This window comes from Triticum aestivum, chromosome 7D (genome assembly GCF_018294505.1).
Source record: "Triticum aestivum cultivar Chinese Spring chromosome 7D, IWGSC CS RefSeq v2.1, whole genome shotgun sequence".
Taxonomy (NCBI): domain Eukaryota; kingdom Viridiplantae; phylum Streptophyta; class Magnoliopsida; order Poales; family Poaceae; genus Triticum; species Triticum aestivum.
In genome coordinates, this window is record NC_057814.1 from 529871272 (window position 1) to 529941967 (window position 70696).

At 47.0% G+C, this 70696-nt stretch overlaps 4 protein-coding genes, 2 long non-coding RNA genes and 1 other non-coding gene across 14 annotated transcripts; 3 read left to right on the forward strand and 4 right to left on the reverse strand.

The window, feature by feature from the left end:
* Window positions 1-4941: 4941 nt before the first annotated feature.
* LOC123167705 (26S proteasome non-ATPase regulatory subunit 14 homolog) lies at window positions 4942-6413 on the forward strand. The gene is made up of 2 exons (XM_044585561.1): window positions 4942-5446; window positions 5526-6413. Exons 1-2 carry the CDS (start codon window positions 5308-5310, stop codon window positions 6314-6316), a joined length of 930 nt encoding a protein of 309 aa, XP_044441496.1. The 5' UTR covers window positions 4942-5307; the 3' UTR covers window positions 6317-6413.
* A 13623-nt stretch (window positions 6414-20036) lies between these two features.
* LOC123166403 (uncharacterized) lies at window positions 20037-23921 on the reverse strand. 7 transcript variants are annotated; one of them, XR_006483498.1, is made up of 5 exons: window positions 23154-23921; window positions 21754-21914; window positions 21216-21283; window positions 20614-21056; window positions 20037-20457 (listed from the first exon to the last, which is right to left on the reverse strand). XR_006483498.1 is itself a non-coding variant. In XM_044584201.1 (3 exons), exons 1-3 carry the CDS (start codon window positions 23382-23384, stop codon window positions 20966-20968), a joined length of 483 nt encoding a protein of 160 aa, XP_044440136.1. In that variant the 5' UTR covers window positions 23385-23914; the 3' UTR covers window positions 20037-20965. The 7 variants fall into 7 exon arrangements, 1 of the variants encoding a protein (XP_044440136.1); XR_006483497.1 differs by having other exon boundaries at window positions 20037-20731; window positions 20909-21056; window positions 23154-23917; XR_006483496.1 differs by having other exon boundaries at window positions 20037-20645; window positions 20909-21056; window positions 23154-23915.
* Window positions 23922-24065: 144 nt separating this feature from the next.
* LOC123166405 (uncharacterized) lies at window positions 24066-26676 on the forward strand. Of its 2 annotated transcripts, none has more exons than XR_006483500.1 (4): window positions 24066-24516; window positions 24609-24792; window positions 24919-25011; window positions 25152-26676. It is a non-coding gene; the product is annotated as an uncharacterized lncRNA (long non-coding RNA). The 2 variants fall into 2 exon arrangements; XR_006483499.1 differs by having other exon boundaries at window positions 24070-24516; window positions 24922-25011.
* Window positions 26677-31373: 4697 nt separating this feature from the next.
* LOC123166521 (probable serine/threonine-protein kinase PBL17) lies at window positions 31374-42720 on the forward strand. Its single transcript, XM_044584328.1, has 7 exons — window positions 31374-31851; window positions 31971-32107; window positions 32556-32715; window positions 39676-40748; window positions 40865-41160; window positions 41699-41834; window positions 41912-42720. Exons 4-7 carry the CDS (start codon window positions 40673-40675, stop codon window positions 42550-42552), a joined length of 1149 nt encoding a protein of 382 aa, XP_044440263.1. The 5' UTR covers window positions 31374-31851; window positions 31971-32107; window positions 32556-32715; window positions 39676-40672; the 3' UTR covers window positions 42553-42720.
* Window positions 38897-40038, reverse strand: LOC123166522 (uncharacterized). The gene is made up of 3 exons (XR_006483577.1): window positions 39904-40038; window positions 39226-39326; window positions 38897-39018 (listed from the first exon to the last, which is right to left on the reverse strand). It is a non-coding gene; the product is annotated as an uncharacterized lncRNA (long non-coding RNA).
* Window positions 42721-42739: 19 nt separating the features above from the next.
* On the reverse strand, window positions 42740-42811 carry TRNAH-GUG (transfer RNA histidin (anticodon GUG)). Its single transcript has one exon. It is a non-coding gene; the product is annotated as a tRNA-His (tRNA).
* A 361-nt stretch (window positions 42812-43172) lies between these two features.
* LOC123167892 (protein APEM9) lies at window positions 43173-46923 on the reverse strand. The gene is made up of 7 exons (XM_044585756.1): window positions 46659-46923; window positions 46392-46543; window positions 45807-45971; window positions 44557-44634; window positions 44127-44406; window positions 43572-43945; window positions 43173-43465 (listed from the first exon to the last, which is right to left on the reverse strand). Exons 2-7 carry the CDS (start codon window positions 46448-46450, stop codon window positions 43336-43338), a joined length of 1086 nt encoding a protein of 361 aa, XP_044441691.1. The 5' UTR covers window positions 46451-46543; window positions 46659-46923; the 3' UTR covers window positions 43173-43335.
* Window positions 46924-70696: the final 23773 nt, after the last annotated feature.

The window sequence follows — 70696 nt, forward strand, 5'->3', positions numbered from 1 at the left end:
GAAGATTACCAAAACCGGATTCGCTCAAACATTTGAACGGGCTGGCCCATCCGAACGCACGTCGATCTGCCTTGTGCGTCGCCTCGACTACTTGCCGCAACGAGCGGCAAACAGGATTTCCGCATCATGCTGGCAGGGGAGCTCCTATCTGCCGATTTTTGCGACAAATTGCCAGCCGCACGCACAGGCGGATATCCGACTGGGCCGGCGCAAGCTAGCGACTATAGCGCGAGCCTATACAACTCAAAAAATAGTCGCGTTCTGTAGGGATGAAACGCAGGAGCTCCAGTTCCAAAAGACAAGCTATTACCACTTGAGCTAACGGACATATTTGAATACTGAGGTGTGCGAAACTATTAAAAACCAAAACCATCACAGATCCGAGTTTTTCTTTTGAAATTTCGAATGCAAAACATTTGTTTGAAAAAAAAGGGGATGTCTTATGAAATGCGAACACATTTAAATTTGTGAACAATTTTTTAAAAAAAATCAAACATTTTTTAAAAAGGGAACATTTTTTGAAAATACTGAACAATTTTCGGAAATTCTGGGAAAAAATGAATATGCGAACATTTTTTCAGAAGGGAAAAGTTTCTTAAAATTCCAAAACGTGGAAAACACGAACATTTTTTGAAACTCCGGAAACAAAATTATCAAATACAAACATTTTTTAAAAACAGGAAAGTTTTTGAAATTAAAAAAAATTGGAACGCAAATTTTTTTGAAACTCTGGAACAAAATTTGAAAACACGAACATTTTTTGAAATATGCACACAATTATTGAAGCATGAACATTTTTTGAAATTCCCAAAATAAAATTTAAAGCATGAACAATTTTTTTAAATTGAATTCAGGAATAGTTTATGAAATTCCGGAACAATTTTATGATTCCGTGAACAGTTTCTGCGATTTGGTTATATTTTTTGAAATTTGTAAAAAAAAAAGAGTCCAATGAATATTATTAAATTCCAGGATATTTTTTAAAATTCGTTTATTCTTCGAATTCAGGAATATTTTTTGAAATTCGGAATATTTAGAATTTGTGAATATTTTTAGAAACACTAGACATGTTTGAAATTCATGAACATTTTCTGAAATACAAAACTTATTTTAAAAATCCACGATCTTTTTAAAATTTGTAATTTTTTAAGAAAATTGAAAGATTTTAAAATTCATGAACATTATTTCTTGTCATAATTTATCCTAATTTAATGATATATTTCACAATAGGATGCAGTTTTAAGAGCAACTCCAATGGGGCGACCCATTTCGTCTTGATGGCGTTCATTTGGATCGGCGCGGACACAAAAGTCGGCCTAACGCGCCCCAAACGGACGCGCGTCCGCCTCCCTACCCATTCCCGGCCCATTTTTGAGCCGGATTTGCGTCGGCGCGGACACGAGATGGATGCGCGCGCGCGCCTACTCCTCTCCCCAGGCCCACCGGTCGGTGGCAGCCACCACAATTTTCCCCCAAAAATCCTCCCGCCCACGCGCTCCCGCCCCGCACCCCGCCATGGAGGACGCCATCGACCTCGACACCGCCGCCGGCCTCGCCTCCCTCGCCTCGTCCGGCGCCCCCGCCCCCGCCGGGAAAGGCAAGCCTCGTGCCCCGCGCAAGACCTTTGCCGCAGCCAATCCAAAGAAGCCACTGACGCCCGCACATCGGGCAAAGGGAGTCGGCCAAGAGGAAGGACCGGAGGCACGCCGTGGACGCGAGAGATGAGGCCGCCGCACAGGCCGCCGTCGCCGCCGCCGCGCAGCAGGAGGTCACCAACGCTCTACATGCTAGGGTTAAACCCTGGCCAGCACGGCCTCCTCAACGCCCCCGTCGCCGCTGCCAGCACCGGCTCATCGGCGTTTCCTCGGATGATTCTGCCCGACTCGCCCCGCGCGTCGGCTTGCAACCCGGTGCCCGGCTTCCACGTGTACCCGCTCTTGAGAGCATCAAAGCCCGCCCCGTGAGCGGCATCGGCATGCAAGACATGGTATGCTAGCAAGCCGCCCTCTTTTGTGTCATCAAGTTCATGCTTGCGTGTTCATTTGCATATCATTTGCCCATATGCTTGCATGGAAACATTTTGTAGGCATTTCAAGCTTTGGAGGCATTCAATGTTCAACACAACGGCAAGTGCTTCAACCTCTTCCATTGCTTTCGGGTCATCAAGGACGAGGAGAAGTTCAAGGCGCAATATGCCGCCCTCAAGTCGCGTGGGGGAAGAAAGCCGTGGAGGAGGTTGGGGAGGGCGAGCCGGCACGGCCGCGAGGGAAGACCAACTCCAAGAAGGAGGACAAGCGGGATGCGGCATCCAACGCCTTGATCGCAAGCATGGAGCGCATGATGAACAAGAAGGACTCAAGGGAGGAGGAGTGCCGGCGTTTCAAAGCAATGGACGCTTTCATGGAGATCCAAAGGAGGAGGCTTGAGATGGACACGGAGAAGCAAGCTAAGATGTTTGAGCTCAAGGCGGAGAAGCAAGCCAAGATGCTAGAGATCGAGGCCGCCAATGCCAAGACCATGGCCAAAGAAGTGGCTCTCGCGAGCATGATGACCGGGGTGGAGATCATGAAGGTGGATCTCAACACCGTGTCGCCAAGGAAGAGGCCGTGGTTCGAGAAGATGCAGGCCGACATGCTCAAATTCGACGACGAGTGATCTATGGCGGCGAGCGCCGTCTTTTTTTATGTCGACGGGTGTGCTGGCATGACCACGGGGGCCGCGATGGCGTGGTCGAACTCTCAAGTCCCAACCTTTTTTGTGTGCTGGCATGTGTGCCAGCCGGCTGGCGAGTGCGCCAGCATGAACTGTGGTGATATTTTCTAAAGCCGGCATTGTATGCCGGGTTGGCATGGTGCCGGCATGATGAGACATGGCCGCTGGCATGATCGGCCGCGAGCCTTTTTTTTTAAAGTTGATGCGGACATGAAATGGGTCGGCGCGTTGGGCGCACTGCCGATCCAAATGCAAAATTGGGCGGACACCGGGCGGACGGTCGACCCAAACGGACAAAAAACAGACAAATGTGCCGTCCGTTTGGGTTGGCCCGTTGGAGTTGCTCTAATGTCTTTTCTCTCTTTAATTACAGAAAATACAAAGAGAGGGGGATTGCCGAGCAGATGACCAAGCGGTTTGATGCCCCCTAAATAATCCCCGATGCTTTCTCCTAGAATAGGGGGAGATCGGCCTTCTGATATGTACGTAGCTCCACCCATGGTTTGATGTCCATGGCTTGCCCGTTGTTTCATGCATGTATTTGTATGGGCTTGACAAGTAGAAGAAGCTCTACCTTCTCAAAGTCGCTAGCGCTCCCGTGCGGAGCCAGGTTTCCCGAGGTGGTTGTGCTGGAAGAGTTACTTTGATATATTGGCCCTAGTCTCTATCTGTGTTCTAGGGCGGTGCGTATTCCATCGTTCAATGGTGCGGCGTCTCCCGAGCCAGGCCGAGAAGCTGGGGGCTCCTTCTGGCGATGGAACAGGATGACGTTAGTCTGCTGGGCCCATGCGATATGATGACATTGATATAGCCACCTATGTTGGTTGATCTCCTTCTCGAGCTGGCTCTATTCATATCATTGGTCCTTCGAGCATGTCTAAGGGCTCTAGTGTCTCGCTTTTTTTACTTTTTGAGCTTTTGTGGATGCTCCTGGGCACCCCTATATCTTGCTAGAATTCTTTCTTTTGCTTTGTACAATTGTGTTGTGTTGTACTGCTTGTTGTGTTATAAGGGCTTCACTAATTTAAAGCCATGCGCCAACCACTTCAAAAAAGAAAGGAAGAAAAGTGTCGCACCAAGTGTAGTATTGCCAATGATTATTAGGGCACAGATCCATTTCCAGCACCACCCCAATTAATCTCCAGACCACTCAAGCAACATGGCATGTAAAAAAGCAGGTGTTGGGATGTCTCAACCCCCCTACAAAAGGAGCAGCATGGGTTACCAGGCCATCTTTGTTGTTTCATAACTTACCTAGTGAGCACAACATTTTGGAATAACTGCCATAAGAAAATTTGGATTTTAAGAGTCAACTTTAGCCTTCCAAATCCATTTAAATTACATCCACTGAAGTTCATGAAAACATAGATTTAATAAGCTACTACACCCATACCAAAATATAAGACGCCTTATAGGCTACCAAAACCGCATATATTTTTTACCCTACAAAAAGAAGTGTTATATATATTTTTTAGAACACGATGCAGACGCAGACGCTCATATATACGAGCATACACTCATCCTTATACACACACACGTAGACCCTACCCCTATCACATCCGAGAGACTAAGCCGACATATCGTCTTGAGTTTGACGAAGTCAGCACAGGTGCCTCGTAGTCGATGAAAACGTCTCCTCCTATTGAACGCACATCGCTAAAAATTCTGAAATAAATCTAGAAATAATGCGAGCATCAGGACTTAAACCCTTATGAGTTGGGATACCATTGTCCTCCTAACCATCCAACCATGGGTTGGTTGGCAAAACATTTTGATGCATATGTAATATTTTCTAACATTCCCTACGTAAGCTAGTGCCGTACACTTGTAAAGCGTGTTCGGTTAACACAAAGGACATGGAAAAACAAGCTGAGCAGCCAAAGAACAACTTCTTTTGCTTTTTTTTTCCCAAGAGGACGCAAATTACGTATCAAACTTTATAAAAAAAAAGAAATTAAGTACAGTATAAAATAAGTACAACTCATTGCGAACAACGAGTATAGCGTACACTCCACATCCGGCTAGCCAAAGATAGCCACCACGACAAAACAACTACAACGCAAAAGAGCTTGGCAGGAGCTACGGTTGTTCGGAGATGACCGGCATAGGTTGAGATATGGTTTTTCTGTTCTTATTTTTTGATGAGGGTTAACAACTTGTCTTGCTGGTTGTTCCGTTAACTATTGGTTTTACATTTGTCCATCCGAATTTCATGACGGCACTAAAGGCAGTATGTACGCTCAATCGAAAGCCCCCGTTTCGCCATACGCATCGGTGGGTGCAATGCAAGCAGGCAGGTTGTACACGGAGCCGAGGTCGCCGGACGTCGGCGAGGTACATATTTGCGGGCCGCCGTGTCCTCCGTTTCAGATGGTTTTCGAGCCTTTCCGTTTCATATCTCCTTCCTTTCCTTTCTGGCCCGATCCGCTTCCAGGGTGTTCGTCCCGGACACGTACAAGGAAAGGAAAGGCGACGTGATAAATATGGCCCTCGTTGTCCTCGCCGTCGATAATTCCTTTGGCCGTGGACGGACAGATCGATACGCCGACGTGACTTGCACGACCAGATCAAGCTTGCGAGACAGCCGATAGATCCATGGACGACAACATGCTCGCTGGCCTGCTGGCGGGCGCCGGCCTCCCCGCGCGGCCGCCGGGCGGCGACACGCCGCTCCCCGACTCGTCGGAGCAGATCTACATCGCCCCCGTCGCGCTCCTCAAGATGCTCAAGCACGGTACGCAGCCAACTAATCGACGACCAATCTTAAATTAATTGCATTGATCTGATATGATCTGATCTATGGATGGTTGCAGCGCGCGCCGGGGTGCCGATGGAGGTGATGGGGCTGATGCTGGGGGAGTTCGTGGACGAGTACACGGTGACGGTGGTGGACGTGTTCGCGATGCCGCAGAGCGGCACGGGCGTGAGCGTGGAGTCCGTGGACCACGCCTTCCAGACCAACATGATGGACATGCTGCGGCAGACGGGGCGGCCGGAGATGGTGGTGGGCTGGTACCACTCCCACCCGGGCTTCGGCTGCTGGCTCTCGGGCACCGACGTCCAGACGCAGCTGAGCTTCGAGCAGCTCAACCCGCGCGCCGTCGCCGTCGTGCTCGACCCCATCCAGAGCGTCAGGGGCAAGGTGGTCATGGACGCCTTCCGCCTCATCAACCCGGCGGCGATGCTCACGGGGCACGAGCCGCGCCAGACCACCTCCAACGTCGGCGGCACCGTGCGCCCCTCCCTCGAGGCGCGCGTCCACGGCCTCGGCGTGCACTACTACTCGCTCGCCATCGGGCACCGGCAGAACGAGGTCGAGGAGCGCATGCTCGCCTGCCTCAACCGCAAGCGCTGGTCCGACGGTCTTGTCCTGCAGAGGTTCGACGACGACGAGAACGCCGGCGCCGTGAGCGGGATCCGGGACCTCGCGGTGCAGTACGACGCGCAGGTCAGGGAGGAGGACGTGACGCCGCCGGAGAGGCTGGCCGTGGTGAGGGCGGGCAGGCCGGACGCCAAGAAGCAGCTTGGGGAGAGAGCCGAGGCCGCCATGTCGGGCAACATCGTGCAGACGCTGGGCATGATGCTCGACACGGTCACCTTCTAGGGAGTATGTGGCTTGGGTTTCATCGGTTCAGCACTATAATTGATACTCCTACTTCTGATTGTGCCAGTTTCATAGTTGGATGATGTTCGTTTGTCTACAGTGATCGCTTTTTGCAAGGAGCAGATGCTGCCGAAGAGATATTGACGATCGACTCTGCTCTTTTCAAAAAAAAAACTGACTTGCTCTTCGGTTCTTCTGAATAACATATCTAGTATGTTTTAAGTTGACGGGTTAGCATTACTATAATAATGATGGTTGTATGCATCGCTCGATCCAAAGGCCGCGGGTCATCCTTCTTTTCGAAAAAATATTATGAACTACATACGGACTAAATGAGTGAACAAGGACACTAAAATGTGTCTATGTGCATCCAAATCAGAAAAACATTATAACATCTTCTAATTGTGATGAAGAGAATACACCGATGGAGCTCGGCAATGGTCAGATGGGATATAAGATCACAACTGATTGAACGACCAAACACACTCAAAAGTGGGCGATGATTTTCAGTTCTTGAAAGTCATAGCAAGGATGTGGGGAATCCCTAGGGCAATGCTCCTACTAGGAGCCTGACTTGGGAATGTAAATTCCTTGGCTGGAACAAAATCTTGTGTGGCGGGTGTAGATTTGGGATGTGTTTGGTTGATGTGGGGAAAAGTGGAAGTCGAATTGGGCTGGCACCCGAGCACCGAAATTCTCCCGGCCTAGGATAGCACATGCGACGTATGGCTACTACTTGCAAAACAATAGCGTTGTGGCGTCTATTGAACAGGCCAACGATGCAGTCGAGGGTCCTTTTCGAACCTGCTTAACCATTCCTCATGCCAGGACCTCTCCACTAACTTTGCAAAAACTACCTTCATCCCGCTAAATGCCTATCCATTTCAAGCTCCTACCATGGCTTCAACTATGGCCACGGACGTTGCACCCTTTCCGCAAATATCGGCATCCCTTAACCCTGCACAAACTACCCTTAGCGTTCCAACCAATTATCAACCGGTGTGACGTTTATCTTTTCGGCTGGTTTGCCATTTAGTAATCGCGAGGTCAAAGACTAGTTCTTCTGTCGATCGTTCTTGACAGTCTTCCCACACATTTTATGCTCTACTTCACGATGTGAAAAAGTGTCATCAAACGTAGGAGGAGTTTATTCTGGTCTCGCGAGGATTCCTTCTCTGAGGAAAAATGCCCTGTGGCGTGGGACGGAGTGTGTACCCATAGGGTTCATGGTAGCCTTCATCTTGAGAATTTGCAAGCACAAATTTTTGGTCTTATGCTAGAATTTGCTTCCAAATTCCTCCACTCCCGAGCCTTCCTTGGAAGGACTAGGTCGTACGCCAATCTCCACTTCACATTGGCCCTCACAACAAGCGGCTCCTTTCTTGGAAGGTCATTTTCAAACATCTTCATAGCCTACGTGACATCCCCACCGCTCGGTGGGGAATGGCTCCTCCATTTTCTTTGAGCTCGACATATGAGTTTTACCAGAGCCACTTTGCATCATTCCATGCGCTTTACTTGCACCACACTAAACCCTATACTTTAGTTGCTCAAATTTTGCAGGATGGGTCGATTTAGGCTTACATAACTGGCTAACCCTAACTGTTGTCGATGAACGTGTTGCTTTGAGACTTCTACTGCAGGAGGTACCTTAGCTATTGTGCTAGAAACATGATGCTGCTAAATGGGAGCCCCTTCACAACCAAGGGTGCATATGACGCACTTGGTACGCAGCTCTCTCTCTTGCTTTGACCTGGCAATCGAGGGTACGAAGTAGGTTTGCATTTTCGGATGGTTGTTCCATCTTGATCGCATTAACACAAGGGAGAAATTGCACCACAAAACGTTCTTGGCCTCGGTTTTCTACCCCCGCTGTGGTAATTCCATTGAAGACAGAGCTCACATGTTCTTCAGATGCAGCGTTGGTTGACAAGGTTGACGCACTCTTGCAATGCGTCTTAGCTTTAACCCGATCGACAACCTATGGAACTCCTTGTTGGGGAACGTAGTATTTCAAAAAAAAAATCCTACAATCACGTAAGATCTATCTAGGAGAAGCATAACAACGAGCGGGGAGAGTGTGTCCACGTACCCTCGTAGACCAAAAGCGAAAGCGTTATATCAACGCGGTTGATGTAGTCGTACGTCTTCACGATCCGACCGATCCTAGCACCGAACATACGGCACCTCCGTGTTCAGCACACGTTCAGCTCGATGACGTCCCTCGTACTCTTGATCCAGTTGAGGCCGAGGGAGAGTTCCGTCAGCACGACGGCGTGGCGACGGTGATGATGAAGTTACCGGCGTGGGGCTTCACCTAAGCACTACGACGATATGACCGAGGTGTGTAACTGTGGAGGGGGGCACCGCACACGGCTAAGAGATTGTCTGTTGTGCCTTTGGGTGCCCCCCTCCCCACGTATATAAAGGAGGGGGAGGAGGAGGCAGGCCAAGGAGGAGGCGCGCCATGGGGCGGGAGTCCTACTAGGACTCCAAACCTAGTAGGATTCGACCCCCCTTTCCTATTCCAAGTGGGAGAAGGGGGAAGGACGAGGAGAGAAGGAAGGAGGGGGGCGCCGCCCCCTCCCCTTGTCCAATTCAGATTGGGGCAAGGGGGGCGCGCGCCACCTCTTGGCCAGCCCTCTCTCTTCTCCACTAAGGCCCAATAACTTCCCGGGGGGGGGGGGTTCTGGTAACCCCCGGTACTCCGAAACTTATCCGAAACGACCCGAACCATTCCGGTGTCCGAATGTAGTCTTCCAATATATGAATCCTTATGTCTCGACCATTTCGAGACTCCTCGTCACGTCCGCCCATCCGGGACTCCGAACAAACTTCGGTCATCAAATCACCTAACTCATAATACAAATCGTCATCGAACGTTAAGCGTGCGGACCCTACGGGTTCGAGAACAATGTAGACATGATCGAGACACGTCTCCGGTCAATAACCAATAGCGGAACCTGGATGCTCATATTGGCTCCCACATATTCTACGAAGATCTTTATCGGTCAAACCACATAACAACATACGTTGTTCCCTTTGTCATCGGTATGTTACTTGCCCGAGATTCGATCGTCGGTATCTCAATACCTAGTTCAATCTTGTTACGGGCAAGTCTCTTTACTCGTTCCGTAATGCATCATCCCGCAACTAACTCATTAGTTACAATGCTTGCAAGGCTTATAGTGATGTGCATTACTGAGTGGGCCCAGAGATACCTCTCCGACAATCGGAGTGACAAATCCTAATCTCGAAATACGTCAACCCAACAAGTACCTTCGGAGACACCTGTAGAGCAACTTTATAATCACCCAGTTACGCTGTGACATTTGGTAGCACACAAAGTGTTCCTCCGGTATTCGGGAGCTGCATAATCTCATAGTCATAGGAACATGTATAAGTCATGAAGAAAGCAATAGCAATAAACTAAACGATCATAATGCTAAGCTAATGGATGGGTCTTGTCCATCACATCATTCTCTAATGATGTGATCACGTTCATCAAATGACAACACATGTCTATGGCTAGGAAACTTAACCATCTTTAATTAACGAGCTAGTCAAGTAGAGGCATACTAGGGACACTCTGTTTGTCTATGTATTCACACATGTACTAACTTTCTGGTTAATACAATTCTAGCATCAATAATAAAAATTTATCATGATATAAGGAAATATAAATAACAACTCTATTATTGCCTCTAGGGCATATTTCCTTCACTCCTCGATCCCTAACAACCTGCCAACGACCACGTGTATGTTCGTCCTTTTGATTGTGTTATGGAAATTTCCTCAGAGCCAAAGGCGTGTTAGAACATATCATTGCAATCTCAACCTCTCGTTGTAATCTCAACCTCCTCCCATATCTCTTGTTGTAATCAAACTCTTGTATCTCTCCTTGTACGCCAAGGCAAGGGCTTCGGCCTAACATCAATATAAACCCACGCGGCTCCCCTCGAGGGAGTAGGAACGCTTCCACGAAATATTTCATGGTCATCAGAGCAACCTATTCCCATACATCTAGCCACAAATCAAAACCCTAGATCACACATCATCGTCTCCATGTCTTCCTCAGCCGGTGTCACCCTCAAACTCGGTTCGCCGCCATCTGAGAAGCTCGTAAGAGGGAACTTTATCCTCTGGAAGACGCAGGTTCTGCCAGCCCTGCGAGGTGCGCAGGTCACGGGGCTCCTGGACAATTCTGACGCCGCTCCGCCCATGATGGTGGAGATCACAAAGGCGGGCAAGACCACGACCCTAGAGCCGAATCCCCTGTACGAGCCCTGGATCGCTAAAGACCAGTAGGTCCTGTCATACCTCCTCAACTGCATGTCTCCAGAGATTCTCGCGCAGGTCATCGGGAGGGATTCCACCTTCGAGCTCTGGGCAACAGTCACAAACCTCTTCGCCTCGCAATCGCAGTCCCGGTTTACCAATCTGAGAATTGCAATCACCAATACCAATAAGGGCACCATGTCAAGCTCGGCGTACATGGCAAAGATGAAGAGTCTTGGGGATGAACTAGCTGCTGCTAGTCGTCCCGTCTCTGATCCGGAGATGGTGGATTACATCCTTGCAGGACTGGACCACGACTACGACTCTGTTGTGGCGACAATCGGCGCTGTCAAGGGCACTATCACTGCGGATGATCTCTTTGCTCAAATCTCTGCCTTCGATCAAAGGATGGAGATGCTAGGCGACTCGTCCTCGGGCGGGTTTCATTCGTCTGCAAACGCGGTCTACAGAGGCCGTGGCCATCCCGCGGCAGGTCTCGCGGGCGAGGAGGCAGGGGGCGCGGCCGTGGTGACCGCGGTGACCGCCAGCCCTCTCCTGCCAATGGAGGCGGCGGCTTCAGAGGACGTCCTCGACAGCAACAGCAACAGTAGGTGCGTGAGCAGCAACATGACTATCCTGAATGTCAGATATGCTACAAGCATCATCTAGGAGGCACACGTGTTTGTTGGTGGCACTATGAAGAGAATGATCAAGAAGAGAAGGAGGCACATGATGTCTCCTATGGCGTGGACACCAATTGGTACGCCGACAATGCAGCAACAAATCACATCACGGGAGAACTTGACAAGTTGACGATGCGGGAGAAATACAACGGAGGCGACCAAATTCGCACGGCAAGCGATTCTGGTATGAATATCACACACATTGGTAATTCAATTGTTAAAAACCCCATGAAAAATTTGCACTTGAAAGATGTCTTGCATGTTCCTCAAACATCCAAAAATCTTGTTTCTGTTCATAGATTCACTCTTGATAACAATGTTCTTATAGAATTCTATCCTTATTTTTTCTTGGTTAAGGACTTGAGAACAAGGAGAATCATTCTTAAAGGACGATGCGTGGGATGCCTCTACCCACTCATATCATCATCATCATCATCATCTTCCTGGTCCAATAAGCAAGCAAACATTGTCACCAAGCCATCATCATCAAGTTGGCATAGTCGTTTAGGTCATCCATCTTCAGTCATAGTTATGTTCTTAGCAAAAATAAACTCTCTTATGAGAATAGTATTGAGTCGGTTTGTGATCCGTGTCAACAAGCAAAAATTCATCAATTACCTTGCCCCATCTCTACTAGTGTGTCTACTGCTCCCCTCCAACTTATATTTCCAGATGTATGGGGGCCAGCTCTGTCGGGGGGGATGAACCCCAGGAAGGCAACGGAACCCGGATCCTTTTCAAAAACAACGGGTCCAGCATCGCCCCTCAAGACGGCTCACGCTTGGCCGGGTCGCTCGACCCGGCCAGACTCCTCGACTCAGCCCCAACAACCAGCTCAAGGCAGCCGGACCCGGCACGACAAGACTTCTCCAACAAGCCAGCTCCCCCTCGGCATGTTCTCCAACCCGGCCAAGGGTCAGCGGCCGTCCCATCCCAGCCGTACGATGGGACGAGTCTCCACCAACTGATGACCAAAGCCACAGTGCCCCGCCCATGCCTCTGGTCAGCCGGGCGTGGCAATAGTGCCCCACCTACCCGCTGACCAGGGCCAGCGTGGCAACAATGCACCCGTCATCACCCATGACGCCAGCAAGCGGCGACCTGACGGAGCGCCACTGTAGCCGACTCAACCCGGCCACTCCCTGATGATCGACAAGACGGCCAACAATGCCCCCGTACCCGACGGGCCCCACGCCCAGAGAACCCAACGAGCCCTGACCCCCGGCGGATCCCAGCGCCGGCTTCCCGGATAATGACAACCCAGTTGCACGGCCTTGTAACATTACCATCGTACCCCAAGGGGGTTGACCTATAAAACCCCGCAAGAGCCCTCATGCATACGGGCAACTCTTTCACTCGCGCAGGCGATCACTCACGTAGCAAGCAACACCCAAGGAGAGGGAGCAGCCTAAGCCTTGGCTCGCCTTCCTTCTTCCTCCATACAACTCTAGGAGCAACTCTGTACTGATACATATCAACTACACTCGGCAGGACTAGGGGTGGTATCTCTCCGGAGAGCCCCGAACCTGGGTATGTCTTGCGTCCCGCGCTCGCTCATGCCGACCTCGCCTCTGGAGCCCACCAGTGCCCTCGAGCCTCCTCCTATCTTTAGCCATCCCTTGGCATCTGTGATAACCCACAAGTATAGGGGATCGCAACAGTTTTCGAGGGTAGAGTATTCAACCCAAATTTATTGATTCGACATAAGGGGAGCCAAAGAATATTCTCAAGTATTAGCAGTTGAGTTGTCAATTCAACCACACCTGGATAACTTAGTATCTGCAGCAAAGTATTTAGTAGCAAAGTAGTATGGAAGTAACGGTAACGGTGGCAAAAAGTAACAGTAGCAGTTTTGTAGTAATTGTAACAGTGGCAACGGTAAAGTAACTAAGCAAAGAGCAATATGTGAAAAGCTCGTAGGCATTGGATCGGTGATGGAGAATTATGTCGGATGCGATTCCTCATGCAATAGTTATAACATAGGGTGACACAGAACTAGCTCCAGTTCATCAATGTAATGTAGGCATGTATTCCGAATATAGTCATACATGCTTATGGAAAAGAACTTGCATGACATCTTTTGTCCTACCCTCCCGTGGCAGCGGGGTACTATTGGAAACTAAGGGATATTAAGGCCTCCTTTTAATAGAGTAGCGGACCAAAGCATTAACACTTAGTGAATACAGGAACTCCTCAAACTACGGTCATCACCAGGAGTGGTCCAGATTATTGTCACTTCAGGGTTGCCGGATCATAACACATAATAGGTGACTATAGACTTGCAAGATCTTCCCCTCATGAAAACATAATAGGTTCAGATCTGAAATCCTGGCACTCGGGCCCTAGTGACAAGCATTAAGCATAGCAAAGTCATAGCAACATCAATCTCAGAACATAGTGGATACTAGGGATCAAACCTTAACAAAACTAACTCGATTACATGGTAAATCTCATCCAACCCATCACTGTCCAGCAAGCCTACGATGGAATTACTCACGCATGGCGGTGAGCATCATGAAATTGGTGATGGAGGAAGGTTGATGATGACGACGGCGACGGATTCCCCTCTCCGAAGCCCCGAACGGACTCCAGATCAGCCCTCCCGAGAGAGATTAGGGCTTGGCGGCGGCTCCGTATCGTAAAACGCGATGAATCCTTCTCTCTGTTTTTTTCTCCCCGAACGTGAATATATAGAGTTGGAGTTGAGGTCGGTGGAGCACCAGGGGGCCCACGAGGCAGGGGGCGCGCCCCCCACCCTCGTGGACAGGGTGTGGGCCCCCTTGCCTTGATTCTTTCGCCGGTATTTTTTATTAATTCCAAAAATATTCTCCGTGAAGTTTCAGGTCATTCCGAGAACTTTTATTTCTGCACAAAAATAACACCATGGCAATTCTGCTGAAAACAGCGTCGGTCCGGGTTAGTTCCATTCAAATCATACAAGTTAGAGTCCAAAACAAGGGCAAAAGTGTTTGGAAAAGTAGATACAATGGAGACGTATCAATATGCCGTGCGCCCACCACGACAAGCTCCTACTTCAGTTGGTAGATTTTCTTACTATGTAAGCTTTATTGATGACTTTATTAAATTTACTTGGATTTACTTATTGAAGAAACAGTCTGATGTATTCCAAGTCTTTATCAATTTCCAAAATCTTGTTGAACGCAAACTGAACTCCAAGATCATTGCCATGCAAACTGACTGAGCTGGTGAGTATGAAAAATTAAACTCTTTCTTCCAAAAGCTTGGTATATCACATCATGTCTCTTGCCCTCATGCTCACCAACAAAACGGATCTGCTGAAATAAAGCACCGTCACATAGTTGATATGGGGCTAGCATTGCTAGCAAATGCATCCATGCCACTTAAATTTTGGGATGAAGCGTTTTTAACTGCCACATATCTTATCAATTTGCTTCCAAGTAAAGTTATCAAACTTGAAACACCCATTACACGACTTCTTGGTGTCACACCCAATTACACATCTCTTCGTATTTTTAGCTGCGCATGTTGGCCCAATCTTAGACCCTACAACACACGCAAACTCGCTTTCCGCTCCAAAAAAGTGTGTCTTTTTAGGCTATAGCCCCATGCATAAAGGGGTCAAATGTCTTGATGTTCCTACTGGTAGGGTCTACATATCTAGAGATGTTGTTTTTGATGAATCTGTATTTCCCTTTGCCTCTCTTCATCCCAATGCCGGTGCACTTCTCCGCAAGAAAATTCTTCTTCTCCCTTCACATCTTCGGTCTTTTGATCATGGGGGCGACGATTGTACTAATCAATGTGATGATATTTCTGCTCGTACTGGTTCTTCTCTATTGCTTGTGCAGGTCCCTGGAGAAAACGGTGCTCAAAACGATCAAAATCTCGAAAATATAGCTCAATTTGACCAATATTGCATGCTGGAGAAGAAGACGAACCTGGCGCGGATAACGAAGGCGATCCGGCGGCGCCTGAAACTCCTGTGCGCATACAGTCCTCGGATCACGCGAGCAGATCTCCCTCGGATCGTGCTCCCGCCAGCTGCAGCGCGGACCCGTGATCGGGCCACTCGCGCGCCACCACATCAGCACCAGGCGGGACCAGCGGCGGGGTCGGATCCCTCTCGCCCGCGTGTGCATGCAGCCGCGGTCGGGCAGCGGATCTGCTACGCCGGCTCAGTCAGTTGGTGCCCGTGTGTGTACAGAGGAGGCAACCACACCAACGACCACATGATCTTCTGTGCATGAGATGACAGATTCGCCAGCGGTTGCCTCAGCGCATGCAGATTCTGGTGGATCTTCTGTGGCGAGTATTCAAGCAGTCCAGCCAGCGGCCTCTTCACGGGTTATGACTCGGCTATAGAAAGGTATACGTAATCCTAAAATAAGAAAAGATGGGACTATACCATATGGAATGTTGTGTATTTCAGGAGAGCCAACAACATTGAGCAGCGCACTTGATGATCCTAAATGGAGGAAAGCAATGGATGAGGAATATTCAGCACTTATGAGGAACAAAACCTGGCATCTTGTACCAGATCAGAAAGGTAAAAATATCATTGATTGCAAATGGGTTTACAGAATTAAGAAGAAGGCAGATGGCACCATTGACAGGTATAAGCCACGTCTAGTTGCAAAGGGCTTTAAACAACGTTATGTCATTGATTATGAGGACACCTTCAGTCCTGTTGTGAAAGCTGCAACCATCAGACTTGTGTTGGCCATTGTTGTATCCAAGGGATGGAGTCTAAGATAGCTAGATGTACAGAATGCGTTCTTGCATGGCGTTCTGGAAGAGGAAGTGTTTATGAGACAGCCACCTGGATATGAGAGTAAGAAGCTACCACATTATGTTTGCAAGCTTGATAAGGCACTCTATGGTTTAAAACAAGCACCCAGAGCATGGTACTCCAGATTGAGCTCACAGTTAAAATATCTTGGCTTCTTTGCTTCCAAGGCTGATACATCCTTGTTTATTTATAACAAAGCAGGGGTAGTCATTTTTGTGCTTATATATGTTGATGATATCATAGTTGCAAGTTCTTCACAAAATGCTACTAATGCTCTCCTACATGATTTGAGCTCAGAGTTTACCTTGAAGGACCTAGGTGATCGCATTTCTTCCTAGGTATTGAAGTCAAGAAAACTCAAGATGGCATTGTGTTGAAACAGAAAAAATACATTGTTGAGCTTATGTCTCGCATGGGAATGAAGAATTGCAAGCCAGTGCCTACACCTTTGTCTTCCTTAGAAAAACTCTCAGCATATGAAGGTGAGCCACTTCAAGAGGAGGAGAGCGCAAGGTATAGGAGTACTGTGGGAGCATTACAATATCTAACTCTCACACATCTAGATATCTCATTTGTTGTCAACGAGGTTTGTCAATATCTACATGCACCTACTTCTGCACATTGGTCAGCTGTCAAGAGGATTGTAAGATATGTGAAGCATACTATGGGAATAGGACTTCATTTCAAATGGTCTAATTCCTCTCTTGTGACTGCATTCTCTGATGCTGACTGGGCAGGATGGAGTGATGACAGAAGATCAACTGGAGGCTTTGCAGTGTTCTTTGGGTCTAATCTTATCTCTTGGAGTGCTAGAAAGCAAGCCACTGTGTCACGGTCAAGCACAGAAGCTGAATACAAGTCTTTGGCAAATGCAACTGCTGAAATCATTTGGGTTTAATCATTTCTTGAGGAATTGGGGATCAAGAAAAATCATATCTCATGTTTATGGTGTGATAACTTGGGAGCAATATATTTGTCTGCAAATCCAGTGTTTCATGCACGGAAAAGCACATAGAAATTGATTTTCACTTTGTACGAGAGAGAGTTGCGGCAAAGAAACTCGAGATACGGTTTATTCCCTCCAAGGATCAAGTGGCCGGTGGCTTTACAAAGGCGTTACCAGCAAGACCGTTTAAAGAGTTCAAGAGTAGCCTTAATTTAGGATAGTTGAGATTAAGGAAGGGTGTTAGAACATATCGTTGCAATCTCAACCTCTCGTTGTAATCTCAACCTCCTCTCACATCTCTTGTTGTAATCAAACTCTTGTATCTCTCCTTGTACGCCAAGGCAAGGGCTTCGGCCTAACATCAATAGAAACCCACGCGGCTCCCCTCGAGGGAGTAGGAACGCTTGCACGAAATCTTTCAAGGCGGAGGATGACGACCCACAATGACACCTCCAGGGAGGGGAAACGACGCTCAAGAGCGTCATAGGCACCAACACCGTTGGACCGAGTTTTCGTCTAAGAATCAACCACCAACCACACAAAGTCCACCAGCCACCCTCAGACCGACAAGGTCGAGATTACATGCCATCATAATTACCTTTTCCCGAGTGAGCGACTCCAACTTCACTGCGCCAACAAAGAAATCGAATCGTTGGGTTGCATCTATATTTGTGCGAAAGTGCTTTACACCTACATATAACTTACTAAATTCTTACACGACATTCCTATCTAATCTCTCCACCCCCTGATTTCAACGGTGGGGCCCCCTCCCCCCGATTTCATCCAATCAAAATAGCCCACCTGATGCCTTAGGTAGGTGTAAGAAAAGCATTACTCATACTAGTAAAGGTGCCCGTGCGTTGCAACGGGGCATACATATTTGAGTGATTTAACACCGTATGGATCCTCATCTATCTCAGGTGGCATTGTCAAATGGCCGCTTATAGGCGCCGGCGCACCGGCCCAACTTTGGGCCGGTCGCACCAGGACTGCGCGATTTAACAATTGGTAGCCGCACGATCTTTCCTTCACTCGTTTCCTCCCCAGCGTAACGACTTCTCTTCTAGAAAAAATAGCAGATCGACATCGCATCTTTCCATGGACGAGCACAGGACCGGCCTCGAAGAACCACCCTGCGCGCTCACCCGTCGCCTCCCTCGCCGCCGGTCGCCGCACTCGCCGTCCCTGCCGCCGCCCTCGCCACCGGTCGCCGCTCTCGCCGCCGGTCGCCGTCCCCGCCGTCGTCGTCTCCTGAGTTTCTCGTCGAATCCACGTCGAATCCATGTATGCAGGAAGCTTTCACCCCATTGGTTGCAGCTCCCTCGCCTGGTGATGGCCGCGGCTCCGGCAACGTCGGTCGCCGGTCGCTGCACCCAAAGCGACGAGCTCGCCAGAAGGAATCTACATCGAGCAACAAAAATGTCCGTCGGTGGTAGCAAAAAAATTGGCTAGTTCCAGCAAAAAATAGCTCGTAGTTGTCACAACCCCATCGCCATTGTAGCAAAATCGATCGCCGATTGTAGCTTTTGTGATTGCCGGTTGCAACAAAATCATGCACTCCGCTGTCAGTGTGGAAAACACTCCGAGGATGCAGCAAAAATTGTGGTTGGTTCCAGCTTTTGATTTGCCGGTTGTAGCAAAAACAAAAGCTAGTTCCAGCTCTAGCTTTGCCTGAAAATAGATTGTTTGCTGCAAAGCCATCTCCTGGTCACTACTTTCGTCAGTCGTTGTGGTAGCAAAAAAGATCGCCGGTAGAAGTTTTTGTCTTGTTGGATGCAACAAATGAGGCGGCCGCCGTTGTTGCCGTAGAAAACACTCCAGACGATGCATTCTACACTCCAGGCGATGCACCAAAACTACATGCAGGTTCCAGCTTTTTATTTGCCGGTTGTAGCGAAACAAGAAGCTGATTCCAGCCTCCGTCTTGAAAATTATCCAACTCGCCGTGGGTTTTGGCAAAATAGCCGGAGCTGGAGACGATGCGCTGGGGAAAACGCCTGAGCTGCGTATAAAAGGCAGCCGCGCAAGCATGGGGTGCAGTGACAAGGGGCTCATGGGGAAATCGCTGGCCGCGGGGGTGGACGACCACCTCGCCGGCGAGATGTGGGCTGCAGCGACAGGGGCTCGATACGGGAATGGATGGCGGTCTCGCCGGCGAGATGTGGGCTGCAGCGACAGGGGCTTGATACAGGAATGGATGGCGGTCTCGCCGGCGAGACGTGGGCTGCAATGATGGATGGGGGAGAGATGCAGCTGGACGTTGGGAAAAAATGGGTGGAGAAGGAGAAGGATAAGATTCGACTGGGCTCATCTCGTCCGTGAACGCGCGAGTGCGTTGGTTGCAGGAGACCGGCGCAATCTTCCGCCGGTCGTCCGGAGGGAAACGTTTCCCTTGTCAAATTCTTTTTACCATTAAACTACTATTCTTCTTCTCTTCCTCCTCCTTCACCACTTCTCTTCATGTGCTGGCTGGGCTTGCTATAGCCTTATAGGAGGCAAACATGTACTACAAAAATATTAGATGTGCTTAAAACCATCGAACGTGAGATCCATAATAAGGCATAAGAAAATGTGTAGTAAGCTCACCATTTTTTATTGTAGTGACAGTCGATCTAAATCTAAATATTAAGATACGATGATATGCATTTGCTTGCTTTCCATGTGGGCTGGATTAATTCCCCTTTGCTTTTTATTTGGATTTGCAAAGACTACTGAAGATGGTGTATCATTAACATGCAATGGCCAAAATTAGAGTTTCCAGAAAATAAACTAATGCATCTAGTAGAATATATGGTCAAGATTCATAAAGAAACAACAACAAAACTATGGATATTGACCTCGTTGTTATTCTTTGTGCATATATAGAAGTCTAATCCGAGAACGATTCAACCTGCAGATGGTCTAATGTGTCCATCAAGGTGTTCAGCTAGTCCATGCAGGCTTGATGGTACCTTCACACGTGAAAAGAAAAGAACTTCAACTTTGTGGGGTTATGGCCTGGACGAAGGCACTTTTATTTTTTTTCTGCTTCTTCTTTGTAAGTTATAAAGTCTAAAACCCATTTTCTAGCGCAGCAAAGGATGTACAGGTTTTTAACCACAGTTGATCATCCTTTAAACAATATATTTTTTACAGAACAGGAAAACGACAAAGATATTATGTGAACCGGGTGTTGTGTTCTATTACTTCAGGATAGTAGAACCTGGCCAATGGTTGGTCATATGAAGGAAAAAGGACCAAAAGATGTTTCTGTGAAGAAGCCATATCATCTCTTATTGCACATCCGCTCCTGGGTTGTAGTCATGCTCTCTTCTCTCAGCTTCATTGTCATCTTTTCAGCCTAGAAAATCCAACACTCATCAAATAATTACAAAATTGGAAGAACAGGTCACACGTTTGAGCTACTCGGCCCTCCATCTTGCCAGCACATATGGACTGCAATTTTGGTACGCTGGTGTCTTACCTGGCACTCGCAAGAAAAGAGTGATGCAATATTCTATCAGCCACATTGGACTTAATTTTTTGTTGGCAAAGGTAGGGAGTTGGTGTTGGCAACAAAGAGAAGATCCATAATTTGATATAAGCACAGAAAGTGTAACTTAGAAGCTAATAATACTACCTTCTCCCTCGAGTCTTCGTTTAATCATGCACCTGTAAACCATTATTTTGTCGGCCATTAAATAAATAACATTAACGGAGGGAGCATGTAATTCTTGCTGATGAAGTAATACTTTATTCTGCAAAAATAAGCTACTTTTGTCATAAGGCAAAACCACCAACAATAATGTGTGTGTGTGTGTGTGTGTGTGTATACTTAACCTAACACTATAGAAATAATCTTAAAAGGTCAGATACACATTCTTCATGGAACCAGGGACTTTTGCCTATTAATAAAATTAAATCTTTGGACAAACCTTTCACTGATGTGAATGCATGGGACAATAAGCTAGGAACTCTCAGGGCATCCTTCATTAGTTTCTTCTGACAAAAAACTTGACAATTTGGTTCATCTCCTTGATCCAAGAATCAGAAGATAAGTCAGAAGAATATACCACATCAACCCTGTTCCATGAAGCAAAATCAGTTCATTAAGGTTCCCCTAAAGACCAACTAACAAAACGATGGTTGAAACATTCAACTTCCATTTATTCTATGATTATACAGGACATCAACATCTGACGGAAATGTCTAGCATAAATGGTCAACACAGCAATAGCTTACCCTTTATAAGTTACAGTGTGTGTAGATTGCCCAGACAGTGCAGCATCAAACACCACTACCACTTTTACCTATGCAAGGATTACAGTGATGAATGGTGTAAGATAGCTGATGTAAAGGAACACCATATGACCCTCGAGAGGAAATTATCTATTGCAGTTACTGTCTTAGAGAGTGACAGGAGATTGTGCTCCATACTTTGATAGATATATACAGTCGTATTTTATTTTATTTTCACTACAAATAAGGGAATAACCAATACCTCTCGTCATCCTAGGAACATGGGAAATACTTGTAACAGCTGGTGTGCGTTTATCTGATAATAACGAGTGACGCACTACGTCACATGACGTGACGCTGTTACATGTTCCAGACATATCTGAACGCGGCGGCACTACATGCATCTGATGGTCCGATCCCATCAGGATCTGTTTTCATCTCTAAATTTAAGAGGGGACAGTGTCGCGTGTTTCAGTAGATGCATTACTATAGTGTAATAATGCATTGGGTATTAATGATATTCTGAAACTGTAGTACATACCTCAGGTGAAGCACGGCGAGACAGAGCTCCAGTGAAGGGCAGAGCACGGGATTACGGAGGTCCAGCGAAGCCGGCGGTGCACGAGCGGACGGTGTTGCCCTTTTTGAAGGTCGGTTATCAAAATCCTCTGCAATGTTCAGTTCAGTGATGTCATCTGTTTTCTGCAGTTACAGCAAAAATCAAAGGTAAACCTCCAACCGTTAGTTTATTCGTACAATATTTCAGATTTCGCAAAAACACTACGTTGATAGTCTATTAAGAAAATCGCTAATTCAAGCCAAGCCTAAATCTACTCCAGTTCTCTTGCAGCTAGGTAATGTCAGCTTACCTAACATCAAGATTAAATAATGAATTGCTTATTTTCTAGCATAAAAACACCATTGGCTGGTCTAGCAAAAGGGAAGTCAAATAGTAATGTTGGTGTTACATATTTCTGCATAACCTAATTTCTCAGTTCAAACGGTTATCTTTTCCCATTACAGAAGGTGTCTCCAGTCCCATATGGTAGCCTCATAACAACTCCCAGATTGAACTATGCAATTATAACTATAACCAAATGGCAAAAATCAGGCACAAGAATACCACGTTAAAAAGGGTTCGGGTATAAGCATATGAGATAGATGATCCAAATTTTGAACAAATATTCTGGTGAGCTTAGAATCAATTAAGTTGTTGGAGATTGATAATGTAGGGTCGAGATTTTAACAAAGAAAGCATCATTGTACTGGTAATGAAAGGGGAAAGGCATCAAAGAGAACACCTAGAGAAGGATTAATGGAACCTGACTACTATTTTGTGTTCAGAGTATATTCTTCACAGTTGCCTGACCTATGATCCAAATATGAACAATTACTGAAAATACCTATCTTGGCCCTCTTAGGCAAAGAAATTGTGATAATACCTCAAGTTTTAGTAGAAAACAAGAAAAAATTCTTAACTAATACTCCCTCCGTTCCAAAATAGATGACCCAACTTTATACTAACTTTGTACTAAAGTTAATACAAAGTTGAGTCATCTATTTTGGAACAGAGGGAGTAGGTTTCAGTACTCTTTTATACTCTGTAGTCAGCAGGCATACAACACAAACAAACGATGGGTTTGCTATAATGTAAGTAATGCAAAATACAAAATTTAGATGCTTCTCAAAAGTGATCAAATACGAATTTACCACAATTTCACAGCAGATTGAAATCTATAATTTGCTGCATCTTAACTTCAAACAAAATAGGTCTGATCCATTCTTGCCAATCGAAAGAGATATTAATCTAAGAAATCAAGCATACACAGCAGATTGAAATCTATATTTGCTGCATCTTAACTTCAAACAAAATAGGTCTGATCCATTTTTGCCAATCGAAAGAGGTATTAGTCTATGGAATCAAGCATACACAAGACATACCTTTGCTTCATCTGTCCCGATGACAAAGTCTGAATCACCAGTGAGGACTCCAACGTCTGCTACTTCCCGCCGCTGGGCAGAGGAGTGAAGAGCGGGAGGCCAGGGCCGTAGGAGAGGCCGGGCAAGGCGGGGGTGCAGCGGTGACCTGGGTGCCGGGGAAGCAACAATGCGAGGCGACAACGGACGAAGCGAAGCAGGGAGAGGAGAGATGCCTGTTTGGAGGTGGCTCATAGTTGAGGCGCCGCCGGCGGGCAGGCTGGAGAGGCGGCAGCTCCAACCCTAGTTCGTGAGAGCCCCTATGTCTCCAAACGTGGTCCGGGGCGGCGCGACTCGCCGGAGTGGACCAGGGAGGAGTCGCTGGGGCGCGTGGCCGGCAGGAGGCGAGCGCCGCATGGCCGGGGGCGGCGCACATCGCCGATTGGCTGGGACGGAGTCGGGGTAGGAAGACGATGGGGTAGGTGGGGGATGGACGTGTTGGGGATTTTGGGTTGGGTCCTTTTCTTCTTCCGCCACCTTCCGCGAAGCATCCTCCAGCACGCTCGCCCACCCGAAGCTGTCGCCGCCGGCGCCGCCCCTCACCTTCTCGTGCTCCGCCGCTCCTCCGCCTTCTCGCGCTCCGCCGCGGCTGGGAAGGGAGAGTCTGGATAAGATAGAACAACGGATCGCGGATTGATTTCTTACCAATGCAGGGGGGTTTTCGGAAAAAACGAAACGTAATCTCAGATCCACTTAAAAAGGGACCGCGGCTTGAATTCTCAGAAAAAGGGAGGACTTTTTGCAAAAAGGCCGATGACGGACGACCCGAAGCAGTCGCTCCTAATGTCTCAATTGATATAGTCTCCTTTATTTCCATCCCACCACTTTCGTTCGGTTTTTTTTTCGTCCGTTTTTTTGTTGGTTTTTTCGTCCCCTTCTCGCACCCTACCCCACGCACGCACCCAAAAAAGCCATCACGCACAAAACACCGCTCCTCTCGATCCCCTGATGCGATCTTCCTGGCACCGTCGCCTTCGCGGATCCGCCGCCACAACCATCGCCTCGTTCCCGTGAGCCGCCGTCGCTCCCTCTCCCAGCGTCGCCTCCGCCGCCATGGCCCCTCCCCTTGCGCCCCGAACTGCCTCGCGCACTCGTCGCCCGTTCTACCACAGAGGAGGCGAAGACAGCGGCAGCGCGCCGCCCTACTTCGCCGGTCGCCGCCTCGGCTGCACTCGGCGGGCGCCACACGCCGTCTCCTCTCCATGGGAGTGGCGGATGCCAACGAGGAAAGTGGATCGACCTGGCCATGGGGATGGCACTACGACCCCTGCCAGCCTCCCGCGTCGCCGTGCCTCCCTGCATCGTCGCCTCCGACCTCACCACGTAGGTAATCTCACCCATGTCCCCTCCGCACCTCCTTCCACTCCATCCTCGACCACCCCCTTCCTCTCACCTCATGCCCATTGTGGTGGCCTGCAGCTCCTGTGACGAGTAATGGGGATGGAAATATATCAACAATGGGGTGTGGTTCGTTCCTGTCAGGTTTTTTTCTTTGACGCTGCCGCTCCTGGAGCACCAACTCAAAATTTTCTCATATACTGGTGTTGCCCGAGCACGAGCACAAGGCGACATTTTTGCTGGCCATCTTGTTCAACACCTACTGGTATGTGACCTGTTTGATGAAACGATGTACCAACATTGTTCTTGGATTTTTTTTATTGCTGGTTGAGTTGAGACATTGCTCGTCAGCACACGTGAATGAATACTTCTTTTTGGTGTTTGAAAAAAGTAGGGGAGGCGGAGGAGGCCGGCAACAGGAGAAGGCGCATGCCAGCGAGGAGGGCGAGCAGAAGGGTGCAGTGGAGGACGATCAGGGGGAGACGTACGTGCCGTCGGGATTGGTCTCCTCCTTTTTCATATCGCTTACTTTTGCAGTTCTGAAGTTAATTGTTCATAATGCTTATTTGTAATGTATTTTTTGAAATCTAATCGCTTATTCTTTGTGATGTTTTTGTTTTTTAGGTGAGCGCTCAGGCCTAGGTTTGTGTTGTTCTCGACTTGAGTATATGGGGCTCGAATTGTGATGGATATGAGGTGAGGAAAGAAGGTTTGGTATGCAATTATGGTGTACACTAGAGAAACATGTGTTTTTTTCCTATGAAGACATCTGCCCCTGCAAACCTCCACGTGCCGCCGATGAGTTCGTCGTTGCCGATGGGATCGCCGCAAGGTGAGTTGAATCAACCTAGCACACAACGCCGTGATTGGGAGATGGGATCATCTGAGTCATGCGTCCCTTTAGCCTCCTCCCCTCCAACGTCCATGGCTCTGTGATGAAATCAAGGTTGACTGATGTTTGATATGAACAGAATAAACTCTACAGGTCAAATGGAAAATAGAATGGGCTTCCATATGATGGATGTACATGGGGGAAATAAGTCTGATATCTTGGTGTTTCAATCTCAGATTGAATTCTTCAACAAGATTTAGTCCAGGAGCAAGTCTACTGAGAAGAGCAAGGGTGTCGATCATGATTTTTTGTTTTAGTTGACTGTAGGTTTCATGTGGTATGTCTCCAGGTTCGTTATTTGAATTTGTTTTTTTGTTAACTTCTGACGCTATAGATTTTATATCAGTAAAAGTGTCATCCTTGGTGACAAGATGGGACTATATTAGAGCTATTATTAGTGTATATGCTAGATTGGATCAAATGTAGACATAAAAATGCATCAAAACTGCAAGCCCACATCTGATTCAACACACTTCCACTGTACTGTTTGCGTGCATCCTGCTGCATCCTCTCGGACCATAATAGAGTAGTATTATTGTTTTTATCATTTAATTGTTTATTTATCCTGAAAGTTGAAAGCGGGTTAATTCTTTTTTTAGGCTGTTGACATCCATTATGTGGCGTAGGTGTTGCATCGCGCATACAACTTAATCCCACACCACTTTTAGCAATGGCTCGTAATGTGGCATCTCTTCCACTATCAATGCCCTTTACCATAACTTCTGCTCGTTGCAAACCTACTGTGCGAATAGCATATACTGCTGTTCTTTTGATCAACATAGGGTGATGCTTGGTAGTTACCCCTCTCTCAGCCTTGCAAAGTTTGGGTGTGTGAGTTTATAACTTGGACACCTCACAGAATGTTGGTTCGAATATTCCAAATTGATCATGTATATATCCCTAGCAGATCTAAGCTGTCACTACTCTTTTTGGTTGTCAGGAGATGTGTTTTTTATCCCAGCTTCTAATGATGAAAAGAAGTAGTCAAGAATAAAATTTGATGTCCTTTGGCACCTTACAAGATGATAAAGATCAACACTGATGTTCTGATGTTTTGATAACTGCAAAATAGGAATGCATGGTACTTACGTAACCACATCTGTTTCTGAAGGAAATATGCCCTAGAGGCAATAATAAAGTTATTATTTATTTCCTTATTTCATGATAAATGTTTATTATTCATGCTAGAATTGTATTAACCGGACACATAATACTTGTGTGAATACATAGACAAACAGAGTGTCACTAGTATGCCTCTACTTGACTAGCTCGTTGATCAAAGATGGTTATGTTTCCTAGCCATAGACATGAGTTGTCATTTGATTAACGGGATCACATCATTAGGAGAATGATGTGATTGACTTGACCCATTCCGTTAGCTTAGCACACGATCGTTTAGTATTCTGCTATTGCTTTCTTCATGACTTATACATGTTCCTATGACTATGAGATTATGCAACTCCCGTTTACCGGAGGAACACTTTGTGTGCTATCAAATGTCACAATGTAACTGGGTGATTATAAAGTTGCTCTACAGGTGTCTCCGAAGGTACTTGTTGGGTTGGCGTATTTCGAGATTAGGATTTGTCACTCCGATTGTCGGAGAGGTATCTCTGGGCCCACTCAGTAATGCACATCACTATAAGCCTTGCAAGCATTGTAACTAATGAGTTAGTTGCGGGATGATGCATTACGGAATGAGTAAAGAGACTTGTAACATACCGATGACAAAGGGAACAACGTATGTTGTTATGTGGTTTGATCGATAAAGATCTTCGTAGAATATGTGGGAGCCAATATGAGCATCCAGGTTCCGCTATTGGTTATTGACCGGAGACGTGTCTCGGTCATGTCTACATTGTTCTCGAACCCGTAGGGTCCGCACGCTTAAAGTTCGATGACGGTTATATTATGAGTTTATGTGTTTTGATGTACCGAAGGTAGTTCGGAGTCCCAGATGAGATCGGGGACATGCCGAGGAGTCTCGAAATGGCCGAGACATAAAGATCGATATATTGGACGACTATATTCGGACTTCGGAAAGGTTCCAAGTGATTCGGGTATTTATCGGAGTACCGGAGAGTTACGGGAATTCGCCGGGGAGAAGTATTGGCCCTTATTGGGCCATACGGGAATAGAGGAGAGAAGCCAAAAGGAAGGAGGCGCGCACCCCCCCTCTGGTCCGAATTGGACAAGGGGTGCAGCCCCCTTTTCCTTCCCCCCCCCCCCCCTCTTTCCTTCTCTCCTACTCCAACAAGGAAAGAAGGAGTCCTACTCCCGGTGGGAGTAGGACTCCCCCCTTGGCGCGCCCTCCTCCTTGGCCGGCCGCCTCCCCCCTTGCTCCTTTATATATGAGGGCAAGGGGGCACCCCATAGACACAACAATTGGTCGTTTGATCTTTTAGCCGTGTGCGGTGCCCCCCTCCACCATAATCCACCTCGATAATATCGTAGCGGTGCTTAGGCGAAGCCCTGCGTCGGTAGATCATCATCATCGTCACCACGCCGTCGTGCTGACGGAACTCTCCCTCAAAGCTTGGCTGGATCGGAGTTCGAGGGACGTCATCAAGTTGAACGTGTGCAGAACTCGGAGGTGCCGTGTGTTCGGTACTTGATCGGTCGGATCGTGAAGACGTACGACTACATCAACCGCGTTGTGCTAACGCTTCCGCTTTCGGTCTACGAGGGTACGTAGACAACACTCTCCCCTCTCGTTGCTATGCATCACCATGATCTTGCGTGTGCGTAGGAATTTTTTTGAAATTACTATGTTCCCCAACAGTTTCCGTCTTCACTTTTGGGAGGATATTTCTTACACCCTTTATGTTGACTTGTCCCCGATCGTAATATTGCAGCATCAATGGGCATGAAGGGCGTGGGTTGAAGACCAAATATTCTACATTGTTCGGTCTATTTAAAGGTAACTGTACTAAACATCCTGTTCTTACTGCTCTTTACTCTTTAGTTAATACCATCAGTGCGGCACTCCTCCTTTTTAACGTTCTTTTAGTTAGTAGCAGTATTTTTGAAGTGTTTCTACCATTTTTATGAAGGTTCTAGCGGTGTTCACGATATTAGGCTGTAATTGTTGCCAGCCTGATCTTGGTAAATTTTCCTTGCTTAGTCTTAATATTGAAACTTGCTCGGAGGATCCAACCAAGGCCACATTTTTTATAAATAAGATGCAAGATTCTATTCTGTCAACAGGCTTTGATGTGTCATCAGCAGCTCTATTACAAGTCTCTAGAGTCGGCTTACCCCAGTTCATGTTACTGCTCTTTATTCTTTAGTTAAAACCATCATTGTGGCACCCCTGCTTTTAACATTTGTTTATTAGTAGCAGTATTTTAAGAGTGTTTCTACCATTTTGCTGGAGGTTTTACTGGTGTTCACGCTATTAGACTGTAATTATTGCCAGTCTGAGCAACGTAAAATTTCATTAGTCTCGAATATGGAAACTTGCTCGGAGGATCCAACCAAGGCCACATTTTCAATAAAAAAATGCAATATTCTGTTCTATCAACAGGCTTTGATCTGTCATCAGCAGCTCTATTAGTAGTCTCTTGCATTTTTACCTTTTATGTTCAAGTATCCATAGAAAAGGTCACAGTACATCACTTTCATTTATATCGGATGTGCGCAACGAATCATCTGGTTACAATTCTGTAGATTTTCCCGCCACCCTTTGGTTTGTAGTTAGTACCGAGTATTATAGTCCGTTTAGGCCTTGGAGTTGCGTAGGATATGGGAGCAATATGGATGCTAAAGGAAACCAATCAACAGGTAACCATTGCGCTGTAGAGAAGTGGAACAACATTCATGGTACTGCTATTGTTAATCGAAAGAACTTTTTTTTGTTAACATGGTACACACTAACGTGTGCATATGCATTTTTCTCCTGTAGTCCTAGAGGGATAAAGACACATACAATTACGATGGAGGTGACAGGCCTGAAAATGTGAGAATTGAAGCAATATATTCCCTTGTATATATGTTTTCTCTTTTGAAATATATCTCAATGGTTTTCCAATTTGTTTCCTGTAAATCTCATATTTTAATACTCCTTAGACCTTAGTAATGCATAGGTGTAATATTTGTTGATATTGCAATTTTGAAGGATCTACTTTTCTTGTATAGCTCTATTTTTTTTAATCTTGAAGGCACTACGAGAGGCCCTAATGACATATATACAGTACTAACAAGAATATGGGGGCTTTCATAACTTGAGGTAGCTTCCATCTTCTTGTTGTGTATTTATTTTTCTTAGATGAAAATCTTACACTAAGAAGTGGGGTCTCTCAGAAAATTATCATTGTTATTCTCCTTTTCATTCTTTGGGCTTTGTTTCTCAATATATGCTTCTACAAAAAAAGTAGATCGGCCCCATGTTTCCACCGTGTCGGGTGTCTCGGGTGGATCCAATCCCCCCAGCCTCCAGGGTCGCTGTCTCCTCTCTCCCTTCCCTCCGTCGTTGCTGGAGGACGCTAACGGGCTAAGCCTGGGCGGCCGACGATGATGGCGGAGGCTCCTGCCTTCACTGCATCGGTGGGTCATGCGGAATCTCCGGGCACATGGAGCATCGCCAAAACCAGCGCCCTGACCCCCGACGTTGGTTCGACACAAACACATGGGGAAGGGAACTGCATGTTACAATGTGAAAATGGCTAAGGAGACATCAGATCTACCTTCTTGGCTCGGAGGGTGTCAGGGTGGCGCACAACTCCCCCCTATCGACACAAACACATGGGGAGGGGAACAAGACGAAGAGCGGGACGGTTGGCGGGGGTCTCCTCGGCGGTCCGTGGGGAAATACGATGTGAAGAATAGAGTGCGACATGACAAAGGTGAGATGGGCGTTATCTGGTTTCAATGGAGAGGGCTCCAGTGAAAAATGTCCCGCTATGGCGGGAAACAGAACGGGGAGGTGAGGGTTCGGCAGGGAAAGAGAAGGGTGCGTTGTGGGTGTGGGGTTTTTTGTTGGCCCCGCACATGTTAGAGATAACATGGTAGATAGTCTGGATAACCATATTTCTTCCTCACATATGGATATGTATGGATTTGAAGATGCCCTATTGTCCAGACGGTTGAATTTTGGGGAGTCTGTTAGATGTTCGTTTGATATCCGTTCACACTCGAACGTAGGAGGGAGAAATGAGCTTCCACTTTAGAATTTAATTAATTAATTAATTATTTATATGCATTGTAGCCCGTAGCAACGCACGGGCGTTTTACTAGTTATTTATTAGGGACTAGTATAATGCCCGTGCGTTGCCACGGGCTTTTGAAATATTTAGGTTGAGTTGTATAAACATAATGCATGTTTAATTTCACATGTAGAGGAATGTGGTGCCTTGCCATGTGCTACGAAAATATTTTGCTAGAATTATGTAAACATAATGCATGTCAAATTTCACATGTAGAGACAAGATAGCACGGGCAAAGTTGGATATTTATCGAAGTCCAATTCGCTTACAATGTAGATTGCTCAAAAAAGATAAATTAATGATATCTACATATAGTGATGATCCAACTAAAATTCTATTATAAATTAATATCTAGTTGTTGTGCTTAAGAAATTCTCACACAATATTAAGAATTTGTCTTCAGTTTCATTCGCACAATATTTGAGCAAATATAATAAAGCATTCTTCCTCGGCTTATACACATCTTACACAAGCAACGTGTAACGAGAATACTTCATGTCAAAGGTCTTAAAATATGCAACGGAAAATACTCATGGTACTAACCGGACGAAGTAATTCTTTACCATTCCACCATAGCATAAAAAACATAATAGCCAGACACATCCTGCAATTTCCTAAATTATTATTATTTTAAAATAGTGATAACAAAAATAAATGCTTGTATTTTGAATATTCATGGTTTTTGTAGTACATTTCTCGGAAAAGTTACTTTCTATTGTTTCCAGGTTTACCCCTCGCTTACTCACTCACTCACCCACTCGCTCAGTCCCATCTTCACGCTCATTCCCCTCACTCACCCACTCCCCCAAATCCCTAGCCCGCGGCGGCGACGCACCTCCCCCTCACCTGCGTCGGCGATGCACCTCCCCCTCACCTGCGTTGGCGACTCAGCCGTGTCGCCGCCCTTCTCCCCAAGCGTCGCCTCCTCGCATTCTCGTCCGCGTCGCCTCTTCCTCTCGCCCGCATCCTCTGCATCACGGTCGAGCCAAAGTTGGTTGTTTTAGCGAGGTCGAGTTGGAGCCTGACGAGCGCGGGCACGGCGGCCTTGTTCTGCTCGACGACGGCGGCGACGGACGCTGGCGCTCCTCGTCGCCATCGACCTGCAAGGAGGAGCGTCGTGTTGGACGCTGCCATCCCAAACGCTGCTGGTGCTCCATCGCTTCTAAGTTCCTCGTCACCTGCTCCTAGGTCGCCCCCGAAGTCGAGCTCCCCACGCTCGACCTGCAAGGTTTGCATCCTTAATTTTCCCCACGTCTTTCCAATCTCTGGAGCCTATGATTTGGGGAAAAGCAAGGAGAGATTCTGGAGCTGATTGTGATTGTTGCTCTGGATGGAATATGGATGCAGATGTACTGTGGCCAAGAACTGCTCTCTGCCGCGTGAGTAGATTGGAAAGGCAAGGCGCAAGGAGCGATTGGAAAGGCTGCTGCTGCTCCTGGACGATGCAGCTCCTGATGCCACTACCCCTTGTCGATTCGGGCATGGTAAAGACCACTCGGTTGCACTACTCCATGTGTAGATGATTGAACTTGGGCGTGAGCATTTTGATGCCTCTAAATTCAGTAAATTCGGTACTCACAGGAGTACACTTTCAGTACTGTAGGAGTACATTCTGCCTAGAGTATTTGCACTACAGGAGTACTTTCAGTACAGTAGGTGTACTTGTATTGTTTCTTAGAGTATTACTTGGAGTAAACGTTGTAGTTTAACTGAAATCAACATTTCTGAAAATCATGTTTATCAATGGGTTGTATGTACTGAAATCAACATCTCTGAAATCATGTGTATCGTGCTGTAGTATTATTTTTGTCAGGATTTTAGTACTTTTGCTTGGCTCAAACCAAACTGATCAGATCCATGCCAGCGTACTTTGATTGATCTACTGGGCTCAAACCAAACATTTAGAGTATACTCCATGTTACTCCATTTCAGAGCACATTCTTGGAGTGGATCTGCATTTCAAATAGTTTACAAGTGGGAGTACATGGAGTACTACAGATTAAATCGAGGAGAAGATGGTCCCTGCTCCGTGATGATGCCGCCGTTACCTACGACTTCCTCAACCACCACCACCACGACTTCGTCGAACATGGTGAGTACTGAGTACTCCTCCAATGCTTGTACTCCTATCAATATTTACTGTTGTAATCATGGGGTAGTTAGCTACTGTAACATGTTTCCTAGTAGAATGCCCGTGCGTTGCCACGGGCATTTTAAATAATTAACTGGTTGCATATATAAGCATAAGACATGTCAAATTTTAAGCTAGGAATAGAAAGTGAGTCTAAAATTCCAAGCCTTGCAATATCATTGTCCTTGTTGATTCAAATTAGGCACTATAAATCTCAAAAAAAAAAACTCACCCTAAACTTTGTACTTAACCTGAAGAAAAAATTGCTTAGTTATTCTGATAATATTGCTTGTACAATTATGATAGTTAGGATAATCACCTAGGTATTTTTATTTTTGAAAGGAAAAAAGAAACAACAACAATCATGAGGCCCTTAAGAAATCATGACATGATCCTGAATCTGATCTGCTACAAGATATATCCTTCCTAATGTTCACATCTAGTGAGAAAAACTCCTACCCAACAATATACATATAATATAAACAACCATGTTTTTCCGTATTTGCTAAATAATCACGGGAACAGATGATGACTTGGGGCTTCAGGATCCAATAGTAAATATACAGGATCGACGCGACGAAGCTAGCGAAGAACATCGAGATGGTTCGAACGTATGATTTGTCTGGATTGTAAGGGAGTTTCGCGTGCCCGAATCCACAAACCCACACGTGCGCGCACATGCAGTCTTTGTCATCCTCACCTAATAGAAGCAACATACATGGCTATGCTGTTTTCGAGAACCTTTGCTTGAACAATCAGAGGAGACTGTAGCACCTCACAACAACGTAACTGCACGAGAAAGAGCTTACAACTGCATCCCCAATCACAAATTGCAAATCATGGCATTCGAAATGGGAGACTTAAAGTGCCGACGTATTATTTTGAACCTTTGAGTAGCTCTGTGGTAACAAAGGTGAAAAGATGGAAATGTAGTCAGTTCATTGTTAGACTCATTAACAATAGCAGAGATGGGTAAAAAGAGAGGCTACCTATAGTCCCCATGCCTGTCTGATTTACCTGAACAAAGGCTACATAAGGAAATATACCAACCCAGAACCTATGTGCACCAGCTTCGTACAAAGTTTCTGAAAATGTAGAGTAGAAAGAAAAGTCATTTGTCAGATACCAATCAACCTTTATTCTTAATTTGCATGGGATCTCCATTGCCTAGGTAACTAAACCAAGAAGTTAATATTCCAAACTTCTCCACCAAACTAAATCATTTTGGTAGCTTAATTCCGCTTTATAATTACAAGATTGATCAAGTAAGAGATGATTTTGAGTTAGCTTGTACTATTTCCTACATAATTCTCCCTGCAAATCGAATCAATCATCAATCAGAAAAAAGAAACAAGAGAATAGGATTATTTAGAAGGCCAGAAAAGCTTACTTGGTCCAACAAGCGGTAGTTGCCGGCCTGCTCCAAGGAGTCAAGCACCGTCACGCGAGCGTGTACAATGAGCACGATAACATCAACATCCCGGAGAAACGTGCTCTCCAACCTCATGGACCCACCAATTTCAGTTACATCGAAGAGATCAACCAAGTCAACGACCCTGCGGTGTTGATCCCGGTGATGGGATCATTTTTTTCTGGTGAACTTTTGTCTAGCAGCGAGAAGGTGGCAAGCTTGTCGTCCGAGAGGAAGGGTCACGACGGAGGTTGAAGACACGGTGTATGACACTGTCGGCCGAGGTTGAAGATGTAGTCAAAAGCTGAGCGTCGATACGCAGCATGCCCTCTTCATTGCCGGTGCCCACCCGCGCCACCGCTCTACGGGTAGGATCCGTTTGTGGAGTGTGATAAGTGTCAGTCCATGGGCGTCACCGCGTCCTGGTCGTCCCTGCTGCCGTAGAGGAGTGGCCCTTCATGGCGAAAGGTGGACTTGGGCGGACGGGGTGAATCTTGGTGACGGTGGGCTCAAAGTATCTCTACTCCTGAACAATATATCCCATTGTAATGCTTCCTATGAAGTGAGTGAAAAAACAAAACTGAACATCAAGTCAATTACTTCAGATCTTGATACAAACAAAAGGTGCAATCTAACAGTACACAACTTATGAAATAAAGCGTGATGTCATAGTAATGGAAATAAGTATCTGGATAATGATGTGCCAAAAATGCATGCCAAAATAATCGACACGTCAGTCTACATAGAGTTATGCCATCATGGAGACCTTCAAATAAATTTCCCACAGTGAAACCATACTCTGACAACACAAGCTGGTAAAGAAAGATTAATTAGTAAATCACCAAATATTAAAAGGAACTTATAACCAAAACGCAAAATGTCAAAGTTCAGAACTATGTTGCATAGTTATTATTCTTTGGAGATAACGACAACGCTCGCTATCACCATACTTGTTGTTAATTCAGTTTGTAACCCATGGCTGACAGATGCATCAGGAGACCAGCTTCTCCATGCATGGCCTCAGCCAAAAAGGCTACAATTCAAGAAGACACGAACATGTTCATAAATAAAATTAACCACAGGTAGATGGATTCGGGCATCTTATACCATGGATCATTTTGCTGGCTAAATTTTACGTGGGCCTGGTCACAAAACAATGGTGGGGACGCACGCATGCACAGCAGCAGCTCTCGACCCCATCCCCTTCCTCTCGCTAGCCCGTCCCAACGCCTCCATCTGCAGCACCCCACCGTCGCCGCCACCCAACTTGCCATCCTACGCTGCTCGTCTTCACTCCGAACGGCCTCGCTCCGCCTCCACAACACCTCAGACGATTGCCGCATGGTGTCGCACCACAGATGATGCTGCAGTTCTCACATCCTGCCTCTGGTCCCCGTTCCATGCTCGCTCATTCTCCATGGCCACCACCGCGCTCGTGCTCCTGAGCTGCCGCCACCCCCTGACTGCTCTCTTCCTCTCTCTATTGATCTTGTGAGTCCATGGCTGGAAAGTCAAAAGCGTCTATCATTCTCGATTTACCGAGCCCATGGCATGAAAGTCTGACTACGTGTTTGGATCGAAGACAAACTTTAACTGATGGATTCTCTGACATTGCTCTCTGTTAGAAAACCCTAGGCCCGCATGATTAACTAAAATGCCCCATTCCTTAATCTTCTCCAACTTTATTATGCTATACATGTTACACTGAACATATTCACGGTCATGTCCGTAAATGGCTTAGATATTAAGGCAATATCTACTTTGATCCCAAGACTAAAGGTTTCATAATTCTATCCCTGGGAAAAGTAAAATCTTTATCTGAATGTAACATTATGTATGACTAATGTCTTAGAACTAAACAATCGCCTCGGAGCTAATGTCTAACCGAGGCGCTAATGTCTCTAATGCTCCATATATATCTTCCGACGCAAGATATGGGCGTCCTGACCCCAATGCCCAGATCATGAAGCATGCTTCTTCAATTGTTAAGATGGTATTTACAATGCCGCCGTTCTTTATCAGTGTAACTTTCTTGCTAGCAAATTTAACTGTAACGGTGTAACTGTCAAAACCCGAATGAGTATTGATCTCTTACATCAGTGTTTTCCAGCTCTTGCATATTTCACCTAGTTCAATTAACTCGATTTGCCACCCCCAAAGTAGCATCCCGAGAAGGTGAGCATCTCAGGCTCAAATATTTCATGGCTTATGTGTGAAGAAAATCCACTTGTATTACATAGTAACCACAAAAAACCAAACAAAGGTGGGAGGTGGGACGAAAGAAAACCCGGAACGGAGACAACCAAATGCTCCATTACCGAAAAAGGCTCGTGCCCCGCTTTATATATAAAGCAACGATCACCATACAAACCAACACATACAACTCACCCCACAACACACACAAGGCAAGATACAAGGGTGTATATGAACTGCTAGATCACCCCCATCCACTCCAAGCAACTACATGTAGGCAGGGATAGCACCACTTGTAGTCTCCGGAGACCTCAACCGTGAGCGAGTCACCGTGAAGAGAGAGAGAGAGAGAGAGAGAGAGAGAGAGAGCTGTGCACGACAAGCCGAACATTCCAAGGCGGTGCCTTCAAGAAGGGCACGACACAGGAGTACCGCCACCGCCCGATCCCAAGATCAAGGTTTCCTTCGGAGCAATCGGAGCATGTAGAGGAGCCGCGACGACGCCTTCAAGAAGGAGGCGCCGCCCATAGGCGACGTCGTCGTCGGCTTGGCAGAGCCAAAGCAGGTTTTCACCCCGGGAAGTCCTCACAACCCCGAGGCGAGGCACAACAAACCAGGCCCGCCGGACCTACCCCTCCGGTTGTCGCACCCTGACCACCACACCCCCCGCACGGTCACGGCAGCTAGCTCACACCCGAGCCGTGAGCTCCGCCCATGAGCCCACGCCTCCCACCTCCAGGGCCGCCGCCCCAACACCCATGGTCCCGACACCATCCCCTACCGAAGCTTGCAGCCATGACAGGTAAAGAGAGGGGCGGGAAGGCACCTCCTTTCCTGCCCTTGGACGGTCCCCAGGTCCGAGGCCCACCCCCGGGCCGGCCGCACTCGGCCGCCACCGCCCCGTCCTGCCAGGCCGTGCAAGGACGAGCTCCCCGGTGCGCCACCTAATAGGAGGCAAGGATGGTTCCGTGGCCCTCCCGGCGTCGGATCCATCCCTCAACTATGGCCATCATTGGGAAAGGTCCAGCCCTATGTCGCGACATGTGCAAGCTCAACAGGGGCTGGATTGGAGCCGCACTCAGACCTGCACCGTGGCTGGACAAGATGAATCTCACCAGCGGCCGCTATCCACCACCAGTGACCACACAGCCGGACGGCGAGGTGTAACGGCGACCCAAGCCGCCGCCTGCCGAGCTCCCGCGCGTGCCGAGCCACCCAGGAAACAGCTGAGCTAGCGCAACCCACGGGCACAGCCGCTGCCAGATCTGGGCGCGCACAAACGCAGCCGTTGGCAACATCGCAGCCACCCCTCGCCGTAGAGCCACCCGCACGAGCACCTGACCAGGCGTCGCCGCCCCACACTCAGATGCCACGCCGCCGTGCCCCCTGCTCGCACCGCGCCTTCGCCGGCCATGCCATCCTGCGCCACACGCGGCCACACGGTGAAGGGAAGACCCCCCCCCCCCACACACACACACACCGCCGGAGCCGACCGGGCTTCGCCCGGCCTTGCTCGCAGGCGGCGGCAGGGGAGGGGAGAAGGGGAGGAGGAGGGGGTCCCGGCGGCGACGGCGCTAGGGTTTCTCCCGTGACGCGCGTCGTGGGAGGAGGACGGAGGGGATCGTGTTCGGATTCATACTTCTCCCGGCTTTTATTTTCCAACTGCTCCATTAGGAGTAGAGATATGTCTAGATATATGATTGTAATATTCTAACATTACTTTATTTTCTTCCTTTACCTCACATTGTAAAGCCGAGACAAACAATGTGACCTCACCACCTCACCTAATCTCTGATCCCCACGGCAATTGGGTATCCCTATCCTCCTCTCACCACAAAGCAAAACTCAAAAGACAATGAAAAAGGGAGGGAACAAAAAATTCTCACTCATTGAAGTATCTTACCTAATTAGAGAAACTAAAAAAGGCCAAAAGGAAGTGTCCATTAAAAGGCTAGCAAGTACCATTATATCTAGCTCTCTTTCTGCAGCGCTTGCTGCAGAAGAGATGGGCTCCTAACAAACCTTCCCTCAAACAACAAAAAACAGATGACATGAGTAAACCTGTGGACTCTGTTTCGACAAAGCAGATACATAGACGATGGTAATCTACTGTGAGGAGTGAGCTTTTCCACTGCTTGGCTTACAAATATTATAGAACTTTTTATTCTTTCAAGCATCCGTTCTAGTAGAATGCACGTGTACATACAGAACAATTTCTAACAGTTATTCACCCACATGTTTACCAGAATGTAAAAAAAGATAAAAGAAACTCTTAGAGCTAAAATGATCTCATGTAATCTAGGTAGTAGGTTTGCTCAGACTCACTATTTAGTTATTTTCCTTACAAACTAATTTTCAGTACTTCCATTTTTATGGGTGACTGGAGTATCAGTGATATTCTTAAAAGGTGCGTACTTCAGTCTAGCATATGAAACATCATCTGCCCCCTAAACATTTAAAAGCAAGTAAAATTTAATTTTGGGTGTATGGCCTAATTACCTGAGATCCTCCACAATGATTCAGTGCATAACCAAGCCCATATCTGGTTTGATAAATCTTCTATAGTTTCTTATCCCTGTTAACTGTGCCTGCCTTGCAACTCTGAATCTTCAACTACAACAACAATCAAAGCTTTGTCCTCAGATTGCTTTCAGTAACTACTGCAGAAATATCAGATGATGAGGCATGTGCATAACCACTAACTACACAATAATAAGCACACCAAAGAAAGCCACCTAGGAGTATGGCTGGATGAACACCTAATTTCACTGGAGCTGGTGCCCAGAACTTGATGAACGGAGACACCACAATGTAGGTCGCAACTTGAAAGAATTGTCTTATGAACACCTAATTTCACTGGAGCTTACCTTGAATGCATCTTTGTATGTCCTGTCATCTTACTCCAGGCAGTTAAAGCAAAAATTCCACAACTTTCACCCTGTCAATGAGAGGGCGGACTTCGAGAACCCTGTAGTTACACACAGATGAACTTTTTCATAGTCCCACGAAACGATAAGTAAAGAGAAGTTAAGTGTCCAACAGAACTTTTATAAAGAAATGTTTCTGATAGAAAACTGAAAGGAACTCTTAGATGTAGACTCCCAGGTCGTGCAACACACACACACACAACTTGTTGTGTTCCATTATTGCACCATCAACAATGTCCTTTATACTCTCACTAAGATTTTTGAACGCCTAGTCAGCCACCAAGGTGAGCAACCTAAACCATATGGTGTAACTCTTAGAGATATGGAATTAGCAGCTCCTAAGCGATTCTGTGCCAAGTTTTTTAAACAGTTATTTCTTGTCATTTTCAGACTGGGTGTCTGGCCTCCCATGCTCCAGGAAAGGAAGTCATGAGGTTGATGTATATGCACACTAAGCGGATCTGTTGGATCCCTATTTTGAACTCTATTCTGTATGTAGTGCCAGGTTTTTGAAAATAGGTACTGTGCGATTATTCTGAACTCTATTCTGGATGTAGTGCCAGGTTTTTGAAGATAGATACCTAATGCGATTATTCTGTATGAACTTGCAATACGTACTCCTGAACGGGGATCAGCGCCGGCCGAGAGGATGTGCGTGTCCAGAAGGGGATCGCCATCGGATCCTGGGCGCCGGCGTCTCCTTAACGGGATCGCGGCGCCGTCTCCTGAAGCGATCCTGAAGTAGATCGCCGTCTCCTGAAGCGATCCTGAAGCAGATCGTACGATGGACGGGCGGCGGCTTTGATGTGCGAGGGCGACGGCGAAGGTTAGGATCGCCCGCGGCACAGGGATGGATGTCCGGCGGGGGCGAAGGGGTGGATCGGGCGTGCGAAGGGCTGGTTGGCGGCGGAGAACGATCTGCTCGTAGGGTTTTTTTTGGTACGGGTTTTTTTCGCAGGAGGGTTGCGAGTTAACGGAGGTGGGAGGATGACGAAAAAACCCAGCGAAAATAAACCGCAGAGACTATTCATCAAGTCGTCCATTAGGAGTAGAGATTTTTGTTAGCACGTTGCGTTGTCACGCCATTGTCTCCGTGGACGCGTTGCTTCATTCATTCACGCCCCCGCCATTGTCGTTGGCGCGAAGGCCCGAAACAACAGACGTACGCGTGCCAAATTAAGGCAGCCCCAAAGGACCGTGCCCTCCGACCATTCCTCCCGTCACCTCTGTCCTCCCCTCCACATCTCTCCCGGCGCGTGGTCGGTCGGGGGCTGCCATTGGCCTCCGCCGCCACCGCCCGGACCACGTACGTCGGCCGATCGCCCGATCAACTAACCAGCCTGCAGACCCCTACGCGCGCACGGTGTACGTGTCCCCATCTCCGAAAATGCACCGGTGGCTCATCGGGGGCTGCGGCGACATGCGCCCGCCCCGCCGCCGCATCCAAGAACCGCAAGTCCAAGGTACCTGCGTGCGCCGCCCACGTTCTCGGATCTTAGATTGCTCCGGCGTACGTGCACCATGCATGCATGCATGCATGCGCGCGCTCTAGAGTAACATTTGGGTTTCCTTCGTGTAGAGGAGCCTCGGCCGCGTCGGCGCACGTCGTCCCCGCCGAAGCTGAGGAAGACGAGCTCGGAGCCGATTATGCTCTCCCTGCCCAAGGACCTGGCGGAGTTTCGGGCGATGTCTGTGTACGGGAACCTCAAGCTCTTCACGTACGACCAGCTCCGGCAGGCCACCGGCGACTTCAGCCCCACCCAGATCATCGGGGAGGGCGGCTTCGGCGTGGTCTACAAGGGTGTCGTTGGCGCTATGGTGGTCGCCGTCAAGCGGCTCAACCCGGAGGGCATTCAGGGCGACCGGGAGTGGCTGGTCAGTTTCTTTCTATCGACATACATCATCCATTATCACCATTGAATCTTTACGAAACCAAAACACGGGAAGTCGCCAAAAAAACTGCTTTGAAGAGAGTGAGTTTTCAATTTTTCACGCAAGATACAAATGGATTTTTACTTTTTTTAGTAAGGTTTCGAGATCTTTCTATGGTTCCGTTATGAAAATAGTGGAATCGGGCCTATGGAAAAAATGTTAGAATTCCTTTAACACGTGGTTTTCTTTTATAGGACACAAAATAATTGCTGCAAAATATTTTATGGATTGAGTCATTTTCATAAGAAAAGTGTAGGATTCTTACAACTAGTTCCTAGGATCTAGAAGAGCATCTGCACACACACAGAAATAATCCTTTGTACCGAAACTGAACTGAGTGTGATATACTCCCTCCGTACCCAAAATCAATACGAAATCGACGACACTTATTTTGGGGCGGAAGGAGTAGTGATGATTCTTGAGTTAACGATTTGATTGATTGTATATGGTGTCAAACTGTGGACTGTTTGTGTGCATGCAGACAGAGGTGAGTTGCCTAGGGCAGTACAGCCACCCGAACCTGGTGGAGCTCATCGGCTACTGCTACGACGACGACCACCGGCTGCTGGTGTACGAGTTCATGGCCAAGGGCAGCCTCGAGAACCACCTCTTCCGACGTACGCACGCCCACATCAACGATCAAACCCACTTCTCAATCCGTTAACTAACATGCCGCATGCATCGGATGGAGCAGGCGCGTGCACCCTGTCGTGGACGACCCGGGTGAGGATCGCGCTGGACGTGGCGAGGGGGCTGGCCTACCTCCACGGCGCGGCGCGGCCCATCATCTACCGCGACTTCAAGACCTCCAACATCCTGCTCGACGCCGACTTCGGCGCGAAGCTGTCGGACTTCGGGCTGGCCAAGGAGGGGCCGGTGGGCGGGAAGACGCACGTGTCCACCCGGGTGATGGGCACCTACGGCTACGCGGCGCCGGAGTACATGGCGACGGGGCACCTCACGGCGATGAGCGACGTCTACGGCTTCGGCGTTGTGCTGCTGGAGATGCTGGTGGGGCGGCGAGCGCTGGAGCCGAGCCTGGCGGGGAGGGCGGGCAACCTGGTGGACTGGGCGCGCCCGATCCTCATCCGGGGCAGGAAGCTGGAGAAGATCGTGGACGCCAGGATGGCGCAGCAGGGCGCCTACTCGGCGCGCGCGCTGGAGCGGGTGGCGAGGCTGGCGTACGACTGCCTCAGCCAGAACCCCAAGGTCCGGCCCGCCATGAGCCGGGTCGTGCTCGTGCTCGAGGCCGCGCTCGCCATCCCGCCGGAGGAGGTGGACGACGGCGATGGAGGCCGTGGCGGCGGCGACGCCTCTCCGACTCCGGGCCGGTGATCGATGTGTTGTACGCGATGTTGTGTATGTAGGTTTTTGTTTTGGTAACTGCGAGAGGTAGGTGTGTGTGGGTGCGTGTAAATTTAAATGTGGAGAGAAAGCGCGGTTTGTGGACGAACTACTCAAAATCGTTTTTTGTTCAAAAATAAAATGTGTTCGTGATGGATACAAAAAAAAGAAAGCAATGTGTGGCTGCTGGGATTCGAGCCCAGGTCTCCACGGCCACAACGTGGAATTCTCACCACTAAACTACAGCCACATTGTTGAACACATACCGATTCCCTTCGATAAATAGAAATCATAGGAGGCAATCCAAACGAACTTCAGTGCTGCTCCTTTCTTCCTGGGCAATCGACAATGATCCACCAGGTACATCGTGATCTATATTCCGTAGAATCAAGTTACATATTGCTGGACCTTTTCGATGTGAAACAGCTTCTCACTCTACATTATTTGTGAAACATGTGTAGGACGTACAGTAGATACGAGCAGAATGGGTGCATACAATTCTTCAGTCCAAGCTCACTTGATAGCTGCAACTTTACTGAAACTAAACCCGCCTGAACCAACAGAGCAAGAACAAAGCCTCTCAACTAAAATTCTCAAACCGGGGATGCCGATAAGAAACATTGCCATGAGCCCATGATGTATTTAACAGACTTGCTTTATATTCCAATACATTCATCAGTAGCACAAAAAACGACCAGTATCCCATATGTCCAACTTCAATTCCCGGTATTGCTAGTTACATGTTGGGATGGGTAACTACATTGTATCGGTGTATCACCAGCTTCCTCGAGGGGCTTGCGGCGTTTGTTGAACAGCCGCTAGTGGGTTCATCTGGACGGAGAAGGCGAGTTGGAGGGCGTCGAGGAACGCCCGTCGCAGGGACGAAGCATGTTGTAGTACAACCCTGTCCAGTGCAGATTTGTATGAAAAAACATTCAATTGCATCAGAAAACCGCAGAAGATGATCTGGATAGTTTGGAAGTCTGCAGCAGGTAGATAAAACCTTTTACCTTTTCAAGCCGGCGCCTTTCCTCCGTAGAACATAGACTGTCGAGAACAACAGCGAGAACAGAAGCATTAGCTTACCACTTGGTAGAACAATGTGCATTCTACCAAACTTTACGCGCACCGAATGGAACCACCAAAACATGGGATCAAAGTTATTTGCGACGCGCTGAAGGGAAGGCTCAATGGACTTTGGTAAGCCGTTTGTTTTCACATTGGGTGCACGTGTGGCGCTTGTCGGACCATCCTCGTGTGTTGCTGGTGTTGGGCCTTTGTCAGACGCGGGAAAGTTCCTCTCTGCTGATTGTTTTGCTCCTCTAGCAGTGGATGACTTTTCATTTGCAGCTGCTTGTAATGCATAAAGTTTTTCAAGTAGCTCCTGTATAAAAATTAAAGTAACAACTTAATGATGCAAACATATGAAAACTTAGGGCAAAATAAATGCAAAGACAACAGAATTCCACGATCAACATTTAAGAAAATAATATGAAAAATATGGGAAGTCCTAACTCAGCATGCTATAGTTATCTATAATTAACCTACTCCATCACAAAAATTACCTGTCGATCTTGCTCAATTAATTCTGCCTTCTCTACCCATGAGATGGCATTTTCAGGCTCACCAGAGGCAATGCTAAGGAATGTAACTGTATAAAATTCTACCACCTCCAAATACTCTTCAGTTGCCATAGTTGATGTAACAATCAGACCATTTGAAGATCTTTCCTGTTCTCCGTTCAAAACATAAACTTGATCATCTGTGTATCTCCATTTAGCAAGGAAGTCCTCAAAGATTGGTCGAAGGTCAGGCCCAGAACCTTCTGCCATTAGCATGGTAGCCCTATATGGAAGATATGTGTCAATGATACAGAAAGGAGGAACCACGAAGTAAAACCAAGAACACATGAGAATTCCATGTACGCCCAGATGCAGAGGCCGGGGGTCCTCCTCCTTTTCTAAAAAAAAAATGAGAATTCCATGTAACAGATACCCTGTCAGGAAAACCTTCACCGGTATTGATGCCACTGAACCATACATAGCTTTAAGCTGAACAAACATCTCAGTTGTCCTGGAACAGTTAGCATATGTGTTAAACATATATTAAAATAAAAACCAGGTATCAAAAATTATGCAAATGTTCTACACAATAATACCAAATGTCTATATCATCAGTATTTTAAGGACTTCATGATATAGCATATGGCTTTTCATAAGTATCCATATAAAAATAGCTGAATAAAGAACTTTCTATTCCACATATATATCATCTTCATTTGCCCGTTCCTAGGGAAGCTAGCAATTGAGGCACGTGTATGAATGTCCATTCATACGACACATCTGGTAATAAGCGAGACAGTTTAATTCCCAACGTGCATTTATAAGACACATTTGGTAACAAGTGAGACAGTTTAGTTCCCTTTTTTTATTAGGACTACTTTTAAGGTGGTTCTGGCAAAACAATGCATCATCATATATAGCTCGCAATGACGGTTTTCCTTTTGCAAATACATTAACCCCATTAAGAATTTTGCTATTTTAGCAGTATTAGATTCTGGTTGATCAACATCCTTATCTTGTTACAACACATTTACAGAAACTGGAAATTAATTAGAACAAATAGTAGCTTATCTATACCTATACCACTATATAGTGTGCGAATAACTTTGAATAACAACCATTGGATGAAGCCGATCTAACGGTGGAGACGTGGCAAATCCGAGTGTTGTTGACCGTTGGATCTTCTCATTACTTCACTGGATTCTTCTACGTGTACTATCTAGAACATTTTATGGTTGGGCTAAAGCCATATGGACATTTTGCACAAAATTTAAAGCACACTTCTACTTTATTCTAGCCTCTTCCATACTCAGACTCTCCTAACTTCTTTTTCTATCGAAACTATCATTCATTTTACTTCATATTCAAGTCTATGTACCTTCATAAATCATATTTATCTTTACAGATAGAACATTAGCTTTGAGATAGCCAAAAAAGATACCTAGATAAAACACGCTCAGTATATTTTCCGTGATTTTTGTATGTTATACTTCATGCATATGTCTCACAATTTCATTTGCCGGCATAACTTGCCAAAAAGGATACCTAGATAAAACAGGCACAATATACTTTACAGTAACAATATGTCTATCTTTGTTTGTAGTTTGACTATATGAGCTCTCACGTGATATGCATGTATAACTTACTAGTATGCAACAAAAGGAGAAAAGAAATAGGATTTACCTTCTGAGCTCTTTAAGTGCTTGAACGAGTACAATTCCAACTAATTCGAGCATCTCCAAAAGCTCATCATCTTCGCACACTCTTTCTCTATTAGCCGCTCGAATTTGATCAGACACAGACAATGCAGTCAAAACCGCTTGGTCGAACGATCCGCTGACCAGATAGCTGAACCATGATAATTGCAACAGAGTAAGTGAACAAGTTCTTCTTTTTATCTCCCCCTTTGGAACCTTGCATGCTAAACGTAGACTAAAAATATGAATACACCATGGTCAACTACTTAAATAGTCATCGGCAATTACAAGAAAGGAAGTGCCAATTTCTACCTAGCAATTAGCATGGAAAGCATGTCCACTGACTGGTCTGAGTAAATCTTGCTACACTTCCAAAGTGAAGGAAATTGCATATCAGACTTTGCTTCTATTATGTTGTAGAAAGACAATTATAATTCATTCGTCTAATTACATGGTGGTGAGCAGGCAGGATGAACACGTATGCTAACAAGAACGACCACGAAGCACATGAATGAATATGAAACGAAGTGAGAGCAGAGCAGCGGGGCGGAGAGAGGAGGAGGAATCTTACCACTCGGCGTCGTCTATTTGCTTCCAGAGATCCGTTCCCTCGCCCGCTGAGGTCCCCATGGTTCCCGGTCCCCGCCTCCACCTCGCGAGTACGTTCCTAGCTCTTCCTTTCCACCCGCCGGAGTACGCCGGTCAGGGAGGAGACGCGCCGTGCTGCGGCGGGGAGAGGGAGTGGTGGTTAGGGACGGATTCAGCGGGGAGAGACGGAAAATTTGTTGGGATTGCGAACGGAGTGGATAGCTGATGCGGGGGGCGTTTCTGTACTCACCGGAAGAAAGGTTCCGGCACCTCGAGAGGGAGGAGGAGAGGAAGAATCGCTGGCGTCGGCGAGCTCCAGCGGCGGACGGGGCGGAGTGGAGCCAAGCGGTCGAAGTCGTCGGCGAGCTGCGACGGGGACGGCAGGCTCCGGTGGCGTCGTGCCCAGGCCGGCCTCCTGGGTAGAGTTGGAGCCGTCAGACGGGCGGGCGGCCCAATCGGGCCGAGCCGTGGAGTGTTGTCGTTCGATGGGCCTCTGTGTACAACCCATGTAACGGGTACCACCTATGTTTTTTTCGAGGGTACGCAAATTGCGTACCATAGCTTTATAGAAGAAGAGAAAATTAGTACATGACACCAACCGCTCGCTGCGAACAACGAGCGTAGCACAACAACACATCCGGCTATCCTCAGGACAGCCACACACGACATCACAACTACAACACGGAAAACCTGCCCAAAACCGAAACACCTCGCCGCGTCTTGATCGACACCGAACACCTCCGGAGAATAGCAACTCCAGCTTCCTTTGGGTTCATCCGTGACGACCATATATAGCGCCGGAGGAGAGCGGTCAGGGCCACGACGAACACCGGAGGAGCGCCAACAGGAAGCTCAGTCTCCTTGCATGATGCTCCCAACAGAGAAATGACGTCGCAGACGCCGCCAACATGCCGCTCCAGAGGACCAAGGCTTTCGCCCGGAGACAACTGCCAACACCAATCACGAGGGAGATGGCGACACACTCGACATCGCCTCCAGAGAGGGGAACGACACCCGCGGGTGCCATCGAGCCGGCCGCCCAAAAACCGGACAGGATTTTCATCCGTGACGTTGCGCATCTCCACTCCGACGAGGTAGGCAGCACCGTTCCTGAAGCCTCGCACCGCCGTCACCGCAGCAAATCCGTCAAAGCCGCAAAGCCGAGGTCCCACACCACCCGCACTGCCGAGAGAGCGTGAACCAGACCTCCACCAACATCGCCATCGAGGAGCAACCACAACCTCCAGCAGAGCAAAAGCCAGATCCGCTCCAACGGCATTCATCGACACCAAGAGACTGCCGCCAGATTGGATCTAGCCCGCCCCTCCAACCTCACTCTGGCGCCAACTCCACCGGGGCATCGCCGCGATCCCTCACACGGGGGCGGCCGGACGCCCGCTGCACGCCAGGACACCTTCCTGGCAGGGCCATCTCGGTGCCGCCGCCCCCATGGCTGTGTTGGAAATATGCCCTAGAGGCAATAATAAAATGGTTATTATTGTATTTCCTTGTTCATGATAATTGTCTATTGTTCATGCTATAATTGTATTAACTGGAAACCGTAATACGTGTGTGAATACATAGACCACAACATGTCCCTAGTAAGCCTCTAGTTGATTAGCTCGTTGATCAATAGATGGTTATGGTTTCCTGACCATGGACATTGGATGTCATTGATAATGGGATCACATCATTAGGAGAATGATGTGATGGACAAGACCCAATCCTAAGCATAGCACAAGATCGTGTAGTTCGTTTGCTAAGAGCTTTTCTAATGTCAAGTATCATTTCCTTAGACCATGAGATTGTGCAACTCCCGGATGCCGTAGAAATGCTTTGGGTGTACCAAACGTCACAACGTAACTGGGTGGCTATAAAGGTGCATTACAGGTATCTCCGAAAGTGTCTGTTGGGTTGGCACGAATCGAGACTGGGATTTGTCACTCCGTATGACGGAGAGGTATCTCTGGGCCCACTCGGTAATGCATCATCATAATGAGCTCAATGTGACTAATGAGTTAGCCACGGGATCATGCGTTACGGAACGAGTAAAGAGACTTGCCGGTAACGAGATTGAACAAGGTATAGGGATACCGACGATCGAATCTCAGGCAAGTAAACATACCCATAGACAAAGGGAATTGTATACGTGATTGATTGAATCCCCGACATCGTGGTTCATCCGATGAGATCATCGTGGAACATGTGGGAGCCAACATGGGTATCCAGATCCCGCTGTTGGTTATTGGCCGGAGAACGTCTCGGTCATGTCTGCATGGTTCCCGAACCCGTAGGGTCTACACACTTAAGGTTCGGTGACGCTAGAGTTGTTATGGGAAATAGTATGTGGTTACCGAAGGTTGTTCGGAGTCCCGGATGAGATCCCGGACATGAAGAGGAGCTCCGGAATGGTCGGGAGGTGAAGATCGGTATATTGGACGAAGGGTATTGGAGTCCGGAATTGTTCCGGGGGTACCAGGCTATGGCCAGCTTGTCCGAAAGGGGTTTCGGAGGCCCCGACAAGCGTTGGGGGGCCTTATGGGCCAAGGGGAAGGGGCAAACCAGCCCACTAAGGGGCTGTGCGCCCCTCCCAACCCCTCTCACGTAACCAGGAGAGGTGGGGGCGCCACCCCTAGGGCAGCCGCCCCTCCCGGCTTGGGGGGCAAGTTTCCTAGGGGGTGGGGGCGCCCAAACCCATCTAGGGTTTCCCCTGGCCGCCGCCTCCTCCTCTAGATCCATATAGAGGGGCCGTCCCCCTCTCCCCTTCCCCCTATATATAGTGAGGGGGTGGGAGGGCAGCCATACCCTTCCCTTGGCACAGCCCCTTCCTCCTCATACATCTCCTCCTCCTCCGTAGTGCTTGGCAAGCCCTGCCGGAAACCACGAGCTCCATCGCCACCACGCCGTCGTGCTGCTGGAGTTCTCCCTCAACTTCTCCTCTCCCCTTGCTGGATCAAGAAGGAGGAGACGTCCCCGGGCTGTACGTGTGTTGAACGCGGAGGCGCCGTCCGTTCGGCGCTAGATCGGATCTTCCGCGATTTGAATCGCCGCGAGTATGACTCCATCAACCGCATTCTTGTAACGCTTCCGCTTAGCGATCTTCAAGGGTATGAAGATGCACTCCCTCTCTCTCGTTGCTAGCATCTCCTAGATTGATCTTGGTGACACGTAGGAAAATTTTGAATTATTGCTACGTTACCCAACAGTGGCATCATGAGCTAGGTCTATGCGTAGATTCTGTGCGCGAGTAGAACACAAAGTAGTTGTGGGCGATGATTTGTTCAATTTGCTTGCCGTTACTAGTCTTATCTTGATTCGGCGCCATTGTGGGATGAAGCGGCCCGGACCGACCTTACACGTACTCTTACGTGAGACAGGTTCCACCGACTGACATGCACTTGATGCATAAGGTGGCTAGCAGGTGTCTGTCTCTCCCACTTTAGTCGGATCGGATTCGATGAAGAGGGTCCTTATGAAGGGTAAATAGCAATTGGCATATCACCGTTGTGGCTTTTGCGTAGGTAAGAAACGTTCTTGCTAGAAACCCATAGCAGCCACGTAAAACATGCAACAACAATTAGAGGACGTCTAACTTGTTTTTGCAGGGTATGCTATGTGATGTGATATGGCCAAAAGGATGTGATGAATTATATATATGTGATGTATGAGATTGATCATGTTCTTGTAATAGGAATCACGACTTGCATGTCGATGAGTATGAGAACCGGCAGGAGCCATAGGAGTTGTCTTAATTTATTGTATGACCTGCGTGTCAATGAAAAACGCCATGTAATTACTTTACTTTATTGCTAACCGTTAGCCATAGTAGTAGAAGTAATAGTTGGCGAGACAACTTCATGAAGACACGATGATGGAGATCATGATGATGGAGATCATGGTGTCATGCCGGTGACGAAGGTGATCATGCCGCGCCTCGAAGATGGAGATCAAAGGCGCAAGATGATATTGGCCATATCATGTCACTTTATGATTTGCATGTGATGTTTGTCATGTTTACATCTTATTTTCTTAGAACGACGGTAGCATAAATAAGATGATCCCTCACTAAAATTTCAAGAGATGTGTTCCCCCTAACTGTGCACCGTTGTGAAGGTTTGTTGTTTCGAAGCACCACATGATGATCGGGTGTGATAGATTCTAACGTTCGCATACAACGGGTGTAAGCCAGATTTACACATGCGAAACACTTAGGTTGACTTGACGAGCCTAGCATGTACAGACATGGCCTCGGAACACAAGAGACCGAAAGGTCGAACATGAGTCGTATAGTAGATACGATCAACATGGAGATGTTCACCGTTGATGACTAGTCCGTCTCACGTGATGATCGGACACGGTCTAGTCGATTCAGATCATGTATCACTTAGATGACTAGAGGGATGTCTATCTAAGTGGGAGTTCATTAAATAATCAGATGAACTTAATTATCATGAACATAGTCAAAAGGTCTTTGCAAATTATGTCATAGCTTATGCTTTGGTTCTACTGTTTAAGATATGTTCCTAGAGAAAATTTAGTTAAAAGTTGATAGTAGAAATTATGCGGACTGGGTCCGTAAACTGAGGATTATCCTCATTGCTGCGCAGAAGGCTTATGTCCTTAATGCACCGCTCGGTGTGCTGAACCTCGAGCGTCGTCTGTGGATGTTGCGAACATCTGACATACACGTTTTGATGACTACGTGATAGTTCAGTGCGTAATGCTAACGGTTTAGAATAGAGGCGCCAAATACGTTTTTGAAACGTCGCAGAACATAGGAGATGTTCCAAAGACTGAAATCGGGATTTCAGACTAGTTCCCACGTTAAGAGGTATGAGACCTCTGACAAGTTTCTTAAGCCAGCAAACTAAGGGAGAAAAGCTCAATCGTTGAGCATGTGCTCAGATTGTCTGAGTACTACAATCGCTTGAATCGAGTGGGAGTTAATCTTCCAGACGAGATAGTGATGGTTCTCCATAGTCACTGCCACCAAGCTATTAGAGCTTCATGATGAACTATAACATATCAAGGATAGACATGATGATCCTTGAGCAACTCGCGATGTTTGACACCGCGAAAGTAGAAATCAAGTAGGAGCATCAATTGTTGAGGGTTAGTAAAACCACTAGTTTCAAGAAGGGCAAGGGAAAGAAGGGATACTTCATGAAACAGCAAATCAGTTGCTGCTCTAGTGAAGAAACCCAAGGTTGAACCCAAACCCGAGATTAAGTGCTTCTGTAATGAGGGGAACGGTCACTGAAGCAGAACTACCCTAGATACTTGGTAGATGAGAAGGCAGGCAAGGTCGACAGAAGTATATTGGATATACATTATATTAATGTGTACTTTACTAGTACTCCTAGTAGCACCAGGGTATTAGATACCGGTTCGGTTGCTAAGTGTTGGTAACTCGAAATAAAAGGCTACGGAATAAACGGAGACTAGCTAAAGGTGAGATGACGATATGTGTTGGAAGTGTTTCCAAGGTTGATGTAATCAAACTTCGTATGCTCCCTCTACCATCGGGATTGCTATTAAACCTAAGTAATTGTTATTTGGTGTTTGCGTTGAGCATAGACATGATTGGATTATGTTTATCGCAATACGGTTATTCATTTAAGGAGAATAATGGTTACTCTGTTTATTTGAATAATACCTTCAATGGTCTTGCACCTAAAATGAATGGTTTATTGAATCTCGATCGTAGTGATACACATGTTCATGCCAAAAGATATAAGATAGTACCACATACTTGTGGCACTGCCATTTGAGTCATATTGGTATAAAACGCATGAAGAAGCTCCATGTTGATGGATCTTTGGACTCACTCGTTTTTGACAAGATTGAGACATGCGAACCATGTCTATTGGTAGATATGCATGAAGAAACTCCATACAGATGGATCGTTTGCAGTCACTTGATTTTGAATCACTTGAGACATGCAAATCATAACACATGGGCAAGATGACTGAAAGGCCTCGTTTTCACTAAGATGGAACAAGAAAGCAACTTGTTGGAAGTAATACATTTTGATGTGCGCAGTCCAATGAGTGCTGAGGCATGCAGTGGATATAGTTATGTTCTTACTTCACAGATGATTTGAGTAGATGCTGAGTATATTTAATTGATGAAACACAAGTCTGAATTATTGAAAGGTTCAAGTAATTTCAGAGTGAAGTTGAAGATCGTCGTGACAAGAGGATAAAATGTCTGTGATATGATCATAGAGATGAATATCTGAGTTACGAGTTTGGCACACAATTAAGACATTGTGGAAATTGTTTCACAACTAATACCGCCTGGAACACCATAGTGTGATGGTGTGTCCGAACATCATAACTGCACCCTATTGGATATGGTGCATACCATGATGTCTCTTATCGAATTACCACTATCGTTTATGGGTTAGGCATTAGAGACAACCGCATTCACTTTAAATAGGGCACCACGCAATTCCGTTGAGACGACACCGTATGAACTATGGTTTAGAGAAACCTAAGCTGTCGTTTCTTAAAAGTTTGGGGCCGCGACGCTTATGTGGAAAAGTTTCAGGCTGATAAGCTCGAACCCAAAGCGGATAAATGCATCTTCATAGAATACCCAAAACAGTTGGGTATACCTCCTATTTTAGATCTGGAAGCAAAAGTGATTGTTTCTAGAAACGGGTCCTTTCTCAAGGAAAAGTTTCTCTCGAAAGAATTGAGTGGGAGGATGGTGGAGACTTGATGAGGTTATTGAACCGTCACTTCAACTAGTGTGTAGTAGGGCACAAGAAGTTGTTCCTGTGGCACCTACACCAATGGAAGTGGAAGCATATGATAGTGATCATGAAACTTCGGATCAAGCCACTACCAAACCTCGTAGGACGACAAGGATGCGTACTACTTCAGAGTGGTACGTAATCCTGTCTTGGAAGTCATGTTGCTAGACAACAATGAACCTACGAGCTATGGAGAAACGATGGTGGGCCCAGATTCCGACGAATGGCTCGAGGCCATAAAATCTGAGAGAGGATCCATGTATAAAAACAAAGTATAGACTTTGGAAGAACTACTTGATGGTCGTAAGGCTGTTGGGTGCAGATGGATTTTAAAAGGAAGACAGACAATGATGGTAAGTGTCACCATTAAGAAAGCTCGACTTGTCGTTAAGATGTTTTCCGACAAGTTCAAGGAGTTGACTGCGATGAGACTTTCTCACTCGTAGCGATGCTAAGAGTCTGTTGGAATTATATTAGCAGTTACTGCATTATTTATGAAATCTTGCAGATAGGATGTCAAAACATTGTTTCCTCGACGATTTTCTTGAGGAAAGGTTGTATGTGATACAACCAGAAGGTTTTGTCAATCCTGAAAGATGCTAACAAGTATGCAAAGCTCCAGCAATCCTTCTAAGGACTGGAGTAAGCATCTCGGAGTTGGAATGTACGCTTTGATGAGATGATCAAAGATTTTGGGTTTATACAAAGTTTATGAGAAACTTGTATTTCCAACGAAGTGAGTGGGAGCACTATAGATTTCTGACGAGTATATGTTGTTAACATATTGTTGATCAGAAATGATGTAGAATTTCTGGAAAGCATACAGGGTTTTTTGAAAAGTGTTTTTCAATGGAAAACCTGGATTAAGCTACTTGAACATTGAGCATCAAGATCTATAAGGATAGATAAACGCTTAATAGTACTTTCAAATGAATACATACCGTGACAAGATTTTGAAGGAGTTCAAAATAGATCAGCAAAGAAGGAGTTCTTGGCTGTGTTACAAGGTGTGAGTATTGAGTAAGACTCAAGACCTGACCACGGCAGAAGAGAGAGAAAGGACGAAGGTTGTCCCCTATGCTTTAGACGTAGGCTCTACAGTATGCTATGCTGTGTACCGCACCTGAAGTGTGCCTTGCCATGAGTCAGTCAAGGGGTACAATAGTGATCCAGGAATGGATCACATGACAGCGGTCGAACTTATCCTTAGTAACTAATGGACTAAGGAATTTTCTCGATTATGGAGGTGGTAAAAGAGTTCGTCGTAAGGGGTTACGTCGATGCAAACTTTGACACTAATCCGGATGACTCTGAGTAGTGAACTGGATTCGTATAGTAGAGCAGTTATTTGGAATAGCTCCAAGTAGCGCGTGGTAGCTGCATCTACAAGATGACATAGAGATTTGTAAAGCACACACGGATCTGAATGTTGCAGACCCGTTGACTAAAACCTCTCTTGTAAGCATAACATGATCAAACCCTAGAACTCACTGAGTGTAAATCACATGGTGATGTGAACTAGATTATTGACTCTAGTAAACTCTTGGGTATTAGTCACATGGCGATGTGAACTTTGAGTGTTAATCACATGGTGATGTGAACTAGATTATTGACTCTAGTGCAAGTGGGAGACTGTTGGAAATATGCCCTAGAGGCAATAATAAAATGGTTATTATTGTATTTCCTTGTTCATGATAATTGTCTATTGTTCATGCTATAATTGTATTAACTGGAAACCGTAATACATGTGTGAATACATAGACCACAACATGTCCCTAGTAAGCCTCTAGTTGACTAGCTCGTTGATCAATAGATGGTTATGGTTTCCTGACCATGGACATTGGATGTCATTGATAACGGGATCACATCATTAGGAGAATGATGTGATGGACAAGACCCAATCCTAAGCATAGCACAAGATCGTGTAGTTTGTTTGCTAAGAGCTTTTCTAATGCCAAGTATCATTTCCTTAGACCATGAGATTGTGCAACCCCCGGATACCGTAGGAATGCTTTGGGTGTACCAAACGTCACAACGTAACTGGGTGGCTATAAAGGTGCATTACAGGTATCTCCGAAAGTGTCTGTTGGGTTGGCACGAATCGAGACTGGGATTTGTCACTCCGTATGACGGAGAGGTATCTCTGGGCCCACTCGGTAATGCATCATCATAATGAGCTCAATGTGACTAATGATTTAGCCACGGGATCATGCGTTACGGAACGAGTAAAGAGACTTGCCAGTAACGAGATTGAACAAGGTATAGGGATACCGACGATCGAATCTCGGGCAAGTAAACATACCGATAGACAAATGGAATTGTATACGGGATTGATTGAATCCCCGACATCGTGGTTCATCCGATGAGATCATCATGGAACATGTGGGAGCCAACATGGGTATCCAGATCCCGCTGTTGGTTATTGACCGGAGAACGTCTCGGTCATGTCTGCATGGTTCCCGAACCCGTAGGGTCTACACACTTAAGGTTCAGTGACGCTAGAGTTGTTATGGGAAATAGTATGTGGTTACCGAAGGTTGTTCGGAGTCCCGGATGAGATCCCGGACATGATGAGGAGCTCCGGAATGGTCCGGAGGTGAAGATCGGTATATTGGACGAAGGGTATTGGAGTCCGGAATTGTTCCGGGGGTACCAGGCTATGGCCAGCATGTCCGAAAGGGGTTTCGGAGGCCCCGACAAGCATTGGGGGGCCTTATGGGCCAAGGGGAAGGGGAAAAACAGCCCACTAAGGGGCTGTGCGCCCCTCCCAACCCCTCTCACATAACCAGGAGAGGTGAGGGGCCACCCCTAGGGCAGCCGCCCCTCCCGGCTTGGGGGGCAAGTTTCCTAGGGGGTGGGGGCGCCCAAACTCATCTAGGGTTTCCCCTGGCCGCCGCCTCCTCCTCTAGATCCATATAGAGGGGCCGGCCCCCTCTCCCCTTCCCCCTATATATAGTGAGGGGGTGGGAGGGCAGCCATACCCTTCCCTTGGCACAGCCCCTTCCTCCTCATACATCTCCTCCTCCTCCGTAGTGCTTGGCGAATCCCTGCCGGAGAACCACGAGCTCCATCGCCACCACGCCGTCGTGCTGCTGGAGTTCTCCCTCAACTTTTCCTCTCCCCTTGCTGGATCAAGAAGGAGGAGACGTCCCCGGGCTGTACATGTGTTGAACGCGGAGGCGCCGTCCGTTTGGCGCTAGATCGGATCTTCCGCGATTCGAATCACCGCGAGTACGACTCCATCAACCGCGTTCTTGTAACGCTTCCGCTTAGCGATCTTCAAGGGTATGAAGATGCACTCCCTCTCTCTCGTTGCTAGCATCTCCTAGATTGATCTTGGTGACACGTAGGAAAATTTTGAATTATTGCTACGTTACCCAACAGGCTGATCCAACGCTGCCGCCACCGTCGATGCTGGCGCTCCACCTGCAGCCACCAACCAGAAGTGCTCCTCGCCAGGATCCGAAGAAAGCCCTCGCCTTTGCCCCCGCTGTGCCTCCAACCCAACCGCGAGCCCCAGCGCCGCCCGCGAGAAGAACGCTGCGCAAGACCACGCCCGCCGCCCGCGCCTTGCACGCGCTCCGCCACGCCGCTCGCGCCAAGACCGAACGCTGCCAGCCTCCGCGCTGCCCGCCGGACATAGCAACCCTGCGCGAAGAGGTGCGTCGGGGCACGCCACCCCAGCCCGCACGCGCGCCGCGACCAACCAGCTCGCCATGCAGCCCTGCTCCATCTCCTGCCTCCGCGCCCCCGCTGGCCACGACGCGCTGGCCTCCTAGCACCGCCGGCAAACAAAGAAGAAAGCCCCCCGCGGCCCCTACTCCAGGCGAGCACGAGCAGATCCCGCCGCCACCGGCACCGCGCGGGCTTTGCCCGGCGGCGCCCGCCGCCGCCGGCGACGGGGAGGGGAGGGAGAGGGGGGGTCGAGGGGCCGACGGCTAGGGTTTGAGCACCCGGGTCGCCCGCGGGGGAGCGACACGGGGCCGGGGGGTCGGGTACCACCTATGTAAATACTTACCAGCACGACTCGCCAAAGCACTTTTCCCTCAAGTTAGGGTTACTTTTTCTCGCGCTGGCGATCTTCCGCCGCCGTCGAGTAGCTTTGGCCGTCCCTGCCGTCGATCCTTCCCCGCTAGCTGTGAGCGGCTGGTGGGCTGAGCGACGGACTAGGGTTCCTATCCAAGTACCCGATACGTTTCTCCGTCGGGTAAGGAAATCTCCTTGGCTGCAGCTGAGACCTCGGATCAAGCGGGGGTCGGCGATGTGGAGAGGATGATGCAGGAGCTAGGGTTGAGAGAGGAGGACCTCGACGACGTGGTCTTCGATGTGGAGGGGGCACCACCTGACGCTGCGAGGTGGGTGGCGTTGGCTAGGGTTAATACTCCAAAAACCTATAGTCAGACGTGGTTTTATCGGAACATGAGATCGGCGTGGGACTTGGCGCAGGAGGTGAAATTCAGACCGCTGGAAGACAATTTATACACAATCCAGTTTGCGTGTCTCGGAGATTGGGAGAGGGTGATGAATGATGGTCCATGGCACTTCTGTGGAGATGCGGTTATCATTAAACCCTATGATGGCGTGACCAAGCCCTCGACCATCAAGATGGATACGATTGAGATATGGGCGCAGATACACGACGTCCTAGATCTGTATGCTCATCTAGTTCCAGCCCTTGCAGCTAAGGTGGGGGAAGTCCTGTTTGCCGAACCCCCATCCCAAGATTTTGCCGGAAATTTCTACCGTGTCTGGGTCAAGATCGATGTAACTAAGCCTTTGAAGAACGCAGTGTCTATGGTCAGAAACTCGAAGCGCCAGATCTACCGAGTGAAATATGAAAAGCTACCAGATTGGTGTGCGGTCTGTGGCATGCTAGGGCACCTTTTTAAGGAACATGGTACGGGAATTCATGCACCATCTGCTCTCGTCTTCAAGGAGCTGCGTGCTGATTGGTTTATGAGATCCGGAAGGGGTCCTGGTGAGAATCGAAATCGCAGAGGAGGAAGAAGGGGAGGACGTAATGGAGGGAGAGGCCGTTCAGAGCCACAGCAGGACTTTCATGAGGAAGTTGATATTTACGCAGCCGTAGGGAAGTCTGTAGTTATGCAGGGAGATGGTGGCAAGGATCCTACTCTAGATGCTGTAATGGAGGAACATTCACGGAAAAGGACGGAAGTAGAGCGGGCAGTAAATCTTCGGCTACCCCTTCTGTGCATGGATCCAGCTCCGCGGATAATCAGCTGGCGCTAGTACCAGCAGCTACCACCATGGTTAGTCCACCTATCAAGAGAGATCCCAAAAAAGCAAGTACTGAGCAGGAAGGCAATGAGACTCTTACTAATGTTTCAAGAAATTTGGCGGGCTCCTTCGAGGGGCGCCGCCATGCCCAATGAATGCATTCTGCTGGAACTGTCGTGGCGCGGGTAAACCTGCGACAGTTCGAGAAATTCGCGAATTCGCGATGAAGTTTACCCCTACCGTGCTCTGTATTGTTGAGACTCAAATAAGTGGGGCGCGTGTAGAAGCACTAGCGAGTACGCTAGGTTATGATCAATCTGATGCTATCTACAGTCAGGGAAGAAGTGGTGGTATTGGCATGTTTTGGAATAATACAATTAAGCTTGAGATTTTGGGTGACTCCTGCTATCATATTGATGCTAAAGTTGAAGAACCAGGCCAAGAACCTTGGCGGATAACGTATGTATATGGAGAGGCACAAACTCACCTTCGGCATCAAACTTGGGATCTTATGAAGGGTATTAGCTTTACCAGCGACTTGCCGTGGCTTTGTTTCAGTGATTTCAACGAAGTACTTCAGCCAGACGAACACGAAGGAGCAGCCAACAGAAGCAATGCCCAGAGACAGGGCTTTCGGGATACAGTTGATATTTGCATGTTAATGGACTTGGGTTATGAAGGTCGCTTTTGGACGTTTGAGAAGAAGATAGCAGGAGGTGCATATGCGCGGGTGCGCTTGGACCGAGCTCTGGCATCTGCCAGCTGGATGACTCGATTCCCACAAGCTTCGGTGACACATCTAACCTCAGCCACATCGGATCATGGTCCCATACTTGTAAATCTGGATGATACACATAACACTACAAGGCCGAAGCACACCTTTAGGTATGAGGTGATGTGGGAATCACATGATACATGGAAGGAGACAATAACCAATAGCTGGAACGCAGCGAACGCTGGCTACGGGGTTGGTGACTTTCGTGACAAGTTGCTGTCCATAACAAATGATTTGTCTACGTGGACCAAGGAAACTTTTGGAAGTGTTCGCAAAGAGATAAAGCAAATAAAAACCCAGCTTGAGTCGCTGCGCAATGATCCAGTGCGCACGAGGCCGTCTCATCCAGAGCTAAAGCTAAATGAGAGATTAGCGAAACTATACCACAGGGAAGAGTTAATGTGGCGTCAGAGATCACGGCTGGAATGGCTCTCGGCCGGTGATAGGAACACAAAGTTTTTTCACATGAGAGCAAGTATGAGGCGAAAGAAGAATATGATCCGGGCACTCACAAATGCTTTCGGTACTCATGTTGAGGATCCAGCTGACTTATAAAACATGGTTATGGAGTTCTACAAAACCTTGTATACGTCAGAGGGGGTGCAGGGGATGGACGAGGTCTTGAGGCACGTTCCGAGGAAAGTTACACCTGAGATGAATGAGATTTTATGTGCGCCATACACAAATGCTGAGATAAAAAATGCCTTGTTTCAAATGTTCCCAACCAAAGCTCTAGGTCCTGATGGTTTTCCGGCACAGCTTTATCAGCGACACTGGGATATTTCTGGTGATGAGGTCTCTGCAGTAATCATGCACATCATTAAAGGAGATGAAAACCCGGAGAGCATCAATGATACGGTCTTGGTCCTTATACCAAAGGTAACAAATCCTAATCATTTGTCACAGTACAGGCCGATTAGTCTTTGCAATGTCTTGTACAAAATAGCCTCAAAGGTGGTTGCCAATAGATTAAAAGTCATTCTTCCAGATATCATATCCGAGGAGCAATCAGCCTTTGTGCCTGGTAGAATGATCACAGATAATATAATATGTGCTTATGAGTGCTTGCATTTTATGAAGAGGAACAGATCCAAAACTAATAGTTTCTATGCTCTGAAGTTGGATATGATGAAGGCCTATGACCGTGTAGAGTGGGATTATCTACATGCAATTATGGTTAAACTGGGTTTCTCTTCGGCCTGGATTGATATTGTCATGGGCATGGTTAGACCAGTTTCTTTCTCAGTTCTGTTTAATGGAGAAAAGCTTGAGAGTTTCAAACCAACAAGAGGTATTCGACAAGGAGATCCTATTTCCCCTTACCTATTCTTACTTGCAGCAGAGGGTCTTTCGTGCCTACTCAATTCCAGTTCTCGGTCATCAGCTCTAAGTGGTGTCAAGGTGGCTCCCACAGCTCCTGAGGTGAACCACCTGTTATTCGCAGATGACAGCCTGTTGCTTTTTAAGTCTAGCGAGGAGGGTGCAAATTTGGTGTCAAACCTATTGAATCAATACTGTAATGCGTCGGGACAGAGGATTAATAATGACAAGTCCTCAATATTCTTTAGTAAGGGGTGCCCACAAGGCACCAGGCAGCGAATCAAAGATATCTTGGCTGTGCAGAATGACTCACTCAGCGAGAAATACTTGGGGATGCCTACAGAAGTTGGACAATCAAAAAATGGCACGTTCAAGTACCTCCGGGATAGAGTTTGGGAAAGGATAAGAGGTTGGATGCAGAAACTTTTTTCAGCGGCAGGAAAAGAGGTTCTTATAAAATCTGTGGCCCAAGCGATTCCAGTTTTCTCCATGTCTTGTTTCAGACTCCCGAGGGGGCTTTGTGAGAGCATAACATCAACCATTAGGCAATTCTGGTGGGGAAGTAAGCAAGGAAAAAGAAAGCCATGTTGGGTGTCGTGGGATGTTATGACAAGGCCGAAGAATTTGGGAGGGCTAGGCTTCCGGGACCTTGAGATTTTTAACTTGGCGCTTCTGTCGAGACAAGCTTGGAAGTGTCTAGAGAATCCTAAGTCTTTGAGCGCACGAATCCTAAAAGCTGCTTACCACCCTAATTGCACTGTTCTGGAGGCTGGACTGGGGCCGCACCCTTCTCAGATTTGGCGTTCGATACTAGATGGGAGGGACATTATCAAGCAGGGAATAATCAGAAGAATTGGCGATGGACGGACGACTAGCATATGGGATCATAACTGGATCCCAAGGTCCGGTTTGATGAGACCAGTATCTTCGCTGGTGCTTAACCCACCAACACTAGTCGCTGAACTGATTGATGCCACATCGGCCTCGTGTAAGGAAGAGCTGGTTCGGCAGATATTCACACCGGTGGATGCCGAGGCAATTTTGCGAATCCCTATATGCTCCAGGCCACTAGAGGATTTTTGGGCATGGTCCGAGGACCCGCGGGGACGTTTTTCTGTCAGGACGGCCTATAAGATGATTGTCAGAATAAGATGGGGAGGGAGGCATGGCTGGAGGAGTCTGACAGTCTGTCAAATATAGAGATGGAGAGGAAAGGGTGGAATGATCTCTGGAAAATCAAGGTGCCCTCGAAACTGAAGGTTTTTGCTTGGAGGCTGGCACAACATTCTTTGCCTACCGGGGACGTTCTACAGCACCCGAATATGGCAACAACTGATGTATGTGCTGTTTGTGGAGCCCCGGATAGTTGGCGCCATGCACTACTGGACTGTGCCATCTCCAGTTGTACTTGGGCTCTGTCTAATGAAGACTTGGTGCAGCATCTGTCTTCCAACCATGACCCTAATGCAAATCGCTGGCTACATTCCATGGTAGAAGTTCTAAAGGAAGATGAGGTCACCGTCCTGATCGTGACCTTGTGGGCGATTTGGTCTGCTCGCCGCAAGATGATTCATGAAGGCATCTTCCAATCCCCTCATGCTATTAACGGTTTTATAGCCAGCTATCTATCTGCCATTGAGTTTCTAAAGAAGCCAGCAGTGACAGCAAGATCTGGACCGGGGCCAAGGTCGATGACATGGATCCCTCCTCCGGATCAGCATCTAAAAGTGAACGTTGATGCGGCGGTAGCAAGGCACGGTGGTCTTGGATCAGTAGCAGCGGTGTGCCGCGATGGCAACAGAATCTTCCAGGGGGCGTCGGCACTCATATTCAACAATATCGATGATCCTGAGGTTTTGGAGACGTTGGCTATACGCGAAGCTCTGGCTCTCTCAGAAGACTTGTACACTCCGAGAATCTCGGTGGCTTCCAATTGTAAGAAAGTGGTAGAGGCAATCAAGACAGGCACGTCGGCTTCATATGGTGCAATAGTGCGTGAAATAAGAGACCGAACTAGGTTTTTTCTTCCTGTTTAATTAGTCATGAGTTTAGAACCTCCAATGTCGAGGCTCACAAACTTGCAAAGCATGCTTTAACGCTGGGTACTGGCCGCCATGCTTGGTTAGGCCAGCCCAGAGATCTTGTTTTCGTCCCTGTAAACCTTGTGACGGGTGAATAAAAGCTTTGCGGGTTTGCCTCAAAAAAACCTATGTAAATACTTTGTGTTATTCATATTTTTGTTCGATGGGCCTCTTGTTGAATCAGTTTACAACCCATGTAACGGGTACCACCTAGACTGTTAGCATGTGAGAATCACATTTTTTTTGTCTCAAAAGAAATGTGATTCTCAACAACAACAAAAAAGAATACTAAAAAAAAGACTGTTAGCATGTTATCAAAAAAATAGACTGCTAGCATTTAGAGCTTCAGATCTAGAGAAGTGGATTTTTGGAACCCGGGTGTATTGGAGGACCTTATTTTAAATACTATGAAAATCACATTTATGGTTTTAGAAAATTCTGAAAAAAAATCTACGTGATCATATGGATGTATATTACACATGTGTAAAGTTTGGTGATGAAATAAGTAAATATGCAACCTATACAAAAATGACAAAATGGTGATTTCGAAAAAGTGAGTAATGCATGCATTGTTCATCTTTCCAAATCACGATTTTGTCATTTTTGTGTAACTCACATGGTTACTTATTTCAGCATCAAAATTTACACATGTGTAATATACATTCATATAAACATGTTGATTTGTTTTTAGAATTTTTTGACACTTCAAAATAGCATTTTGGCACAGTTCAAAAAATAGGGCTCCAATGCACCCGGGTTGCAAAGTGACTTTTTGTTTAGATCTACCTCTTTTGTCCATGACTTGGTTGCCAGCTATCTTGCTAGATTAATGGAAATTGAGAGTTTCATGTCAAAGAAAATGAGTTTCAGATCTACCTCAAAAAAGTTTCAAATTGTACATTGAGAGCAAGTTTAACTGCCTCTTTCCGAACAGTTTTTTTTGGGCGGCTTAAAAAATAAGCTGCCTCTACCTAGCTTAAAAAATAAGCCGCTTCATAAATTTGTTGAGACTTCTAAATAAGTTATCCCATAACTAGTTCAGCAGACCCAATAAATGAGGGAGGCGGCTTATGGGGAAAGTTGGGGAGGAAGCGGCTTATTTTTTAAGCCGCCAAAAGAACTAGCTCATGGACGGGTGGATCGAGATGATCCTATCAATGGATGGGAAGGAAGTTCTTATAAAGTCAGTGGCGCAAGCACTGTTACCTCGAGGAACGTGTGAGCATATTAATAAATTATTGAGGCATTTTTGGTAGGGTGCAAAAGTAGGAAAAAGGAAGACAGTGTGGGTATCATTGAATGATATGACGCAACCAAAGTATATGAGAGGATTGGGTTTCAGAAAGATTGACCTTTTCAATTTGGCCACGTTAGCTAAACAAGTGTGCAGACTAATCCGTGACCCTTTATGCTTTAGTGCTCAAATTTTGAAGGCGGTGTACTATCCTATAGATGACTTTTTAACTACTTAGCTAGAGGCAAAAGCTATCCAAAATTTGGCGGATTCTGGAGGGCAGAGAATTTTTGAAACAGGGTCTGCTTAGAAGGATCAGTGATGGACAATCTATGCACATATGGACAGATAACTGGATCCCAAGAGAGGCCATGATGAAACATGTTGTGCAGCTGAAGTCGGCAATAGTTATGGTGGCCGACCTAATTGATCATGTCAACCAAGTATGGAAGAAGCAAGAGCTCAATGAGCATATGTTAGTGCTGGATGTGGAGAGTGTACGGCATATCCTTTGGACACAACAATTTGTGTGGACTATTTAGGTGGCGGGTCTTGTCACAAGTTTTGATATGAGCCTCATCACTCCAATCAGATGTGCCGGCATCGACTTTGACTGCGTTCTTCTGAGTTTCTAGCCATGTGTTTTGCTTTCCTCATGAGATACCTTGGCCTCCCTCTGTCGATTCACTTCCTCAGGAAAATTGACCTTCAATACATTGTTGATAAGGTTGTGGGGAAGCTTGTGGCTTGCAGGGGCGTTTTGTCACCGTTGTTGGCAGGACACTGCTGGTCAAATCGGTGCTCACCTACCAAGGTACCTATCTCATCATGGTTTTTGTCTACCCCCCCCCCCCACCTAGCCACCCATCCGGAGCCCACCCTGAATACCTTCAAGAATATTAGTGGGCATTCCTTTGGTCCAACTCTGATAAGGTCTCTGGCGAATAGTGCAAAGTAAGTTGGAATTAGGTTTATATGCCTAAGAGGTTGGGCGGCTTGGGCCGCAAATATGTTTGCGCTTGAGATGGCCTTGGTTCACGTGGAAGGAGCCGAGCCGTGCTTGGGTAGGCCTTGGCAATCCATGTAACAGTGTCGATATGGTCTTGTTCTATGCAGTCACTAGCATCATCGTTGGGGATGGACGCATGACAAAATTCTGGCATTCCCCTTGGCTCAGTGGGTCTAAATCAAAAGACATAGCTCCTTCCATTTTAAGTAGAAGAATGTTATTGTTCATGATGTTTTGCTTGACCACTCTTGGATTCTAAGATTGACATTACTCAAGGCCTTTGCATCACCCATTTTATGCATCTCTACATGTTATGGGCGAAGCTTGATCTTGTTCATCTCCAGGAGGGTGTTCCTGATGCTATTGCTTGGAACCTTACGACCAATGGAATTTATTCAACGGCACCTACGTACAAAGTGCAGTATGAGGGGACCATCCACACTACCTTGGTGCGGGCTGTCTGGAGTAATTGGGTGTTACTGAAATGCGAATATTTTGCTTAGCTGGTCATCAAGAACATAATATAGACGGCAGATCATTTGCAAAAGCAGGGATGGACCAAATGTTGGTTGTGCATGTTGGAAATATGAGCAATTTACCGAATAATTTTACTAATGGAAATACTAGATAAAGCATGACTAATATAGCAGAGATAAAGCAAGTCATGCAATCTGACAGAGAGAAGGTAAATAGTATCTTCATATATGAACTGTAACTAAACATATCTAGAGCAAACAGTAGAGCAAGTTGCATATATGAAGTAGAACCTAACATATCCAGGACAAACACTAGAACAAGGAACTGTGGCAGGGCCTCTAACAGAAAGAGCAAGAACACATACGGGACAGCAGCAGCAGAAGCACTAGACTTAGGGTCGACATCCTCGCCAGCCATGTCGTCGAGGAGGTTGTCGACGTTGGGGAAGAAGTCGTCGTCGGGGAAGTAGTTGTCGGAGTCCGGGGCGTCCGTGACGAAGAAGTCAGTAGTCGCACGGAGCGCTCCCCAAAAACTTATCACCCTTCTCCCGTACAGGACTCAAAGAGGTGCAATTTGGGAGGCCTACTATCCCGACTCACGGTGCACGCCGCAAGCCGGTATGAGGAAGACAGCAGCAGCTCAAAGATTGGAACTGGTGGCGAGAGGAAGAAGAAGTTCTAGTGCGCCTCTCTGAGAGGAGCGACCTCCCTTTTATACGCACAAGAGAAGGGGGCGAGAGGCCAGAGACGGGAGATGAAGCAAAAGAGGGAGACGAAGCAAATAGACTTCAGCTGAAGAGGCGAGCCGTTCGGATTCAGTGTCCACTACAGAAAAACATTTCAGCTCCCGCGCGACCTTTCGTATACCTGTCGTGCATGGCAAAAATTTAGACATCGGCTCGTTCCTCCAACCCGCGGCATGTCGTGACGAGGCGTGGCGTGGCGAGGCGGGCAGCGGAGGAGGAGCACGCGTGGATGTCCCTCTTGTTCTCATCCTCATACATGTGGGGAAAGAACCTCTGTTATAAAGAGGTCTCCCTCTAAACTAGCAACGTGGGACTAAACTTTAGTTCCACCTCTTGCCTTGCACGAATGGGCTGCGTGGGCCTCTAGGATTTATTAGGAATTTCTGAAACTGCTATTGGGCTGACCCAAAATAGACAAAATTTCAGCAATCCCCCACCAGATCCTAGAGGCACAAAAAATTTGCCTTTGGTTCCAAAACATTTTTTTATATACCGGTACTGCAGTGGAGACTGTTAAGTTTAACTTCCACCTAGAACTCTATGCTACACTAGTAAGCAACTTGAACAGTGGACTGGGCCTTGAACTGCAAGTTTTCTGCGAATCTAGCTACACACAAAGCCTTGACCGATACGTGGCTACCGTGGGTCTTCCTCGCGGGTGGAGCTTATGCGTCATACTCCGAGACCTTTCATGAGTTTACTAGAGAGAACCCTACTCTCATAGATTGCGACGTTTAACAATCAGACTCATATAGGTGCGTTCTTCAAAAGATGTTCTGCAGGATAACATCTCTGCTTCAATGAGCCACTTAGAACACATTAAGATATACATCAACCTGCCAAGCAGATTTAGGAGAGTATTGCATCTTCATGGAGTGGTATTGTTAACAGTAAGGATACTCTCCTCTCAGTTGACCAATAGCTTGTCTTCCACATCTAATTCACGGGATCTCCGATCACATAGACTAGGTTACCATTGTGAGCAACTCATATTGTGGGTCTCATACCCATCTCCCTCAATGCATTATCTATCACATTACGTGATAGACCCTTAGTAAAAGGATCTGCCAGATTTTTAGACGTTTGGATATAATCCAAAGCAATAACTCCGGAGTTTCTCATTTTTCTAACAAACTTTAACCTTCTCTGAACGTGTCTTGACGACTTTATGTTATCCTTTGAGCTACTCACTTTCGTGATCACCGTTTGATTGTCGCAGTTCATAAGGATACCCGGTACAGGTTTCTCAACAACCGGCAAGTCATTCAAGAGCCGACGAAGCCAATCTGCTTCGACCGTAGTTGTATCTAGTGCTGTGAGTTCTGCTTCCATTGTTGACCTCGTTAAGATGGTCTGCTTGCAAGAGTTCCAAGAAACAGCGCCACCTCCATGAGTGAATACATATCCACTCGTGGCCTTTATCTCATCAGCATCTGAGATCCAGTTTGAGTCACTATACCCTTCAAGCACCTTTGGGTGCCCAGTGTAGTGAATTCGATAATTCGCAGTGCCTTTCAAATAATGCAAAACTCTCTCTAGAGTTTTCCAATGCACATCTTCTGGTTTTGAGACAAACCGACTCAGTTTGCTCACAGTAAAAGAGATGTCAGGTCTTGTAGCAATGGGTAAGTACATAAGCGAACCAATAATCTGGGAATATTTCAATTGATCTCTAGCAATTCTTCGATTCTTTCGAAGCAACACACTGACATCATATGGTGTTGGATAGGGCTTGCGGTCACTATAACCAAAGCGACTCGAGATCTTTTCCACATAGTGAGATTGAAGCAATGTAATCCCACCATCATCGTCTCTCAACAACTTGATGTTCAGAATGACATCAGCCACTCCTAAATCCTTCATCTCAAAAAAATGAGATAGGAAACCCTTGACCTCCTTAATAACATTCAGATTTGTTCCGAAAATCAGTATGTCATCAACATACAAGCAAAGGATAACTCCCTCGCCCCCACCATGGTGATAGTACGCACATTTATCAGCTTCGTTTACAACAAAGCCTGCAGTTGTTAAAGTTCTTTGAAACTTCTCATGCCACTGCTTGGGTGCTTTCTTAAGTCCATACAAAGACTTCAGCAACTTGCACACTTTTCCTTCCTGACCATCTACTACAAACCCATCTGGTTGTTCCATGTAAATTTCCTCATCCAACTCTCCATTTAGGAAAGCAGTCTTAACATCCATTTGATGAACGAGAAGACCATGTGAGGCCGCTAGAGAAAGCAGTACTCGAATAGTGGTCAGTCGAGCCACACGTGAGTAAGTATCAAAGAAGTCTTCACCTTCCTTTTGGGTATAACCCTTTGCCACGAGACGTGCCTTGTATTTCTCAATAGTACCATCAGGCCTAAGTTTCTTCTTGAATACCCATTTTCACCCTATAGGTTTGCACCCATAAGGACGATCTGTGATACACAAGAAAATCATCACCAAAGGACTTTGCAGTCCTCTGTCTCTTGCTCCTAGTAGGAACTTCATTGTTCCTCTCCACAGGATTTTCAAAGTGTTCCATCGAAGTGACAGGTTCAGTAATTCTAACCGGTTCCTGATTCGATGAACTAGGCATCTCCTGATTAGATGAGGTAGCCATATCCTTCATGGGAAAGATATCTTCAAAGAAAGTCACATCATTCAACTACATGATCGTACCGACATGCATGTCGGGTACCTAAGATTTTACAACCAAGAATCTATAACCAATGCTATGAAAAGCATATCCCAGGAAAACACAATCCACGGTCTTTGGTCCAAGCTTCCGCTCCTTTGGAATTGGCACATTGATTTCGCCAAACAACCCCATGTTCGTAGATAAGAGAGCTTTAACCTTTTCTTCTCCCATTCCTTGAATGGAGTTATCTCTTTGTTCTTTGTGGGAACTCGATTTAGGACATGACATGCCGTCAATATCGCCTCCCCCCACCATGCCTTGGAGAGGCCCGATGTGTCTAACATGGCGTTAACCAAATCAGTTAGAGTATGGTTCTTTCTTTTGGCCACCCCATTTGACTGAGGTGAATAGGGAGGCGTCCTCTCATGGATTATACCATGTTCCGCACAAAAGGAATCAAATTCATTTGAGAAATACTCTCCACCACGATCAGACCTAAGCCTCTTGATCTTTTGATCAAGTTGGTTTTCCGCTTCAGCTTTATAGATCTTGAAATAGTTCAAAGCCTCATCCTTAGATTTCAGAAGATACACATGACAGTATCTGGTGGAGTCATCAATTAACATCATAAAATACTTCTTTCCACCTTTTGTCAAAACACCATTCATTTCACATAGATCTGAATGTATGAGCTCTAGTGGTGCAAGATTTCTCGTTTCCGCAGTCACATGGGACTTACGAGGTTGCTTAGCTTGCACACACACTTAACACTTAGATCCCTTGACAATGGTGAAACTAGGGAACTGCTAGTTGCGACATGCAACCAAAGTTAACATGACAAAGACGTGAATGCCACACATTTGATTCACTATTGTTGCAAGCATGATTAATAACTTTATTGCAAATGTCTGATAAGGATAAACGAAACAAGCCTCCTGACTCATAGCTTTACCAACAAAGGTTCCATACTTGGATATTACAAATTTATTCGACTCAAAGACAAGCTTGTAGCCACCTCTACACAGAAGAGATCCGCTAACAAGATTTTTATTGACGGAGGGGACATAATGCACGTTCTTCAGCCGCACGATCTTCCCCGAAGTAAACTTCAGATCGACCGTGCCAACACCACGAACAGAAGCACTTGAACCGTTGTCCATCAGCACGGTGGAAGTCCCTGCGGTCTTATAATACAAAAACATGGAAATATCACCGCATACATGCACATTAGCACCCGTGTTAATCAACCAATCAGGAGAATGACATACTGAAAGAATAGTGGGAAATATACCATACCCAGCATCCTTCATGCCAGTGTCTCCAATGACAACATTAGCAGTCTTGCCGCCTTTCCCAAGATGACGCTTGTCATAGCGACTAGATCATTGATGGCACGCGTTGCCGCGCCCGCCCGTTGCTCCAATAAATAAAAGGAACCTCTGTAAATATATGTTGACATGAAACTGGAAGTTAAAAACTAACCAGATTGCTTGGAATCTATGGAGATCAACGGACTAAACCTTTTGAATTAACAAATTATAGCACTGTTACTTGTTTTTAGGAGGATAATACAAGAAACATACAATATGGTAAGTATGTCTGCAGCTATGAGATCAGTCCAAGATCATAGTGGTGTTCTAACCTGCTAGGAGTTTTAGCATTTAGCTGCACCATGGATCATGCTACTACGTAAGAAGGTAGCTCTAGGGGCGATGCAATGTCAGTGTAGAATGATGTCACATAAATGTGAAAGCTTAAACACATACCTCACATTATGCAATCTTGGTTTCTGTTATAAATTGCCCTCGGTTGGTTGTTGTGGCTGCTCGCTTTTCCTTGCCCATCATTAGCCGCAACTCGTGATTTGGTGAACTATAATGAGAAGTACTGTTCAAAGAAATGGTACATCTCCATTAGAGTTGATATGTGCACATCTACCTGCTGTTATTGTATCCACGGTGACCCGTTGTACCGCCACCAGTAACCAACCGACGTGGCATGCTCGACGTTCGTGCCCAGAGCC

Bases quoted from the DNA above. Each gene is read 5' to 3' on its own strand.
- LOC123167705 (XM_044585561.1), top strand. From the start codon at position 5,308: ATGGACGACAACATGCTCGCTGGCCTGCTGGCGGGCGCCGGCCTCCCC. The intron at 5,447-5,525 runs GTACGCAGCCAA...GGATGGTTGCAG, and splicing joins CCTCAAGATGCTCAAGCACG to CGCGCGCCGGGGTGCCGATG.
- LOC123166403 (XM_044584201.1), bottom strand. From the start codon at position 23,384: ATGAGCCACCTCCAAACAGGCATCTCTCCTCTCCCTGCTTCGCTTCGT. The intron at 21,915-23,153 runs GTATGTCTTGTG...CTGTAACTGCAG, and splicing joins TCGGGACAGATGAAGCAAAG to AAAACAGATGACATCACTGA. The intron at 21,057-21,753 runs GTATGTACTACA...TTCATGGAACAG, and splicing joins CTCGCCGTGCTTCACCTGAG to GGTTGATGTGGTATATTCTT.
- LOC123166521 (XM_044584328.1), top strand. From the start codon at position 40,673: ATGCACCGGTGGCTCATCGGGGGCTGCGGCGACATGCGCCCGCCCCGC. The intron at 41,161-41,698 runs GTCAGTTTCTTT...GTGTGCATGCAG, and splicing joins AGGGCGACCGGGAGTGGCTG to ACAGAGGTGAGTTGCCTAGG. The intron at 41,835-41,911 runs GTACGCACGCCC...CGGATGGAGCAG, and splicing joins CGAGAACCACCTCTTCCGAC to GCGCGTGCACCCTGTCGTGG.
- LOC123167892 (XM_044585756.1), bottom strand. From the start codon at position 46,450: ATGGGGACCTCAGCGGGCGAGGGAACGGATCTCTGGAAGCAAATAGAC. The intron at 44,407-44,556 runs GTATCTGTTACA...TCTTCCATATAG, and splicing joins GTGAAGGTTTTCCTGACAGG to GGCTACCATGCTAATGGCAG. The intron at 43,466-43,571 runs GTAAAAGGTTTT...TGCACTGGACAG, and splicing joins AAAGGCGCCGGCTTGAAAAG to GGTTGTACTACAACATGCTT.